The following is a 72,089-nucleotide window of genomic DNA, read 5'->3' as shown; positions in this document are numbered from 1 at the left end:
AGTGCGATAGGAATTGTCCACCCCTAGTCAGGGTTATAACAACATCTCAGGGCCACTCGAGGAGTAATGAACTGGAAATGCGTGGTCACGCTCGGAATGTATCCATGGTGGATAACTCCGGTCAATCAGTTGTTCTCCAGATCGAGGAAACCACTCTCGATATGATCACTTGCAAGTACGACCTGAAAGACACCTTGCATTGAGTGGGAAATAGTAATAGGACAAGAGAATTGGTGACGCACACTTGTCGAGGACAAGTGGGAGATTGTTGGAATATGTTTCCTCCGACAACAATGCGATCACAACTGTTGATCATAATGATCACATGTTTAAGTCTCATTTTAAAGAATACAATTGGGAAGTATCATTTTACTGTCAAGTGGTCCACACATATCGGTAATGATTGGTTGACTAGAGTTTGACATTACTGTCGTGAGACGGTGGTGACCAGTTGATCCCCTTAGGTCATACCTAAAGGGTAACACTCTTAATTGATCATTTAATTGATCGTAATAAATTGACAGACGATTTTGGAAGTAATATTTACGTGTCTCATTGTAATTTGATTAAATAAGATACGGTCTAAGTAATCGAATTGTTTTGTTACTTGGATGAAATTATTGTTTAAAGAAACAATTGCATTTGAATGAATAATTTATTGTAAATACAAGATGTTGTGATTTATATTTGGTAAATATTTTGGTACAAGTAATTATGAATTACTAAGTCGATTTTTGTATATGACGTATTTTTATTAATGCATTGATTTTTAATATGTTAAAAATACATAACAATTTTATGTGACATATGACATGTGACATATGACAAATTGACAATTTGACAAAGATAAAATGGAGTCCATTTTATCCATGTAAACCGAAATAATGGGAGGAATAGGAAAATATTAGGTTAATTATGTTAGTGGTAAGGATAATGATTTACCTAAAAACTAGCCATGCAAACCTAGTGGTCATTGTGAAGAACACTTTGTTCATACATTGGCCCTCTTCCCTTCCCCATTCCACCCGGTTTTTGAGAGGAGAAAACCATGGGTTTTTCTCCTCATTTTACCTAATATTCACTACCAAAAACATTTTAGATTATTCATTCATTATTCATCTAAAATTAGAGTTTTAGAAAGATAAAATTCTTCCTTCTCTCTAAACCGAAATAATAGAGAGTCCAATAATATTTTTGGGTCAATTTTAATACAAAATTAGTATTATTCTAGTAATAATAATATTAATTTTATTAAGTTGTTATCTTGGGTATAATACTTTTGGGAGGGATTCTCTTCTTGAATCCTTGTTCATCCACTAAGGAAAGCTCAAGAACAAGAGAGTAGGAGAACTCTCTTGTGCCCATATAAACCGAAATATCAATGTGAGATGATGATTTATTCTTTATTTATTTTGTAGTTTGCATGCATAAGATCACCTTTTAATTTTATGACTAAATTAAAATTATAACATATATGAATATGTTGAGTCTAGAGATCTAGATTTCTAACAATTTTTCATTGCGGCGGACTCCTTATGATAAGCTTCATATGCTTCCCTAGTGGTGGCAGTCGACCTAGCATTAGGTTCGGGTGGAGAGGCCTCGGTAAGGTAACGAAGCTTGTCGTCACCTTGGGCGGCTAGTTTGAGTTGGGCATCCCAATCGGAGAAATTTGACCCATTCTTTTCAAGTTTACATCGATCCATGAAGGATCGGAGCCATGAAGTATTAGTGAGAGGCGTGGCGTTGGTGTTTGGATTTGCCATTTGTTATGAGAAATAAAAGCGGTCTACAAAACAAAATATTCAAAGAATAAAACATATGTCGTTTTAACATAATAATACTCGTAAAAAATAATTTAAATTTAAACAAGTTTTATGGCATTTATCTAGTGACCTCTACCCAACTTGATAATGATTCCAAGACCCAAATTCATATCAACTTAGGGCACGGTGTGCCGAAATACCCTTTATTAACATAACTTGGTGGATTAACGTCTTAATCGATTCTACTTTTAGAACTCTTGGTCGATAAAATTACATTAATATTTATCTCTAGCCCGAAACACATCCGGAAATCGTCGTGAATAATTTCGTTGAGTTCAACCCAAATTTCGAATAAATATGTCCATGATCCAAACTCATATCAACTTAGGGCAAGGTGTGCCGAAATACCCCTCATTAATATAAATTCGGTGGATAGACATTTATCACCCACTTCCCCTACGTAACAAGGTTTGTACCCCGGTGTGGCCGAGTGCACTCCCTCACGAAATAGGTTTTCATGGTTTCTACTTTTTGGTAAGGCTATGTCTCAATTGATTATTTTAGCGAGAGGTCATGTCAATTTATTATCTATCACGTTTTAAGTGAACCAAAGCGGTGAACTACGATAATTCTAATTGACACGGTCGATAAACTCGATTAAAAGATGATGCATGTTTTAGTTATGGCGATTTAGCGATGCATGCAACATATTAATAAAATGCAAAACATAAAATAAATCCTAGTATGGCCTTCCTAAAAAGGAAAATCTAATTAACTATTACATATTCGGAAACCAACTCCATTGGTCCCTTGAACTTCGGTTATGGCACGCATCTCGAGGTAACACCGTCTTTATGTATCGCCTTCTTGAGTGACACCGTCTTTATGGAACTCCGGAATAATAAATAAATTACATAACAAATTACATAATTTCCTATTATACATTTGTAATTAAAATAAAATAAATCTATTAAATTACAAAACGGTGATACGAGATCACAATAAATTACAACCGAATCGATATTCTCATACATTTCGGGTAATACCAATTAAAAACTAAGGCCATACTAAGTAAAAATTACATAATTCAAAATTACATAAAATAAAATTATGACAATCATAAATAAAATGCAGCATTATAATATGTATGAACATGCCCAATTTTATGCTAAATCGCCTTTAAGGAGCCAATATCGTATATTTAATCGATTTTTAAGGATTTGCGTGATTCAACCTTTTAAAATCACAATAAATTACATAAATTCATATTTATGCACAAGTTAATTACCCTAACTTCTTAGGACTCAAAATTAGTCTCCACTAACTATTTGACTATAATTAACTCATATTTCTTAAAATTGTTCATTAATGAACCCAAAATTACAATAAAAATGCTATAAACTTCAAATAAATCACAAAAAATTCAAATAAATTCAAAATTTGAAATTTAAACTTATGAACATTCTGAAAAAATACCATGACACTCATAATGGTCAAAAACTTAGGTTAAAATTTTGAAAATTTATCGGAAAAACAATGTTGCGGTTTATCGGATTTATCAATAATAATCATAAAAACATGAGAAATATTATATTCATCAACTTTTCAATTTTAGATCTGAAAAAGAAAATAAAATGCAACATGTGACGTTTTTTTTTTTAGTCATGGAGTATGTTTTAGCGATTATTCACTAATTAAGTCACTATTTATGCTATTTTTCATCAAAAATTCATAAATCATGCATAAAGACTTCAATATAGCCTATTATTTTACACACATCTGTTAAAATTGCATGTGACAACCTACTAAATTTCTATTACCAGATTCGAAATTTATCTCATATTAACCTATTTTTCATCTAAATACGATTTTTATCATGAAAAATCCATATTTCGAGCATAAAAACTCCAAAAATTCTGAAAATTTACAGGTCATCTGCAAATAAAACATGTGATAACATATCCAAAAATCACTGGAAAATTCGAAGTTTAGCTAATTTTAGTCCGAAAATGACATTTTAATCATAAAATCATATTTTTAATGCCATTATTATATAAGATGAACAATAAAAATCCATAAATTAACCAAAATATCCTAAATATATTTTAGGATCAGAAACTTTAACATGCATAAATTATTTTTGTGATATATCATAATAACACAAATTTACAAGTTTTATATGTTAATCGTATAACTCGGAAAAACTATAACCGATTTGCATGCAAACAACCAAGGCTCTTGATACCGCTTGTTAGAAATCTATATCTCATTACTTGACATATTCATATATGTGATGATTTTAATTTAGTCATAAAATTAAAAGATGATCTTATGCATGCAAACAATAAAATAATTAAAGAAGAAATCATCATCTCACATTGAAGATTTCGGTTTATATGGGCACAAGTGAGTTCTCCTACTCACTTGTTCTTGAGCTTCCTTAAGTGGATGAACAAGGATTCAAGTAGAGAATCCCTCCCAAGGTTTTATACCCAAAGTAACAACATGATAAAATTAATATTATTATTACTAGAACAATATTAATTTTGTATAAAAATTGACCCAAAATATTATTTGATCTCTCAATAATTTCATTTAAGAGAGAGGGAGGAGGAGGAAGATTTTATCTCACTAAAACTCTTATTTTTAGATGATGAAAAATGAAATAAATGATACACTAACTATTGGTAGTGTATATGGTAAAATAAGGAGAAAAACCCATGGTTTTCTCCTCTTGAAAAACCGGGTAGAAGGGGAAGGAAGGGGCCAATGCATGCACAAGGTTGTCTTCACAAGATCAAGTAGGGTTGCATGGCTAGGTTTAGGAAGAAATGATTATGTTTACCACTAACATAATCAACATAATATATTCCTAATCATCCCCATTATTTCGGTTTTCATGGATAAAATGGACTCCATTTTATTTTTGTCAAATTGTCAATTTGTCATATGTCACATGTCACATGTCACATAAAATTGTTATGTATTTTTAACATATTAAAAATCAAAGCATTAATAAAATACGTCATATACAAAAACAACTTAGTAATTCATAATTACTTGTACCAAAATATTTTACCAATTATAAATCACAACATCTTGTATTTATAATAATTTATTCATTCAAATGCAATTGTTTCCTTAAACAATAATTTCATTTAAGTAATTAAAACAATTCGATCACTTAGACCGTATCTTATTTAATCAGATTATAATGAGATACGTAAATATCACTTCCAAAATCGTCCGTCAATTTTAAGCAATTTAATTAACCCGTATCATCATACGATCAATTAAATGATCAGTTAAGAGTGTTACCCTTTAGGTATGACCTAAAGGGATCAACTGATCACCACCGTCGCCTGACTGTAATGTCAAACTCTAGTCAGCCAATCATACCGATATGTGTGGACCAGTTGACAGTAAAATATTACTTCCCAATTGTATTCTTTAAAAGAGACTTAAACATGTGATCATCATGATCAACAGTTGTGATCGCATTATTGTCGGAGGACACATATTCCAACACATCCTCTCCTGTGGCGGGTTCCACAGAGGGCGAAACTAGGGCGTGAAGCCACTCCCTCAAGTGACTCCACTCAGCCGAGGATGCACCTCGCGAACATCACCCTCAATCATACAATAATTACCACACAATCTTATAACAATTAAACAGTAAACCGAGTAGGGAAACCCTACCTTAGCACAAACTGCAATGAGGCAATCAACAAGCTAGAAAGGATCCTCTATGAAGTTTCTACCTAACAACAATCACATAATTCCAATTACCACATGCAAAAACCCCTTTCCCCCAATCACAAATTAGGGCAAAACCCTAAAAGATAAATTAATGAAACTCATGAAATCAAAGGCTTACTGACACAATCGACGCAAGGAAATATGAACTAGACTCCCGACGATCCACGCACTTGAGAGACATATTTAGAGAGGATTAGAGTTACGTTATACTGTTTAGTTTTGTTAAAATGATTAAAAATTGTAAATCCCGTTTTATATAACTCTAATCCTTTCTAAATCAAACCGCAGAAATAACACCTGTCAGACCGGATACTCGGTCGAGTATAGAGTATACTCGGTCGAGTATTCCCATACTCGGCCGATTATTCCTGGGCAGTAAACTGTCCAAAAACACACGACACACTTACTCGGCCGAGTAACAGACTTGGAAAACCGTGGTATTATTGTCTTCCCTCCTTAAAAAGAACTTCATCCCTGAAGTTCACACTATACAACCAAAACAAGGCCAACAACTACAACACAACTCCTCAGCAACTACTAAAAGAACCAAACAACTCCCATAACATAAAACAAAACACCCAACTCAAACTGAAAAGATGACAAAAACATAGCTACACTAACTCAAACTAACCCAAAGACAAGCATGCGACCGACAAAACGGAATGTTACATTCTACCACCCTTAAAACGAACTTCGTCCTCAAAGTTTACTCATACACATAAACATCATACTACTACAAGCACTGCCATTACCTGTAGTAAAATCAACCACAACACAAATCCATCCTTTATTCTACACCAACACTCAAACTTCCAATTAAACTACAACATGTGCAACCCTCAGAATCTCTTTGTCGCATCCTACTCTCCTTAAGATAAATGTTACGTCCTCGTAATTCACTAATACTATATCCTTAGGTAAATCCTCTCATTATCTTCATCACCACCGCATGTCAACGATAACCGTTATAGCCTCAACACCTACCTACATCCATTCCTATATCCAAGGCTCTCTTACTCTAGTCGTTCTAATACCTCCATTCATTCGGCACACCACCTAACCTATACCACAAAATCCTTAGCATAACCATTACCGCAAAACGGCATACTTCTTTCTACATGCACTTATCTCCATAATCATAACTCACGATCCACAAATGTTATACACACTCACACTAGATCCTCAAGTTCTCTTGTTTATTACCGTAAAACTCTTCCAAAACTTAACTTACTACTAGTTCCGAACACCAATACTAACTGTCCCAGTAAGGATTACGAACTACTTGCCGCTTTCAGCTCAGCGCACACCCATTCCACAAAACTCTTGACACAACTATGTCAACCAATGCCTCCCTTAAAACAAGATCGAAAGTACTCTAACAACTCCTCACAACTGTGTCCATCAAAAGGATATCACTATACCATGATTACAACGACCACATGCGCAACTCTCTTCCATATCATACTCTATCCTCACTTCCAAACCGATACTGGTAAAAAACATCAATAAACAAAACAATAGTCCATATGTCCATACTGAAACTCACAGGAAACAGCAGTAAACAAAACAACAATCTATATAACTGGTATACACTTTTGAAAACTCGTCTCATAAGTATCCCGCCTACTCCACCACAACCAATGACGACATCGTAACATCGCCATCAACAGCCGCACCGCAACGCGACCACCCGAGGCACAACAACCACATCGATAGTCATCGCACTTATACAATCCCATAGACACGGACTCAGTACAACTTCCTTGACCAGAAGACTACCTTAAAACCCCTTTACTAGATCACTATGCAACATATTACATGGAATAACGGATAATAACCTTATGAATATCATCCATACTATTACTCATGAGACCGGTACCTCACACTATCACTTACAGATATCATATATACACATACAAGTTTAACATATGACGTGGAACACTCATATAACGACTCATAACTATCACACCATACCATTAATCGTCAAGTCAGAACCTCACACAAAGATTTACACACATAATGGACCCATAATCGAATCTAACTAGCCAATTCTAATCACGTAAGTTACCACTTGATAATGAATATCTCTCATCCGAACTTAACTCAGATGCCCTTCATAACATATCCTCCCATCCACACAATTATCACCACTCAGCGAACGTAACCATATCATCAGTATCCAACTACTAGAAAACACCTCCTATATCCATATATTATACTCCCTCACATCCATACATACCAATCAGGCCTCCAAAAAATCAACCTTTTAGAACGACTGACTTCCCTATTTAACATCATCCTTAACCATTAGTGCCAACACTACGACACCACCATGTTTCATGTAACTACTCTCTTACTATCACTTATTAATATAACAATCCGTTTCCTCTCTTTGGCTATCATCCCAAATAACGAACATCAATTCCATCAACAAAATTTACCACAACATTCTTTCCAATTCTATCCTTAATTGTATCGTCACCTAACTCTCCACCAAAATCTCATGTCGTGCAAACACTACCTACTTCTTATTACCTTAATACCTCGAAATTCACGGCTACCATGTCATCCTGAACTCCTATATAACCATTAACTCACACCCTCTCATGATGCTATCGTACATTTCCATGATTCCTTACTTTAATGTTCCATAACTTTGGTCAACGTTCTCTCAGCTTACTTCCATCCAATAATACCAATTAATAAATTCATCTCCTTCCTTCTTCTACCTAACTCTTTAGTAATCCGGTTACCTTCTTGTTGCTCCACCACTCAAACCCCATTCATTCATATTAATATCTTCTCATTCTTTCTTATCACTGATCATCTCTCATCATACTACTCACTCACACTTGTCACCATCAAGTCCACACAACTAACGTGTTGGAGTATGTGTCCTAAACAATAGTGCGATCACATGTTTAAATCTCAAAATAAGAATACGTAAGGGATGATTCATTTATATAGTCAACTGATCAACATTAATCAGTAATGATTGGCTAACTAGAGTTTGACATTGCTGTCGTTTGACGGTGGTGATCAGTTGATCCATTAAGGTCACACCTAAAGGACAATTCCCTTAATAGACAAATTGATTAATTATATAACGATACAAGTTAATCAATTCTTTAAAATTGAACAATTCAATTGTGAGAGAAAATATTTATATCTTATTGTAATTGGATTAAATAAGACTTATTTTAGTAATCAAAATATTTTATTACTAAAAATGATTATTGTTTGTGCAACAAATGAGATAAGAATGAATGGTTAATTATAACTACAATATGTTGTGAATTATAATTATATGACCCATTTTATTTATGTGATCAAGAATCACTAGTTAATTTGTTATATATAATTTAATTAATTTTGAAAGTGATATTTATTTGATAAATATGCATTAAATTAATTAATAACATGTAACATACTACATGTGACATATTGTGTGACAAATGACAAATTGACAAAATAAAATGGTAGTCCATTTTATACATATGGACCGAAATATTGAGTGTGGAAGGTGTTAGTGGGTGATTTATTTTATGTGATAAAATAAATTAATCAAACCTAGTCTACTTATTCTTACACACTTACAATATTGAGAAGAGTAAAAAGCAAAAGCAAGATGCCATTTTGGCCTCATGCTACCCGGCCACACTCCTCTTTTATGAGTAGTTTTGGTTCTTATTTTTACTCTTACATATTCACATGCATTCATTCATATATTCTCTCCACCTCTCTCTAAAACAAGTTTTTAGAAATAAGAAGTTGTTCATCTAATATCATCAAAATATTAGATTACTAGTGTAGTAATAGTGATAATATTAGAATCTATTTTAAGGTACAATAATACACTAATCTAGTTAATTAGTATATTATTTTGAGGGATTTGTCTTGGGTGCAATCAAAGGAAGATCTCTATATTGGGATTTTGGAGGATCATCCAATATATTTAAGCTCAAGAATAAATAAGGAAGGTGACCTTATTTGTGCCCTTATTTTCGAGCCATATAATAATGTAAGGGACATTGTTTTTCTTATTTAATCTCTTATTTAGTTATGCATGCACTAGATCTAAAGAACCATAATTAAAATGTTAATATTTTCACTATTAGAAGAGTCTAATAATAGGTATATGAATCTTACAATTGGTATCAGAGCATAGGATGTTGCATGCATAATCGATTTGTAGTTTTTTCGAGTTATTAGTAACTTAATTAAAACTAAAATTTGTGATTTATTAGAGTACGTCATGAAATATTTATGCATGTTATATATTCTGGTCCTAAAATGTTTTTAGGTCATTTTTATGATTTATGGTAATTTATTGCTCATTTTAATGATTTTTAGTGATTTTATTACATTTTTATGACTAATGGAAACTAAAATGCTAAAAATAGTTAATGTAAGTTTCTGACCTTGAAATTTTTATATGACCTCACATTCATATTTTACTTATTGTATATAAAATTTCGTATTAATGTGATTAATATTGCATGATTTATGATTTTTATGAGATAAAAATGGATTAAATGGAGGTAAAATGGTTAAATATAGTTAAACTTTGAAACGGGACATAAAATTTTAATATGTTGTCACATGCATGTTTTACTCACTGTGTGTAAAATTTGAAATGAACTTGATTCATTTAGCATGATTTATGAATTTTTAGAGTAAAAACGACATAAATAGTGACTATTTTAGCGTAAATAGCTAAAACGAATTACATGGCATAAGAAAATTATTTTAGGTTGAATTGATATCCCACTTATCAGAACTAAAGTTGTAAAATTGATTGGATTAATTTTTGTATACTTTAGATGTTTTATTTGATAAAATCGATAATTCGCAACTATATTTTCTCGAAATAAATTTGAAACATTTAACCATGATATTTGGCATTATTAGTGTCATGGAAATATTCCAGAATGTTCAAAAATTTAAAATTCAAGTTTTGAAATAATTGTAATTTAATTTGGATTTATTTCATAATAGTTATGATTTTAAAGTAAAAATGAGCATAAAAATTAAATCAAGTCGAATTATTGTCAAAAATTGAGTGATGACTAATTTTTGAGTCCTAAGAATATTTGGATAATTAACTTGAGCTTAAATTTGATTTAAGTATTGATTAGTGATTTTAATAATTTATTATCACGCATTTCCATAAAACCGGGTTATATAATTGATATAAGTTAAATAGGGCGATTTGGCACACAATTTGGCATGATAGACACATATTATAATGCTGCATATTTCAATTGTTTAATGTCTTTTTATTTATATAATTTTGAATTATGTAATTTTCCCTTAGTATGGCCTTAGTTTTAATCGATATTACCCGTAATGAAAGGGAATATTGATTCGGTTGTAATTTAATGTGATCTCGTACACTTTTATTTTTACTAGTTTTTCATATTACAAATGCATAGTAGGAATAGCTTTGTATTTTTTTATTATTTGTAATCATGGAGTTTCTTCAAGACGGTGCCATTTGGAATGCGTTCCGACGAAGATGGTGTTCTTGGAAAGCGTGCTACTTGAAGATTACAGGGACCAAAGGAGTTGGTTTCCGAATATGTAATAGATTATTTGATTTTCTATTTTAGGAAGGCCATACTAGGAATTTATTATTATTGCTTTCCATTTATTTTAATATGTTGCATGCATTGCCAAATCGCCATAACAACACATGCATTTCATATCGAGTCATCGACCGTGTCAATTATAATTATCGTAGTTCACCGCTTTAGTTCACTTAAAACGTGATAGATAACAAATTGACAAGAACTCTTACTAATTAATAATTGAGAATTAGCCTTACCAAATAGTAGAAACCATGAGTCCCAATTTCATAAGGAAGTAGGCTCGGCTCACCGGGGTGCTAAACTTGTTACGTTGGGTAAGTGGGTAACAAAATGTTATTACATCGAAATTTGGATTGAGCTCAACAGAAGTATTCGTGACCGTAGTCGCATGTGTTCCGGGCTAAAGATAAATATTAAAGTAATTTTATCGACCGAGAGTTCTAGAAGTAGAATCGATTAAAGAGTTAATCCACCGAGTTATATTGATAAGGGATGAATCGGCTCATCGTGCCCAAATTGATATGAAATTGGATCTCGGAATCATTTATAATAGTTGGGTAGAGGTCACTATATAAATGCTTAAAACTTGTTTAAAACGTTTACAAGTATTATTAAAACGATAAGATGGTTATTAATTCCTTCACTTCCTATTTTGTAGTCGAAATTGTTTTCTCAATTGCAATGGCAACTCCAATTTTATCTGCAATGGATTCATCTAATAATCCTACACCAATCACCATTAATTCATGGCTCCAATCATTCAAGGAAAAGTGCTCCTTGTATGACAATGACCCGATTAGAGAACTACGCATTGGCATTGGTGAGGATGGAAATCTTTGCTATTTTACCACTTCTACACCTCCCACTCCCATACTCATGCCCACCTCCTTGGTAAGAGGATCATATGAGGGGAATCTCACAAATTCCAAGGTATCCTTGTTTGATGAAGCAAGGAGAAATATCAAATTGAGTGGGAGTTCTAGCAAGAATGTCCTTGCAACCGAAAGGGGTAATGGTATTAATAAAGGAAAGGCAAAGAAGGGTAAGAAACCCAAATCCGATTGTGAATTGGAAGTTGATAGTGAGACTACCACAACCAAAACTAAGAAGGGTGCCCAATCCTATCATGAATGTCATTATTGTAATGTCATGGACCATTGGAAGGGAAATTGCCCCAAGTATTTGGAAGATCTCAATGATGGACTTGTCATTCCACTTGGTACTATTTCTTCCGAAATCTTTGTTATTGATATAAATTATACCTCAACCTCAACGTGGGTATTAGATACCAGTTGTGGTTTTCACCTTTGTAATCGTTTACAGGGGCTTGGAAATGTGGAAAAGCTAAACAAGAGTGATGTAGATCTCCGACTAGGAAATGGAGCTAGGGTATCTACCACTTCAAGAGGGACTTATGTACTCGTTTTGCTAATAGCTTTGAGTTGTAATCTACATAATTGTTATTATGTACCCATTGTATCTAAAAACATTATTACCATTTATATGTTAGACATAAAAGGATTTTTTTCTTTTGTCATCAAAAACAATCGTTGTATTTGGTTTAATATGACTTGGCTGTGTGCCAAGCCATTTCTATTAATGGTATTTATGTTTTAGACAAAATCCAACTCAACTAAAGATATCTATAACTACAATCCAAAAGACTCATAACAAGTGATTCAAATGATTTGTACATTTGGCCTTTTTCGATTAGGTCACTTAAGTGAGAAACGCATTAAAAGGCTAGTGTCGACTAGATTTATTGGACCATTTGATTTTCTATCATATAGAATATACGAATCTTGTCTCCTTCGCAAAATGATCCGTACTCCTTTTGGTTGTAAAGGGACACAAGCAAGTGATTTGTTGGGACTAATACATGCCGATGTATATGGTCTGATGAGGATCACCGCAAAGGGAAATTATGACTACTTCGTAACTTTTACTGATGATTTAAGTAGATATGGGTATGTTTACTTGATGAAATATTAAGTGAAGCTTTTGAGAAACTTAAAGAATTTCTAAAATGAAGTAGAGAACCAATTGTACAAAAGGAGTTAAAGCATTACGATCTGATCGTGGTGGCAAAGATCTTAGTAATGAATTTGATTTATTATATATGGATTATGACCTTGTGTCACTACCCATAAGATCAAACTAACATGAGTCGGGTTGAGTTGTTAAATTCACTTTTGGAGATTTTATATTAATCTGGAGGGTCAACCTGCAGATACCTAAAATAGAGAGTCTATTTAACAAATGACATGGATCAGACTCGCATATTACGTGAATCAAACTACCATAAAAGAGCTGGTCTTTTATGCGCTAACATGTCAATCTAGACAAACTACTATTACTCCACCATATATGTTTGTAACTCACAAAGCTACCTCTTAAGAATATAGAAGTATTTCTAAGAGATAGACTGGGAGTAGATCGTAACAAACATGTCATATAGTTAATATGTTACTTTTTGAAAGTAATGGAACTATAATCTATTGAGATAGAGTGGGGGTAAAGTTTACATGTCTTATTGTTAATATGTTACTTTTCAAAAGTAATGGAATTATGACCTATTTAATGATCAATTGCGAGTAATCCCAAATCGACTTTGTTGCATAATAGCCAAAGCATTATGCTCTCAAGAGTAGATTTACTTTAAGGCGAGGGTCTCTTTAAAGTAAATAGAGCTTTAGAGTACTTAAATGCATACATTGACATGAAGATGTTGATCAAGATAAATCATGCTAGGAATTGCCACATTTCATTTTGATGATGAAGGATGGCAAATGATATTAAAGATTCACTTTTCTAAAATGGGAATTTAGAAGAGGATGTGTATAGAACACAAAATCTTAGATAAAGATCTAAGAACCCTAACATATTATGCAAAGCTTACTTAAGCAATCCTAGAATGGATTTAAGCAAGCATCAAAGAATTATACTTTTCGTTCATGTGATAATTGAGAATGTTTTTATTCACATGATTGAAGAATCATGTTTATACATGAAGTTAAGTGGGAGCCAGAATTATTTTTCCATGTCTTATATCTTGATGATATATTACTTATTGAGAATAATGTACCAATACTCTCCTCTGTGAAAGAGTGATTGGGAGACTAGGAAAAGGTGTAATGTATTCGAGATTTCTGAATCTATGTGTTGAATGTGAGAGAGTATTGGCATAGAGTTGAGAGTCTTATGATGATAAGTTCTTTCATATCTGTTTAACATCAACAAGGTTGAGTAGGTTGTTCATGTTGATGAAAGTGGAATTGCTATGATAGAGTCATAGTCATTCACTGAACCTAATAAGTTGTTGATCATATAAAATTGATTACTAATGTTTCCGCCATTAGAACGATCATGTATGCCATCAAATGCACATGCCATGATGAATCATATGCTTAGAGCATAATAAGTCAATAACAAGTTAATTCATAAGATGGTCTTGTGAAATCCTTAAAGAACATCCTTTATGATTCTTGAGAAGAATTGAGGATTCGTTCTTATGTTTGGATGATATACTAAGTTATGTGTTGAAGGGTAGCACAAACTTTAGTTTCCAAACCGAAAAGGATTTTTCGAAATCCGAGGCTGTTTTATTGACTTGGGAGTAAGAAACTAGAGAAGTGTTTTAGTTTCGTACATTGCATATTCTACAAAACGAATCTAAGTAAATTGTGATAAAGTGGTCAACGTAGGGAATGAGAGTAGATTCCTCTACCAAAGACTTTATCACAAGTTATGTGATAACAGTGGGAGCATCTTTCAAGTTAAGAGCCCAAGTCTAGTAAGAAGACTAGACATATACTTAGATAAATTCATGTTATTAGAAATAACTTTGAATAGAAGGAAATAGCAATTACTAAAGTTGGAATATATGGATATATGGTATATCCACTAGCCAAGCTTTTATTGCATTTCAACTAGTGTAAAAGATACACTATAGATTATAAGATATGAAGTAGTAATAGTGTATTGACTATTCATATATGATAATTGCATTTATTGTTTGAGTTTCTTTAAACTCATCCGTTACTTTGTTAAATCTAAATGGATTGTAGATACAATTTGAACCCCATTAAACTGAACTGGATTAACATAAGTATTCGCCCCTAGTTACTTATAGAAGGTGACGTCTCAAAGTGACTAGAGTGTGTTGCGATTGATGGCAAGTTCAAAGTGCTATAGAGTCATACGGGATGAGTAGTCGATCACATAGGCAGACTGTATGGGACACTCTGTCGGGCAGTGACCGCTTATAGAGTTCTGGTAATTCATAAAGCCTGGTCGTGGCAAGAGCAACTATAGTATTCTTATGAGTCAATTCTTTTGACTAGAGACTATTCGCCCAAGTTGGCACAAATTTCTGAATGGCTTTGATTTATGCTCTACGACTGTCGTAACTGAGGTCAAATGAGTATATTTTGGGTTATGATGAATTGTGGCTAAACGAAGGGAATAGTGCGATAGGAATTATCCACCCCCTTGTCAGGGTTGTTTGAAATCTTAAGGCCACTCGAGGAGTAGTGAACTGAAAATGCGTGGCCACGCTCCGAAGGTATCTACGGTAGATAATTCCGGTCAGACAGTTACTCTCCAGATAGAGGAAACCACTCAATATATGATTAAATGCAAGTACGACCTGTGAGACACCTTGCATTGAGTGGGAGATTGTAATAGGACAAGAGAATTGGTAACGCACACTTGTCTCGGACAAGTGGGAGATTGTTGGAGTATGTGTCTTCAACAATAGTGCGATCACATGTTTAAATCTCAAAATAAGAATACGTAAGGGATGATTCATTTATATAGTCAACTGATCAACATTAATCAGTAATGATTGGCTAACTAGAGTTTGACATTGCTGTCGTTTGACGGTGGTGATAAGTTGATCCCTTAAGGTCACACCTAAAGGACAATTCCCTAAATAGACAAATTGATTAATTGTATAACGATACAAGTTAATCAATTCCTTAAAATTGAACAATTCAATTTTGAGAGAGAATATTTATATCTTATTGTAATTAGATTAAATAAGACTTATTTTAGTAATTAAAATACTTTATTACTAAAAATGATTATTGTTTGTGAAACAAATGAGATAAGAATGAATGGTTAATTATAATTACAATATGTTATGAATTATAATTATATGACCCATTTTATTTATGTGATCAAGAATCACTAGTTAATTTGTTATATATAATTTAATTAATTTTGAAAATGATATTTATTTGATAAATATGCATTAAATTAATTAATAACATGTAACATACTACATGTGTCATATTATGTGACAAATGACAAATTGACAAAATAAAATGGTAGTCCATTTTATACATATGGACCGAAATATTGAGGGTGGAAGGTGTTAGTGGGTGATTTATTTCATGTGATAAAATAAATTAATCAAACCTACTCTACTTATTGTTACACACCTACAATATTGATAAGGGTAAAACGCAAAAGCAAGATGCCATTTTGGCCTCATGCTACCCGGCCACACTCCTCTTTTATGAGTAGTTTCGGTTCTTATTTTTACTCTTACATATTCAAATGCATTCATTCATATATTCTCTCCACCTCTCTCTAAAACAAGATTTTAGAAACAAGAAGTTGTTCATCTAATATCATCAGAATATTAGATTAGTAGTGTAGTAATAGTGATAATATAATAATCTATTTTAAGGTACAATAATACACTAATCTAGTTAATTAGTATATTATTTTGAGGGATTTGTCTTGGGTGCAATCAAAGGAGGATCTCTACATTAGGATTTTGGAAGATCATCCAATACATTTAAGCTCAAGAACAAATAAGAAAAGTGACCTTATTTGTGCCCTTATTTTCGAGCCATATAACAATGTAAGGGACATTGTTTTTCTTATTTAATCTCTTATTTAGTTATGCATGCACTAGATCTAAAGAACCATAATTAAAATTTTAATTTGTTTACTGTTAGAAGAGTCTAATAATAGGTATATAAACCTTACAATTGGTATTAGAGCATATGATGTTGCATGCATAATCGATTTATAGTTTTTTCGAGTTATTAGTAACTTAATTAAAACTAAAATTTGTGATTTATTAGAGTAAGTCATGAAATATTGATGCATGTTATATATTCTGGTCCTAAAATGTTTTTAGGTCATTTTTATGATTTATGGTAATTTATTGCTCATTTTAATGATTTTTAGTGATTTTATTACATTTTTATGACTAAAATGGAAATTAAAATGAACAAAATAGTTAATGTAAGTTTCTGACCTTGAAATTTTTATATGACCTCACATGCATATTTTAGTTATTGTATGTAAAATTTCGTATTAATGTGATTAATATTGCATGATTTATGATTTTTATGAGATAAAAATGGATTAAATGGAGGTAAAATAGTTAAATATAGTTAAACTTTGAAACGGGCCATGAAATTTTAATATATTGTCACATGCATGTTTTAATCACTGTGTGTAAAATTTGAAATGAACTTGATTCATGTAGCATAATTTATGAATTTTTAGAGTAAAAATGACATAAATAGTGACTTTTTACGCTAAGACGAATTACATGGCATGATAAAATTATTTTAGGTTGTATTGATATCCCACTTATCAGTCTAAAGTTTTAAAATTGATTGGATTAATTTTATATACTTTAGATGTTTTATTTGATAAAACCGATAATTCGCAACTATATTTTCTCGAAATAAATTCGAAAAATTTAACCATGATATTTGACATTATGAGTGTCATGAAAATATTCCAGAATGTTCAAAAATTTAAAATTCAAATTTTGAAATTATTGTAATTTAACTTGGATTTATTTCATAATAGTTATGATTTTAAGGTAAAAAATGAGCATAAAATTAAATCAAGTTGATTTGTTGTCAAAAATTGAGTGATGACTAATTTTTGAGTCGGAGGAATATTAGGAGAATTAACTTGAGCTTAAATTTGATTTAAGTATTGATTAGTGATTTTAATAAATTATTATCACGCATTTCCATAAAACCGGGTTATATAACCGATATAAGTTAAATAGGGCGATTTGGCACACAATTTGGCATGATAGACATATATTATAATACTGCATATTTCAATTGTTGAATGTCTTTGATACGTGCATTTTATATAGTCTTTTTAGCCTATTTTATGCACGTATTTCTATGCTTTTATCGTGGTTTTATGCTACGAAATGCCCTGAATATGCTACTTTGGTGTATTTTGTCTTATTTGCAGGAATGGACCATAAAGTAGTGAAATCAAGCCTTTTACCGCTCATTTAGCATGCATTTGGAGGAAGAGTAGATTTGGAGCGGGATTTATTGCTGTCTTGGGATGCGTGAAGGTGTTTCGGGAGCTAAAAGGACAAGTCAAGTCAAACTAACGAGAATGATGAGCTGCTGAAGTCAAGTTTCACTTGATCGAGTGATTTATGACTCGATCGAGTGGTTCTAGGTGCAATAATCAGTCGATCGAGTTGTTTGCTTAGTCGATCGACCAGTTCCTTTATAGCCTTACTCGATCGAGCCCTATTCTAGGTCGATCGAGCTTTTTTTGAGTCAAGTTCACTCGATCGAGTGATTTAGTTACTCGATCGAGTGGACTTTGCTACGGGCTGGGCTTTTTAGTCTAATTCCGTCATTAGGTTTAATTATACTCCTATTTTCTTATAAATAGGAGTTAGGATGTCATTAGTTATCATCCAGGGACCAATATACGTTACTTTCTTCTGTCACTTTCCCTGTTACTTTTGTTCTTTCATTTCCGGATCATTTATATCAATAATTTCTTCCCTCTTTTCTCTCTTTTTATTTAATGTTTATTATTCCCTCTCCCTCTTTATTTATTGTTCTTATTAATTTCATGTCTAGCTAAATCCCCTTAGTATGTTAGGATTAAGGAAGCCGTGGTAGCAATGTTTTAACTGACTTATATAGATTAGTCTTGCGATAGGAATTGTATTAGGCAATTTAATTGTTATCCGGTCGAATGAATGCATGCAGGAGACCATAAATTTAGTTAACCCCGACCTAGATCGAAAGATTGGAAGGAAGGCTTGCTTAATTACAATAGGGTATTGCGGTGAGGGCGAAAGTTAAGTCGTTTACGCTTTAGGGCGGTTTAAGGACCGAAAGGTGACGACCATAGCTCTTCTTATCAATAGTCTAATCGCTTTAGTATTCATGATAGTATAAGATCTGATAGCTGCCACGGTGGACCGACTCCTAGCACACTTCCTTCCTCTTACTGTTAATTCTCTTATTCATTTCTCTTCTTTAGCCTTTTTAGTTTAGTCAACACAATCAATTCAACCCCATCAGTGACATTAGACAGATAAATCGACAAATAGATAGTACATCGCCTCCCTGTGGAGATCGACCCTACTTACCGCTGACTTCTGTTAGTAGTACTTAGGTATTTTATTTTTGGTACGAAACGACAGTATCAAATTTTGGCGCCGTTGCCGGGGAGGCAATCTATTTATTTATTTGTTTAATTTTATCTGTTTTTAGCCTCAGGGGATTTTCCCCTTGAGGCCGTTCTGATCTTTTTCCTTGAGTGTTGTTTTGATAGGCCTTACAGGTACTACCTAGACAGTTCTAGGTGAAAGACAGTCAAAGGGAAGACTTGAGTACCTTTGACCCATCACCGATGTCCCATTATATGGAACAGTGGGTGATCCTCTGAGGAGATGTGGTTACTTTGAGCGCAATGCAGCTGTAGTTGTGCCGCCACATCCACCCTATCAATGGCTACCGCAACAAGACCTTCCTGATATATAAGAAGAAGACATTGCGGAGCTGAAATCCTTGATGGAGACACTTGCATTCCAAGCACAAGAATATGTCTCGCGAGTTGATAAGCTCGAGTGCAGAGTTGCTCGACTAGCAGTGAGATGGAAGAAGAAGAGATCGCGGAGCTAACATATTTAATGGGAACGCTTGTATCCAAAATGCAAGAGAGTGATAAACATATGGACGCTCGAATCCTTGAGCTTGAGTCACAAATTGCTCAGTTAGCAGCTGAGATGCAAGAAGAAGAGGTATACCTTGCTGAGAGCGGTTTCTCCCCTGAGAAAACCGTGTTGCCCAATGCTGAGGATGACTTCTATGATTCGGACGACGAGTTCCTATCATATTTCACTGCCCCACGCGAAGATTTCAGCCCTGTACATGAGGAATCACTCGATCGAGTGACTTATATAGGTCGATCGAGTGATTTGCCAGGAGAAACAGCTCGATCGAGTGAAATTGCTACTCGATCGAGTGGAACTCAGGAGGAAGTTGGTCGATCGAGTGGCTATTCTGCTCGATCGACTGATTTGGCCATTGGGAACTATGATTCGTCATTTGGGCTTGATTTAGATGACGATTTTGATTATGACAACGGTTACGGTGAATCTTCCCTATTCAAAGCCGAGTTGGATGCGCTTGAGGCTGAGATTTACGGGACGAATTCCACTGAGGGGCGACAAAAGGACAAATGTGAGTCGGTAATTACTCCTAGCACGGAAGAGGTAATGCATTCTTTTATCTATGATTCCGTCGTTAAGAGTGATCAACTTTGAGGTAGTAAACGGTAATTTTATTATTGTTTGTAAATTGCCTCGTCTTATTCACGCTTCCTCTTTCAGAGCTATACCCCCTCATATGTGGACGCACAAATTAACGATTTTTCACCGTCCTTATCATTATAAAATTGTTAATCTGAATTGGAGCCCTATATTATCGTCAATTGCTCCGCCGCTCCTTTATTTTGTGGATAAATTTAGGAGCTCACATAGGAAATTTGTACGGCTTAAAAAGTTAAACATTTTTATTTCCTACTTCTCTGTTCCCACTTTGGTGCTACTTACTCTTTTGTGTAGCACATGCGCGACTTTTTGACAAATTCTTTGCTGCGCGCTTTGAGCTGTTTTGATTGTGATTAGTTTGAAAGGAGCTTGAAGAAAAGAAGGTCGAGCTGGGACCTGTCTGAAGCTAGCGCTACCCGGGAGGCAACCCGGCGATTTTATTTTTGTATTTTAATTCATTTCAGTTGTAATAAATGGTTTTTATACCATAGACTATCTCAGTATGCTTGTTTTTGTCAGTTGCGGGCTGTTTTTCATTGCATTTTGCAGGAATACGCTGAGGATCACTCGATCGAGTACTTGTTGTACTCGATCGAGCACTTTTGCCGGAAATTCCCTTCGATCGAGTAGACCTCCCTCTCGATCGACCACCTGCAAATAGAGAACCACTCGATCGACTGCTATTTTACTCGATCGAGCAGTTTTAGACGCCCATTCTACTCGATCAGCCACTATACGACTGCTATCGAGTGTTATTGACTTGGATTAGCTTCCTGAGACGGTTTTTCGGGCCCTTAGCAACCTCCCATTTCATGGTCGGTTTGGGGAGGTCCCTTATTTCGCGCTATTTTGTGAGTTTTTTCGCATTCCCTCTCTTTTTCTTTCAGTTTGCATTTCCTTTCCATGTTTTGGTACAATGAGGGCATTGTACGGTTTGGTTTGGGGAGGTTACGCATCCATATCTGTGTCTGCATATTGTTTTTAATGCATTTCTGTTATCACGTTTTATTTATGTTTGCATTGTTGTTTATTTTTGTTTAAATGCATAAAATTCCCTAAAAAATTGAAAAATTCAAAAATTCAAAAAAATTTCACGTTTATTTTAGCATGTAGGTTGAGTCGGAACGGTAGATTTCCATGATGAAATTGCACTATTATCTGTCTTTTTGCTTAAGCCTTGCATTGAACTTGTATCTTTTAGCTTTGTCTTTTGCATATCTACGAGTTTATGTTGAAATTTAGCTGAACGAATAGACTTGACCTGAAATTTTGGCAACCTACTTATAATTTCTAAGAATTAGAGCCTTATAAACTGGTGTCATTTATGACCAGTTTCATGTAGGATTGTGAGTAGTTACTCCTTGCATAACATGTTCATCAATTTGCACGTATATGAAATTCAATTGCTTTTTGCCTGCATACATTCGGGTTAGTGGTTGGTGTCACACGCAGGGAGGTGCTTACAATTTCCCTTTCTTTCATTTTTACCCTTTTAACTCCACATTAGCCAAATTTGCCTGTTGACCCTTAGCTACATTCCAAATTTAGCCTGCCTTGTCAAGCTAGTTTAGATTGTTCTGCGGTATATTGTCTATTGTATCAAGTTTGGCTTGTATCTGTTGTCTTGGAGTTGGTGATTTAAGAAGGAAAGGAGGATGATGGAAAAAAGACGTGAAAAAGAAGAAAAAAAAGAGAAGTTGAAAAAAAGGGAATTCGAATAAAAAGAAAAAAAAAGAAAAATTCGAAAAAGAAAAAAAAAGACGTGAAAAAGAAATAGAAAAAAAAGAAAACGAAAAAAAAAAGATGTTGGTTGGTTGACGGTTCCTGCTCCTATGTTCTATCTTACATTATTTGAGGAGTATGTTTAGTTTGGTTTGGTGAGATTTTGTGCCAAATGAAGGGCATTGTGCTTATTTCATAATTGAGTTGGAAATGGATGCTTTCATATGGTTCTGTTTAGGTACTAGCTTGATCACCTATACCTCCACATTCCCATAAATGTTTTGCCTTTTTTCCTACCCATTGCCTCACTTTACCATATTTTTGTAAGCCCTCGGTTGTGACAGGACCTTGTTGGTTGGAATGTATGAACGGTAGCTAGAATTGTCTATCATATTAGTTGCATGCATGTTTATGTGGGTCGTAGTTTAGGTGAGCGACTATTTCTCTTTCTCTCTTATACATATATGCCTACCCTTTGCTTCATGAGAGAAGAGTGACCCGTGAGAGTCCATTGTTAAAGGTCTTGCAAGGTCGATGGTTCACCTTTATTATAAACATCTTACAACTCGTTTGCATTTGACTGTCTTGCTATAAGTATTTAGTTAGCTTGCATTAAATTGGCTTAAGTGGGCATTTGTAGCTAGCTCTGAGTTATCTTTTTCCGTTCCATTATTTGCATTTCAGTTTACTCGAGGACGAGTAAAGGTTTGGTTTGGGGAGATTTGATACGTGCATTTTATATAGTCTTTTTAGCCTATTTTATGCACGTATTTCTATGCTTTTATCGTGGTTTTATGCTACGAAATGCCCCGAATATGCTACTTTGGTGTATTTTGTCTTATTTGCAGGAATGGACCATAAAGTAGTGAAATCAAGCCTTTTACCGCTCATTTAGCATGCATTTGGAGGAAGAGTAGATTTGGAGCGGGATTTATTGCTGTCTTGGGATGCGTGAAGGTGTTTCGGGAGCTAAAAGGACAAGTCAAGTCAAACTAACGAGAATGATGAGCTGCTGAAGTCAAGTTTCACTTGATCGAGTGATTTATGACTCGATCGAGTGGTTCTAGGTGCAATAATCAGTCGATCGAGTTGTTTGCTTAGTCGATCGACCAGTTCCTTTATAGCCTTACTCGATCGAGCCCTATTCTAGGTCGATCGAGCTGTTTTTGAGTCAAGTTCACTCGATCGAGTGATTTAGTTACTCGATCGAGTGGACTTTGCTACGGGCTGGGCTTTTTAGTCTAATTCCGTCATTAGGTTTAATTATACTCCTATTTTCTTATAAATAGGAGTTAGGATGTCATTAGTTATCATCCAGGGACCAATATACGTTACTTTCTTCTGTCACTTTCCCTGTTACTTTTGTTCTTTCATTTCCGGATCATTTATATCAGTAATTTCTTCCCTCTTTTCTCTCTTTTTATTTAATGTTTATTATTCCCTCTCCCTCTTTATTTATTGTTCTTATTAATTTCATGTCTAGTTAAATCCCCTTAGTATGTTAGGATTAGGGAAGCCGTGGTAGCAATGTTTTAACTGACTTATATAGATTAGTCTTGCGATAGGAATTGTATTAGGCAATTTAATTGTTATCCGGTCGAATGAATGCATGCAGGAGACCATAAATTTAGTTAACCCCGACCTAGATCGAAAGATTGGAAGGGAAGACTTGCTTAATTACAATAGGGTATTGCAGTGAGGGCGAAAGTTAAGCTGTTTACGCTCTAGGGCGGTTTATGGACCGAAAGGTGACGACCATAGCTCTTCTTATCAATAGTCTAATCGCTTTAGTATTCATGATAGTATAAGATCTGATAGCTGCCACGGTGGACCGACTCCTAGCACACTTCCTTCCTCTTACTTTTAATTCTCTTATTCATTTCTCTTCTTTAGCCTTTTTAGTTTAGTCAACACAATCAATTCAACCCCATCAGTGACATTAGACAGATAAATCGACAAATAGATAGTACACCGCCTCCCTGTGGAGATCGACCCTACTTACCGCTGACTTCTGTTAGTAGTACTTAGGTATTTTATTTTTGGTACGAAACGACAGTATCAGTCTTTTTATTTATATAATTTTGAATTATGTAATTTTCCCTTAGTATGGCCTTAGTTTTAATCGATATTACCCGTAATGAAAGGGAATATTGATTCGGTTGTAATTTAATGTGATCTCGTATAACTTTTATTTTTACTAGTTTTTCATATCACAAATGTATAAATAGGAATAGCTTTGTATTTTTATTATTATTTGTAATCATGGAGTTTCTTCAAGACGGTGCCATTTGGAAGGCGTTCCGACGAAGACGGTGTTCTTGGAAAGCGTGCCACTTGAAGATTCAAGGGATCAAAGGAGTTGGTTTCCGAATATATAATAGATTATTTGATTTTCTATTTAAGGAAGGCCATACTAGGAATTTATTATTATTTCTTTGCATTTATTTTAATATGTTGCATGCATTGCCAAATCGCCATAACAACACATGCATTTCATATCGAGGCATCGACCGTGTCAATTATAATTATCGTAGTTCACCGCTTTAGTTCTCTTAAAACGTGATACATAATAAATTGACAAGACCTCTCACTAATTAATAATTGAGAATTAGCCTTACCAAATAGTAGAAACCATGAGTTCCAATTTCATAAGGAAGTAGGCTTGGCTCACCGGGGTGCTAAACTTGTTACGTTGGGTAAGTGGGTAATAAAATGTTATTACATCGAAATTTGGATTGAGCTCAACGAAAGTATTCATGACCGTAGTCGCATGTGTTCCAGGCTAAAGATAAATATTAAAGTAATTTTATCGACCTAGAGTTCTAGAAGTAGAATCGATTAAAGAGTTAATCCACCGAGTTATATTGATAAGGGATGAATCGGCTCACCATGTCCGAATTGATATGAATTTGGATCTCGGAATCATTTATAATAGTTGGGTAGAGGTCACTATATAAATGCTTAAAACTTATTTAAAACATTTACAACTATTATTAAAACGATAAGATGGTTATTAATTCCTTCATTTCCTATTTTATAGTCGAAATTATTTTCTCAATTGCAATGGCAACTCCAATTTTATCTGCAATGGATTCATCTAATAATCCTACACCAATCACCATTAATTCATGGCTCCAATCATTCAATGAAAAGTGCTCCTTTTATGATAATGACCCGATTAGAGAACTACGCATTGGCATTGGTGAGGATGGAAATCTTTGCTATTTTACCACTTCTACACCTCCCACTCCCATAGTCATGCCCACCTCCTTGGTAAGAGGATCATATGAGGGGAATCTCACAAATTCCAAGGTATGTAAGAGGGGTGGATTCCAAAGGTCCCCGAATCAGTAGTGGGTAATAGGAAACCTTTTGGAAGGGAATCCACCGTAGGCTCTGAATGACTGGCTATATTCGGCATTCTGGCAGATAGAATTTACAGTGAAGCAGGTACGACAATGTACTCTTCTAGAACGGTTATCCTGCAAAACTTATCAAGAACTAACAAAAAATATGAGATCAATCTCAAGAAATAAATTCCTTGAAATGAGAGACAACTTAATACAAGCAACAAAATTACGCCACATCCCCGGCAACGCCGCCAAAATTTGATACCGTTGTCAGGTACCAAAAATAAATACCTAGATACAACTAACAGAAGTTAGCAGCAAGTCGGGTCGATCTCCATAGGGAGATGGGAAAATGTCAACTTAATTAAGTCCGTCTAGGTAACAGTTCTGGGGGTTTTAATTGTTTGTTCTAATCTAAAAGAGATCAAGAAAGAGAGGAAAAACAAAGGAATAAAGGTTAAGCAAATAGAGAGAAAACAGCTAAAACAATCGGTTCACCATGATTCTTCAGTCAGCAATCTAGGTCTCAGGTCAATGCAACTATGGTCTATGGGGCAGTGAATATCTCCTTCCGGTCTCAATTCGCCCTAAAGCACATATAGCTTAGCTTCCGCCCTCACTACGTGCCCTAATGTTCGCTACAAGTCTCACCCTTTCCAATCTTCCGATCTAGGTCAAGGTTTACTGCGGTTTAATGACTAATTGCATCGACTCAATTAGGCAAAAACAATTAAATGTAGCGATTAACAACATAAACTACACTAGCATTAAACCTAATAATTCGATTTACAATTCCTTCATAATCATGGATTCCCTAAGTCTTAGCAAGAGAAATTAGCTATGCATTATTATTGTGATAGCAACAATCATACACAAGCAAGGAGAATTAAACATGGTAGCAAGTAATGAGAGATTAATGATAACAAAAACAAATAAGAGAGAAAGAATTAAAGAGAAGCAAAAGATTAAGATTAAGATAAAAGAAAGAGGTACCGATTATAACCAAGCAATAGTTCTAAAGTGAGAGTATGAGAGAGTAGAGAGGAAGAGAGAGTATCGTAGTCTAAAAGATGATGAAGAAGTAGTAACACGCAGTACTTAACCTAATTTTAAAACTAATTACAAAGCCCAACACGAAATAAGGCAAAAACACACGTACAAGGTGAAACCTCTCGATCGAGTGGAATGAAACCACTCGATCAAGGACATAACCAGCAATCCCTCTTGATCGAACAGAAAAACCATTCGAACGAGGACTTCTTATATCAGCCTTCTCGATCGAGTATCAAAATAACTCGATCGAGTGAATCTTCAAAGGATAAAGCATTCGATCGACTAATTAGTGGTCGATCGAGCTATATTAGCACGTAGGATTCCTTGACACCTTCCGAGGTCAGCTCACGCGTCTTTTAAGTGATATATTCCAAACTCCAATTCCTTATTCTCCACAAATGCATGCAAATGAGACAAGTTTAGGCTCGATTTATCTTCTTTCTGGTCCGTACCTGCAATTTACACAAGACAAACCAAAGTAGACTATTCGGGGGTATTTGTAGCTAGATGCTACATAAATAGTACAGAAACGCGTGTAAAAATGAGGTAAAAACCTTATATAAAATACACGCATCACTAGCAAAAGTCGAAGTGTGGGGGTATTTGATACTGTCATTTTATGTCGTGTCAACTAGGTGTTCTTAATCGAATAAAGTAGTAATGTGGAGTAGTTTAAGAAGAAATAAAGCAAGTTCCAGGTCTTGTGTGGAGTGTGCTTCTTAGTAATTTACTCATTGGTTTACCGCTTCTTGTGATTGGTTCATGGTACGCAATTGCAGAGAAGTCAAGCCAAGTCGGGTCAAACCCCGGCTCCTCAAGCCAAACCATGAAAGGAAGTGAGCCACGACCTAGGGGAACCACAAGCTATGAAGGATAGAAGAAAGGAAGATAAAAACGAAAGCTCACAATCAGACCTTCACTGCAGGCTGCTGCCTCCACTACAGCCTGCGGCCTCTGTAGCTGCCACGTCTTCTAAATTCCGACTTATGTGTTGATTGGAGGCCCATTTTCGTGTTTAACCTAGGGAGAAGTGAAACACTATATAAGCCTCAAACTTTTGAAGACTCGATCATTCTATTCTTGAACCTTTAATCTTGTAATAATCAAAAACTTAATCTTTCAATTTTCATGTTAATTTCTCTTAAATTGTTGGGTTGTAATCAAACTATGGTAGGCTAGATCTTTACTACTTGGTATAATTCATCCAAGGTTTCACCTTTATCTATGTAATGATTCTCTACTCCCTTATATATTTAGTTATTGTCTTCCTCTTGTGTTTAATGAATATGTTGAATGATTTGTTTTGAAAATTGATCAACCTTCCATCTATTTTATTTAACTAGTGCAAATTCTACAAAGTTGGTCTAACTCTTGCAGTATTGTTTGAAGCAACTTATAATCTTGTGGTTTTTGGTCTAAAGATCACACCTTTGTAAGAGAGGAACACATGTATTTCATGACTTGTATGGGTTCATCTTGTTTGTGAAATATCCTATATTTACTCACTTGGTTATGCTCTTAATACCTTTTTTTACACATCATGCATTGGTTAATATGTGATATTGTCTTATAAGGTGGGTTGTCATATATGGTTTCATTGTGACTGCCAATTTCTTGTGTGATTGCTTAGCCGTGTGAGCTTGCTCTTGGGTGTTATTTAGGGTAGGTATTTTGTGTAATTGACTCGTGTTTGACCCGTGTTGAGTCGGGATTTGAATTTTGAGTCGGTTTTTGGCCCGGTGTCGGTTTTGACTCTAATTAGTGTCATTTTAATGCAAATGGCATGATAAAACCATTTACGACATTATTTTTGACATTCGAGACTCGGGTTGACTCATATTGACTCGGGTTGCGAGTTTCTGAGTCGGTTTTGGGTCTGAAGACTGTTTTAACTCTAAATAGTGTTGTTTTAATGCAAATGAAGTTAGAAAACCATTTTTGAAATCATTTTTCATGTCTGAGTAATGCATTAAACCGTCTCATGTATAGCCAATCCACGCACGCATGTCAAGAACATGTTGTAGTCCGATCATCATCGGGTGTTTTTTGGAAGGTGCAGATACTGGGTATCTACACCACAAAGCAGACAATGTATATCAAAGTTCATACAAGGGCTGGACAATGAAATTCAATATCCATCCATGGTAAGGGATATTAAAGTTCAACATCTTACCATGTTGGACTTTGAAACTCAACATCCTGACACATTTTCGACTATAAGCTTTCAAATTTGAACAAGGTCATGTGAATTCTAATGTAAAAGCAATAGATTCAAAGTTATTAGTTACTTAAATTATCGCCGATTCGGCGTCCGACATATATTTTGATCTTAAACTCGTTGTATTTTAGTTTTTAGATTTGTTAGTTTAGTATGAATTTGGGAGATTTTGAGAGGGGAGAGAGAAGAGGGAGATGTAACACTACGGATTTTCTTTGGCGACTACTCGACCGAGTAGAGCCTACTCGGCCGAATAGTGCTGTTGTTGTGAGTTGTTTTGGTTTTGCCGATGAATACTCGGCCGAGTATAGTGAATACTCGACCGAGTAGAGGATACTCGTCCGAGTATAACTTTACTCGACCGAGTATTCGGTCTGGCGAGTGTTATTTTGACGGTTTGATTAGGGAATGTTTAAGATTATTTTATATCCCGCGTCAGTTTTCAAAACATCATTTCAACTTCATCAGTTTCTACGTTACCCTAATTACACCCTAATCATTCCCTAATCTTTCCCTTAATCATTCCGTAGCATCGTCGTGTGGGTAATCTTCGTGACTTTTGCGTATAAGTTCTCGTTGCCTTTGTTGGTAAGTCCTATCTTTATGATTATTTGTACTCTTTGGGGTTCTTTGTATATATTTATGGAAATGGGATTTTGGGAATTGTGCAATGTGTAATTGTGTTACATGATTATTGTATAGGAGAAGACTTCGTAGAGGAGCCTTTTTTATTGTTCGTGTTGCATACTCTTTGTTGGTTGCTAAGGTAGGGTTTCCTACTCGGTTCTTGTTATTGTAAGACATGTTGTTGTGATTATTGTTATCTGTTGATCATCGGAGTATGGAGATTGTTGTAACGATGTGGATGTAAGGGTGTTGAGATGGCTGTGTTGTATTGTGATTGTGATTGTGGTGGAGTCACTTGCGGGAGTGGCTTCACACCCTAGTTCGCCCTCCGTGGAACCCGCCACGGGAGGGGATGTGCACATTAAGGGACAGGGATTATTGTCGCTCGTTGAGGAGCTGGACTAGGTGGGATCGGCTGCGGTCACCCACTGGCGGCGAGGATTACCTGTTGCGATGGGTAATCTGGCAGGGCTACACACTTCAGTGTGTAGTCGGTTACTGTGTGCGAATGGAGGATTGGGGATTGGCGATGATCAGTTGATTTCCCCGTTTGTTTGTCTTAATTGTTTGTGTAATACTGACCCCGTGTTGTTTGTGGAATCTGCGGTGATCCATTCGGGGATGGTGAGCAGGCTTGATGTATTGCTAGTGTGAGCTTGGGGACTGTCTTGGGAGAAGTGCCATCACGAGTCATAGCATCACCGTCTGAGTCTTAGTGGGATTTCTTTTATTATCAGACTTTGAAGTTGTATTTTGTTAAAACAGTATTTGAGTTTGGTTGATGTAAACTTTACATTTTACAGTACTTTAATAAATGTGCTCAATTCAGACGCTTTTTGATATGTACTAACCTCGGGCAACCGAGATGGTAACACACTTTCATGGTAGGGTGGTCCTGGTAAGGCACCTTGGTATGAGGGGGTGTTACAAAGTGGTATCAGAGCCGAAGATTCCGGCACCTAAACAAATGAATATAATGAACCTAGGGAGTCTAAGTAAAATGAACCCGGGGAGAGTTGTTTGGAGCTACCGCAAAGACTCGGGAGACGTCCCGGAGTTGCAAATTGGCCCTCACTAACTCGAGCCGGTAACATGGGGAAGTGTGATGAGAGCTAGGTTTTGTATGTGCATGTATGTGAAGATGCATGTTGGTAAAAGTTGATAGTTGAAAGTATGTGTGTTGAAGTTCCTAAATGTTGTGATGGGAGGAATGGTGGATGTGACGGGTTGTGAATGTTGGTCATGTTGGATTTAGCATATGTATGAATTGTATGCTGATATGATTCTAATGTGGCATTAAAGTTCTTGATATATGAATTGCATGCTGATGTGATTATAACATGGCATTTAAACTCGTAATATTATGCGTTTGCTGTGGGGAATAGTGAGCATGATATGGGAACTTTATACTGTATACCCGTCTATTTTGTAACTCGGCCGAGCAAGGCAGGTACTCGACCGAGTAGGGAGCACTCGGCCGAGTAACCAAGAGCTCGACCGAGTATTGATTTACAGTGAGTAGCAGTAGCTACTGTTTGTGACAACTCAACCGAGTAAGAGGTATACTCGACCGAGTAGTGGCTACTCGGCCGAGTGTTGTTTTACTCGACCGAGTGTTGTTTTTGAGTTTTGAAGTTCGCACGGTCGAAATACTCGACCGAGTATCTAGGATACTCGACCGAGTAGTCGTTACTCGACCGATTATGTTTGTATACTCGTAGAGTGTTATTTTGGCGGAGGTTACTACGTTTTGAGTGGTAGGCTTTTGTGTTTTACGTTTCCGTGTTTCTTGTCGATTCGATATGCCGCCCAAGAGAACTCCCGCGCAGATCCAAGCTTCAGAGATGACTCTTGATGAGGTTGCTCGCATGATTGAGCAACAAGAGGCTCTCCTTGAATCTCTCAAAAATGTGGGAAAAGGGAACGAGAAGTCGATGGATGCAACACAGCTTAGCATCAACATTGCTCGTTTCAACCCTCCCACATATGACGGGGTAGGAGAACCAAAGCTACTCGAGAAGTGGCACCGTGAGATTGAAGCTCTCATGGAAATGGTTAAGTGCCCCGAGGACATGATTGTTGAGCAGGTAGTGTACTACCTAAGAGGTGAAGGCTGCGTTTGGTGGCAAAATGTCAAGGAAGATGCTAGAGCTTACTACCGAGGCGGAAGGAGCTATTCCTTGGTCTGGGTTGAAGAGTGCTATGAGAGAGCAGTTTGTGCCGGAGCATATCCGACACAAGATGAGATCCGACTTTGATTCCTTCACCATGACCGAGGAGATGACAGTCACTAATTACTATCATCGGTTTTGGAGCTATCTCGTTATGTTGAAGATATGCGACTAGGACGAGAGAGGTTTGGCTCTCCGTTTTGAGAGGGGTTTATCTGCTAAGATCGTGAGTCGTATGCCGGCCCGGGGTTGCTGCGACCTCAAGGAAGTGTACTTGAGAGCGGGTCAAGCCGAGAGAATGGTAGATCTCTCAAGAGAGATCGATGAGAGGACTAGCTGCAGAAAGAGGAAGGGCGATGGCGGAAACAACGATCGACCAACCAACAAGAAAGGGAACTTCAACCATGCTAAGGCTTTTTCTCGTGGAGCTGGTTTCGTTTGGAGGATCTCGTGGTTGGGGAAAGAATGGGGGTCGGGCTGTGAGTGACAACACCAACCTTACTTGCTTCAACTGTGTGGGATAGGCCACAAAAGACGGAATGCACGAGCTACAAGCCCGCAATGGTTCGAGCTCGGTCGGGGAATTTTTCTCAGGGGCCGACTCGGAGTTTTGCTAGTAACCGACCGGGAGGTTCATGGGGCAACGAGAGGTGGACGGGGCAACCGGGCGGTTACAACCGCGGTGGTGGTGGATCTTATCGGCGCGAACAATAGCGTCACTCGGATTCGGCGGCCAAGCCAAGTACCTCCAATGCTTTAGTTCGGGGTGGAGGACGAAAAACAAAGGAAAGCTCTTCATGATGGACAAGCGGGAAGCACAAGATGATGCTCATGTAGTTACCGGTACCTTTCTTGTTCATAATGTACCGTCCTTTGTTTTGTTTGATTCCGGGGCTACACATTCTTTTGTGTCCAAGAGTCATGCTGTATCTATGGGTTTGGGAAAGTTTGAGGTTGTTAAAGATGATGTATTCATACCTTCACGAGAGTCTGTGTCGTGTCTCAAGCTGTATAAGGGAGTGTCCATGATAGTTGGAGGGGTAGATTTACCAGTAGACCTGTTAGAGTTTCCTATGGATGGGTTCGAAGTGATTGTCGGGATGGATTGGTTGGGTAAGTATGATGTCAGGATAGATTGTCGGCAAAAGAGGGTGTCCCTAAAGGGTCCCAAGGGTGTTAGAGTGTCCTATAGAGGGTTTGTGGTAAAGCCTAAGTGTAGGTTCATAGCTGTGATGACTTTAAAGTCATGTTTGAGGAAGAAGTGTCCCTTGATTCTTTGTCATGTGAGAGATCACCGAGTAGAGCCACCGACAGCTTCTGAGATATCTGTGGTGAGAGACTTTGAAGATGTTTTCCCTGAGGAAATACCGAGTTTGCCTCCCAAGAGGGATGTTGATTTCAGCGTGGAGCTTAAGCCGGGAATGGGTCCTATATCTAAACCACCTTACCGTATGGCGCCCAAGGAGTTGGCAGAGTTGAAAAAGCAGATACATGAGCTGCTAGGCAAGGGTTATATCAGGCCTAGTGTGTCACCGTGGGGAGCTCCAGTTCTTTTTGTAAAGAAGAAAGATGGAAGTATGCGATTGTGCATTGATTACAGAGAGCTCAATCATGTCACAGTGAAGAACAAGTATCCGTTGCCGAGGATTGACGACTTGTTTGATCGGCTTAGTGGAGCGGTGTGTTCTCCAAGATTGATCGAGTTCGGGTACCACCACGAGGATATCAGATGAGGATATTCCTAAGACAGCGTTCCGATCTCGATATGGTCATTATGAGTATGTAGTGATGCCTTTTGGGTTGACCAATGCGCCAGCAGCTTTTATGGATTTGATGAATCGGATCTTCGCACCGTTTTTGGATAGGTTTGTGGTTGTTTTCATCGACGATATCTTAGTCTATTCTAAGACTAAGGAAGAGCATGAGGAGCACTTGAGGATAGTTCTGCAGACCTTAAGGGATAATCAGCTTTATGCCAAGCTATCCAAGTGTGAGTTCTGGTTAGAGGAAGTGGCTTTTCTGGGCCATGTAATATCTAAGAAGGGGGTAGCCGTGGATCCTAGTAAGATTGAGGCCATTACCAAGTGGGAATCGCCGAAGAATGTTGCTGAGATTCGAAGTTTCTTAGGTCTTGCCGGCTACTACAGAAGATTTGTGAAAGATTTCTCTACCATAGCGCGGCCTATGACATCCTTGATGAGAAAGGAAGTCAGATTTGTTTGGGATGAGAGTTGTGAGACGGCGTTTCAGACCCTAAAGGAACGCTTGACCACAGCTCCTATCCTAGCCTTGCCTGAGGGTTGTGAGAACTTTGAGGTATATACCGACGCTTCAAAGAATGGTCTTGGTTGTGTTTTGATGCAGGGAGGGAAAGTCATAGCCTATGCTTCGAGACAGCTGAAGCAATATGAGGAGAATTACCCTACGCACGATCTGGAGCTGGGTGCAGTTGTGTTCGCTCTTAAGATATGAAGACACTACCTTTATGGGGCAACTTTTAAGGTGTTCTATGATCATAAGAGTCTAAAGTATATCTACACTCAGAAGGAGCTTACTATGCGACAAAGACGGTGGATGAAGCTGATTGGAGATTATGATATGGAGATCATCTATCACGAGGGTAAGGCTAATGTTGTTGCAGATGCATTGAGTAGGAAGAGCGTTCATTCGCTATGTACAGCTATGTCCTTGCTGAAGTTGAGGGATGAGATGTCTAGTTTGGGGATCTTTATGATTCGAGAGGGGGACACCATCGGGGATTTGACGGTCGAGCCAGAGTTGTATGAGAACATCAAAAGTAAACAAGAGCTTGATCCTAAGATTCAGGAGTGGAAGTCAAAAGTAGAGAGTGGAACGGCTTCCAGGTTTTCTATCCATCTAGATGGGAGTGTTCGTTTTGATGGGAGATGGTGTGTTCCTGAGGATGCAGAGTTGCGGAGAGTGATCTTGACGGAGGCTCATTGCACTCCTATTCGATTCACCCCAGTGGTGACAAGCTTTATAGAGACCTTAAGAAGACTTTTTGGTGGCCAAACATGAAGAGAGATGTAGCTGAGTTTGTAGCCAGATGTTTGACCTGTCAAAAGGTCAAGGGTGAACAAAGGAGACCACAAGGTAAGATCCAGTCTTTGGATGTACCAGAGTGGAAGTGGGAGTCAATCTCCATGGACTTCATTGTGGGGTTACCTAGGTCACAACAAGGTAACAACATGATTTGGGTGATTGTTGATAGGTTAACCAAGTCAGCCCATTTCGTTCCCATGAAGGATACTTGGTCTAAGATGCAGCTGGCAATGGGTTACAGGAGGCATGTGGTTCGGTTACATGGTATACCTAAGGATATCGTTTCTGATCGTGATGCGAGGTTCATATCCAAGTTTTGGCAAGAGCTGCAAGAGTTGATGGGTACGACTTTAAAGATGAGTACGACCTTTCATCCGAAACCGATGGTCGGGACAGAGCGGACCATCAAGACCTTAGAAGACATGCTTTGAGGGCATGTGTTATGGACTTTGGGGGCGATTGGGAAGACAGGCTTGATCGATCGAGTTTTCATACAATAACGATTATCATACAAGCATTGGGATGGCACCTTTTGAAGCTTTGTATGGCCGGAAATGCCGAAGTCCGGTTTGTTGGGATGATAGTTCCGAGACGGTGGTTTTAGGGCCACAACTGGTTCAAGATATGGTTGAGCAAATCCAGTTGATTCGGCAAAGATGAGAGCGACTCAAGATCGTCGGAAGAGCTATGCCGACTTGCACCGCAAGGACATTGAGTTTATGGTAGGTGACAAGGTTCTTTTAAAAGTGTCACCTATGCGAGGTGTTATGAGGTTTGGGAAAAAGGGTAAGCTAAGCCAAAAGTTTATAGGTCCTTTTGAGGTTTTAGACCGTGTTGGCGAGGTGGCCTATAGATTAGCGTTACCACCAGCTTTGGATAGAGTACACAATGTTTTTCATGTATCTCAACTTCTAAAGTATGTGAGCGATCCGTCGCATATCCTTGAGATGGAGAACATCGAGCTTGATGAATCCTTGTCCTTCGCCGAGATTCCTAAGGAGATTCTTGATCGCAAGGTTCGTAAGACCCGGAATGGTGAAACGGTCTTAATCAAGGTCCTTTGGTCTAATCATAATGTGGAGGAAGCCACATGGGAACCCGAGGAAGCTATGCGAGAACGTTTTCCTAACCTTTTCGATCAGGTATGTTTGGTTACGGGGGACGTAACCGTTGTCCTTTAGGGGGTAGGAGATGGTCGCGGTCGTGTTTTGTTTTGTTTGTTGTTTTGCTCTGAGTTGGGGTAATGACTTTTGTGGTGACTTATATAGTTCCTTGGTGTTGTTATATGTGGTTAGTATAGTCTTGTGGTGTAGTGTTGTGTTTTGTTTTATAGTACGGTGTGAACTTCGGGGACGAAGTTCTTTTTAAGAGGGGAAGATTGTAACACTACGGATTTTCTTTGGCGACTACTCGATCCGAGTAGAGCCTACTCGGCCGAGTAGTCTTTGTTGTTGTGAGTTGTTTTGGTTCTGCCGATGAACACTCGGCCGAGTATAGTGAATACTCGACCGAGTAGAGGATACTCGGCCGAGTATAACTTTACTCGACCGAGTATTCGATCCGCAAGCAGTGTTATTTTGACGGTTTGATTAGGGAATGTTTAAGATTATTTTATATCCCGCGTCGAAAAACATCATTTCAACTTCATCCGTTTCTACGTTACCCTAATTACACCCTAATCATTCCCTAATCTTTCCCTTAATCATTCCGTAGCATCGTCGTGTGGGTAATCTTCGTGACTTTTGCGTATAAGTTCTCGTTGCCCTGTTGGTAAGTCCTATCTTTATGATTATTTGTACTCTTTGGGGTTCTTTGTATATATTTATGGAAATGGGATTTTGGGAATTGTGCAATGTGTAATTGTGTTACATGATTATTGTATAGGAGAAGACTTCGTAGAGGAGCCTTTTTGATTGTCCGTGTTGCATACTACTTGTTGGTTGCTAAGGTAGGGTTTCTACTCGGTTTCTTCATTATTGTAAGACATGTTGTTGTGATTATTGTTATCTGTTGATCATCGGAGTATGGAGATTGTTGTAACGATGTGGATGTAAGGGTGTTGAGATGGCTGTGTTGTATTGTGATTGTGATTGTGGTGGAGTCACTTGCGGGAGTGGCTTCACACCCTAGTTCGCCCTCCGTGAAACCCGCCACGGGAGGGGATGTGCACATTAAGGGACAGGGATTATTGTCGCTCGTTGAGGAGCTGGACTAGGTGGGATCGGCTGCGGTCACCCACTGGCGGCGAGGATTACCTGTTGCGATGGGTAATCTGGCAGGGCTACACACATCAGTGTGTAGTCGGTTACTATGTGTGAATGGAGGATTGGGGATTGGCGATGATCAGTTGATTTTCCCGTTTGTTTGTCTTAATTGTTTGTGTAATACTGACCCCGTGTTGTTTGTGGAATATGCGGTGATCCATTCGGGGATGGTGAGCAGGCTTGACAGGTATTGCTAGTGTGAGCTTGGGGACTGTCTTGGGAGAAGTGCCATCACGAGTCATAGCATCACCGTCTGAGTCTTAGTGGGATTTCTTTTATTATCGGACTTTGAAGTTGTATTTTGTTAAAACAAAGATTTGAGTTTGGTTGATGTAAACTTTACATTTTACAGTACTTTAATAAATGTGCTCAATTCAGACGCTTTTTGATATGTACTAACCTCGGGCAACCGAGATGGTAACACACTTTCATGGTATGGTGGTCCTGGTAAGGCACCTTGGTATGAGGGGGTGTTACAGGAGAGGAGAGTGAGACTACAAATATGATAACGGCAATTTGGTCAAATGTATAAAAAGCGTCAACGATTCGTTATAAAATGCCGACGACATATTTCAACTACACAAATTCTCATTTGTGACGGGCATATCCGCCGCAAGCTTGCGACGAGTCAAATACAACCCACATGTGGAGATAAGATAAAAGCAAATTGTCTAGGGAGTAGCATTCTCTTTTATCTTATCTACCCATGTGGGATAAAGGAATGGTGTAATATACACCATAAAATTAAAACTTATATTATACACAATCCCTTTATTTAGACTACTATTTAGCTATCACTTCATGTCTAGGGAGTAGCTAGGGAGAATATTACAAGCATATGTCAATCACATCACACAATATACACCATAAAATTAAAGCTTATATTATACACAATTCCTTTATTTAGACTACTATTTAGCTATCACTTCACGTCTTCCATTATTGTCTTTTCGGAATTACGGACACATAGTGAGTACAACCACAAAGGAAGTTTTACAGGATCAATATAATGTATTTGACCCGTCGCAAGCTTGTGACTGATATACCCATCACAAGGGAGACTTGCTGTTTCAACTAATTGACAAATAAACCAAGTTTAATTGAAATGTTTGGGAAAGGGATATTTTGGTCAGTTCAATTAAAATTATCGGCGATAATTAATAATTTATGGACGACGAATAGCGACCGGACTTAGACTGTGCCTGAAGCAATCCAATTCCCAATTGCAGTAACTAGCCCAGCCCCAAAAAGAAGACCTGAACATATCAAAATATCAACAGCAGCCAGATTTGTGTTCATTTTACAAATATCCCGCTCAAAACCCCCTTTTTCAAAATACACACTGCTCTCCCTTTCTCTCTCTACAACTTTCTCTCTCTAAATTCAGAAACCGTCGAAAAATGGCGACGAAGATAGGTATGATGGATTCCGCATACTTCGTCGGTAGATCAGAGATTCTCGCTTGGATCAACTCCAGTCTTCAACTCAATCTCTCCAAAGTCGAAGAGGTTTGTCCTTTTTCAATTTCAATTTTATATGAATTATCATTTATGAATTATGATGACTATATAAACTATTTTTTAAGTTTAATTTATGATCGAATCTGTTATCGTAAATTTTCAGCGAAATGTGAATGAGTTTTTGATTTTTGTTTGTGACGATAAAATTAGGCGTGTGCGGGAGCAGTACATTGCCAGCTGATGGACGCGGCGCACCCAGGAATTGTACCGATGCACAAGGTGAATTTCGATGCGAAGAACGAGTACGATATGATTACCAACTATAAGGTTCTTCAAGATGTCTTCAACAAGCTGAAAATCTCTAAGGTCTTGTATCTTTCTCGTTTTATGTAGTATTAATGTCAGTGTTAGGGTTTAATCGGTGTAGATATTATTAATTTTTTGACAAATGTGTGGCTGTTATGTTGATTAGAACATAGAGGTGAATAGGTTGATCAAAGGAAGGCCTCTCGACAATCTCGAATTCTTGCAGTGGCTGAAACGTTACTGTGATTCTGTCAACAACGGTGGCCTTAACAAGTAATCAATTTCTGTGCTCATTTATTCTTTCTTTTAAATTCAAGTTGATCTTGTGTTTTTATCGAGTACTTCTACTGCTGAACATGTGTTGATGGATTTGTTGTGCGTGTCATGTATCGTTTTGCTCAAGACTATCAAGGTGAGAGCTCGCTTTGAGCTGCGTAAAACTATAATGATTCGGCATTTGTTTTGTCGGTCACTATTCCCTACCTTAGACAATGCTATTGCATTTAATTACTATTCCAATTATACTAATATCACAATTCAATAATATGATTCCCTAACTACATCTCTCTAAAAAACCCTCTCTAAAAACCTAGCCTCCATTATTATTCGGGGGCTTCCATCGATCATCCATCGATGGTAAGCCCCACAAAAGCTTTCTTAAACAACTAATATTATGCAGATCTATCTTATTTTCAATAATAGTCTCCCTTTTGGTGAGATATGTTGTTCCGTCCCTTTTTTCGGGGTTTTTCCATTTTTTCGTGGGATTGTTATCAATATAATAAGTTTTGATCGACGGGGAGATTATCAGATTTGTTTCGTGGATGAATACATCAAGACGGCTACACTGTTTCCCTCCATCAAGAAGGATGCAAAGACATCGATTATTCATAGATTCAAGAAATTTATGATTTTGGAGCGGTAGCGCCATTACCAGTATTTAGATAGTTATTTTGAATGTATTTTTTACGTTAGCAATCTTGATTTTCCTTTGTCTATTTGTTATCTTCATTGTAACCTACGCCTAGTTGATTATTAATGAGATGACAATTTCAAAAAAAAAAAAAAAAATTATACTAATATCCGATACTGGTTGGAGGATAACTTCAAGCTATAAGTAAAGTTATGAAGTTAAATTGCACATTAGTGATATTATACAAGGCAATCTTTTGAGTTGTGAATGATGCTGATTGTCAATTCCTTGACAAAATATTAGTTGCCACTTGATGCAGTGAGGATTCGGGTTACTTGTTCAATTGGTGAAGTAGTAACACAGGGAGTTCAAACTTTGGATGATTTGAAACTTTGGATGATTTGAAACTTTGGATTCGGGTCATGAGAATCTTTATAAAAACTACATGCTAGATTTGAAACAAATTTCTTCACCAGTGGCATCATGTCGTGTCAAGGCAAATGTTGAGTAAAACCACATTATGTGAGACGTGTGAACGTGAGGAAGTTCTTTGAATTATGAGGTGTGCTTTGTTGTAGCTGTTTCTTTCTCATTGTGGGTCAAATGCTTTAGTCGTTTACCTGACATTTTGTTCTGTATGATGTGGTGAGTTTCAAATTGACTGTTTTCTAAACATTCTTCCCAACAACGCTGTAATGAATACGGAGCTCTTATGTCTTCACCTGTGCTGCTTCAACTGTGAAGCTGAAATCGTTTGCTGCAATGCTCAATACAGATTTTATAATGTGTCATAATGAAACAGTTTCTTTGTGTTGTTGACGAAGGGGTTAGGTTGATTTATCCAAATCTCCTTTAAATGTCATTCGCGGGAGCCCTTTAGACACTAGGGTAACGATGATGTCATTTTAATACTTGCAACCTAGCTTGACACAAATGTGTATTTTCATCGACGATCTATTGCTCAGTGTTTTGTACTTGTGTCGCATAAAATGGCAATGGTGAAGCCATTGTTGAACAGTGATAGTCATATGTGCTTGACTACACCAATTTACCAATCATGTTGTTTGTCTCTTGTGTTAGCTACAATCCGCTAGAAAGGAGAGAAGCATGTAAGGGAGGGAGAGAAACTAGCAAAAAAAGTGCTGCATCACATCCTTCAACCAAGTCTTCTACTGCAGCAGGCAGGTCTAACCCCACTCAAAATTCTCGTAAAACTGATGCGTCCTCTGCAAATCCAGCAAATCAAGCAACCAAAGCATCGAAACCAGACACCAATGAGAAGGGTGTATATGATGAACATGTATAGTCTAGTTAATGTGTTCTCTTTCTTAGACTTCTGTCTATTCTATGATTGAGTACTTTGCCGTGTTGTACATATTCAATAGTCTGTTTTAAGAATGGTTGGGGAATCTGCTGTTTGCAGATCACAGAATTGAAGCTGTCAGTTGATCGTCTTGAGAAGGAGAGGGATTTCTACTTTTCAAAGCTAAGAGACATCGAGATGTTCTGCCAGAAACCTGAGATCGAACATAATCCTGTAAAACATTACACACTTTATTCATCAGCTTCATTCTTATAGACCTACAATCATCTTTTATTAACCCACTTTCGGTTGTCATTCTAGGTTGTTGAGGCAATACAGAAGATCCTTTATGCTGTTGATGATAATCCATCAGTGATGCAGGAAGCTCAAATCTTGCTAGCTGAGAAGCACACCGAATCACTAACCGCAGCTACTGATGAGAAAGCAGAACTTGGTTTAAACACTGAAACATTGAAGAGAAAGATCATCGACAACCTCGATGTTGATGTTGCTGCCAATACAATCTTATCTCCAAGGCAAAGGCTCTCTGATGTTTCTGATGTGCATCATAGTGAATCACCACCTGTTTTGACCAGTTAGACAATTCTTTTAGTGCTTTGGTGAGTTCCTGCTTTTCGACAATACAATCTACATATGCGGCACATAGTATAAGTGAATTCCGAGATATACAAACTGTTGGGCTCTAAATTTTTTGGGCATCAGACAGAATTTACATACTTTGGCTTTTGCTGGAAGTTCGTAATTGCTCCTGAGCTTATGTCTGTAGTTTCAAGTGATGTACCCAAAACTTAAATACTCTATATGTTTTAATTTTGCTGTTATATTTGCACCATCTCGAACAAATCATTTGGATTCGTATTTGGAGAATTTCTAGCTTGTTTCTCGTTTTGATATTGCTTACAAGAGCTCTGCAATGTGATGGCATGGTATTTGCTTGCTCAACTGCTTTGGATGATAGTGTTGAAATATGGTACATTCAGTTCACATCAACTATTCATTTTAGAAGTAATTACTACGGAGTATTTTTATTTTTCGTGCAAATTGTCCGAGTCGTTTGGTTAACCTTAGGAATTCTCTATTCCTAGGTGGCATATTTCTCATGATATTTCATGAGAAAGGACCGATATTGTTTGGTTGAATATTACTCCGTAGAATTCTCCTTAACTATGAGGGTTCATGGAAGCATTTTTTTCATTAAGAAGAATTATGATTTATTGAAATGCTATAACTACAGTGTTTTGAGTTAACTAAGGGATAGCACCTTCCTTTTCAATTCAACATAGTTCTTTGCAACTGATTTAACATCATTTTATACAAACTTCGTGAATTGAAATTTCTTTTTCATGGGGGACATGACCAAACAAATGCTTTGTTGAGTTTGCTCTTACTACCGTTTTCGTTTCAACAATTTATTTACCCTTTATTTTTATTTTTTTGGGTTTTGACCACGAGTATCCCTTATTAACATTTATTTACCCTTTATACTAAAGTTGGTTGGTGTGAGTGGTAAGGCCTCTCATCTATTAAACAAGTAGTCAGGGGTTCGATTCCTGACTCTATTGCCTTCAATGCCCCGATACTCCTGGTCAACACAAAAAAAACATTTTATTTACTGAAAAGTTTAGAGGGGTTGCCTTCAATACCCCGATACTCCTGGTCAACACAAAAAAAACATTTTATTTACTGAAAAGTTTAGAGGGGAAAGCGAACAAGTGGATACATCAAATAAATCGATTCATTAAGAGTGTATCACGTTGTTAAGAATGATTGTTGAATTGTAAGGCAACGGTTGATCTGACTGTTGCTTGTTTGTCTTAGCACAAGAGATTAAGAGCATCCGCAAAGGTGAGGTGCCCCATATTTTATCTTTCCTTTTTTTATTCGTCCACCTCATTTTCCACTAACTTTTCCAATTACCCTCCCCATTTTATAGTTACATCTCCGCAACAATGAGGTTCCCCAACAATTCTAATATACATGTAATATTTTGGGAACCTCCCCAAAAGAACACAAATTTTGTCTTGTATTTTGTTGAGAAGCTCCCCTAAAAGTAGTGGAACCCCATATTATGAGGAGGTGTGTGCAACAATGAGGTGCCTCTTATGAGGAGAGAGAAGGTATATGGGGAACTAAAATCCCACCTTTGCGGATGCTCTAAGGCTACTGACCAAAAGCAACAATATCCAGAACCGTTGTTAAATAAAAACGTAAGTGAAAAACAAGTAAGATAAATGCAGCGGAAATAAAAGTAACGAGAGATTAACACGGTATTTTTGAATTGGTTCGGCCAACACTCTAAGGGCCTACGTCCAATCTTCTTTTATTAATAAGTGAAGTGATCTATTCCGACTACTTAAACACTTATAATAAAAGGACCAACAACCTACTCCGGTTGCGACAACGAGTCCTAAAACTACTCCGTCTAGAGACTCAAGACTCTAACTAGAATGTTTACAAGATCGTTTCCTCAAACTGATTCTATGAAAGAATTGATAAAGACAACTTATTGATCAAACGATTCTAGGCAAGAGAATGCAATACTTAAGGCAACGGTAGTGAAGACTGTTGTCACTGGAAGACTTAGAAATATTTTGCAAAAGAAAGAAAAGCTTTGAGTTCTTTAGAAAACAATTTTGCAAAACACTTTGAAATTCTCAGGAAAGTCTTAGAGAATGAAGGAGAAGAGTGCTCCTTTTATAGGGAAGCAAACTAGGGTTTAGAGGTCAAAACATATGATAGAAAACAAATATTTTTGACGTAGCCAAGTTTGCGTAAAAAGGGGGCATTCTTCCAAAGGTTGAAGAAGAAAAGAAGCTTTGTTATTATCTTTAAAAGGCCTTTGAAAATCAGTCAAAGCAAGATTGACATCCAAGTGAAGACATTTTTAGAGAAACAATTTTGGAAAGTAACAAGTTCCTCTTTCCAAAAGCTATGATAAAAGGTATTGCCAATTTGAGATAAAACCTTTTGAAAGATGCCATTTGAATATTCTTTTCTTAAAAACAACCTTTCATAAAATTCAAATATCAGAAATGAACATTTCAAAGATAGAAGTTTGTATTTGGAAATATGAGTATTTTTGAAACCGAAGATTTCCTTCAAGTGACACGAGCTAAAGCAACAGCCTTGCTTACTGTTGCCTTACAAAGCAGGCCGTTGTTGAACAACAGTCCTGCTTACTGTTGCCTTAATACCATACTCTCTTACCCTTACATAAGTGACTCTATTACAATATAATTCTTGGTGAGTTTCATCAACACTTCTTGACCTTGAACATTGATTAATTCTTGATTGGGGAAGTGGGCTTAATCCTGAAATGGAACATCTTAAAGCATGGTTAAAATAGGCATGTCATCATCAACAAATGTGTTCTAACAAATTTCCCCTTTGATGATGACAAGCCTTATAAAATGAATGTTCCAAAAAGTTCCCCCTCAAATGGTTAGTCCAAAAAGAATCATGAAGGTAGAAGTAGTGAGTTAAACTTATGAGGTCACAAATCCTAGAGCAAGATCACTATCATACTTAGTCTACCACAAAACAAGAGATTAATCAACAAACAAGTAATAAGAACATGAATTTCCCTTTTCTTCCTCTTGACATCATCAAACCGATAAGAGGCTACCCCCATACACAGAATATTCATGCATGAGACGTCACATGAAAGACAACCATAGTTGCATCATAATAACAAGGTCAACACAAAGCAACAGTTTAAACACAAGGTTCAACAAGGCTAAACCATAGTTTAATTAGTACACCACCGAATGATAATGAGAGAGGGGCAAGAGGTGTAAGGCAAAAGATAAGTTTGAGTATGGCCAAATTTAGGGTGCGAAAGTTTTTTTTTGAAGATAATGAAGGCTTGAGTTACAGTGATCTATACTGTTGCATTGGACTTTGTGATAAAAGAACATCAACTTCTTGTATTTTGCTTTCATATCATGAAATTTTTTGACAAATTTAATCTTGACCTTTGGGCATAGCAACAGTCGCATACACTGTTTCTTTCCTTTCTACTACCCCCAATTTTTCGCCTTACTACTTTCTTCAAGAAATTCACCCTCAATGCTCCTATATGTATTTCAATAATTGCAATCACTTTGATATTCCCCATATTATCTTCCCATTTGTTTTTTTTTCATTCTCCATTTTTCCAACCAACTACTCAATCATCTCTTAATGCATATGTAGAACATTTAATTGTTTGGTTCTTTGTTTCATATAGACCTTTGCAACATAAGTGAATTGAATGTAAAAGGGTGAGGTCTTTGGGTGTTAAAAATGAATGATTTTGTGCGAGTTGAGGAGTAAGAGATATCCATTTGAAGGTGTGTGACACCCTCATTTATTGCGGAAAAGTAAACACGTAATTCTAGAATAAAACTGCATGGATATGTTTGTAATAGGTTCATTATAGTAAAAACTTGTAATTTTTAAAACCTGAACCTGTTATAAAGATATTCAAAAGGGAAGGTGTCAAACATGTACGGTCCAAAATAAATCTCATGAATGAAACATCGCTAAAGTCGCGAAACAAAGTTATACAAACCAAATATGAGAAAGGGAGACATATGTCCCTAAAATGTATGTGACATAAAAAAGGGTTTAAGGGTCACAATAAAATAAAACCAGTCTAGGTCCCAAGGTTACTTTGCTCGCTAGCTCTTCCATGTACCCCATATATGCATCACCTACCTGTCATTCGCATTTTATACAAACACGAAAGCCACAATTCAGTGGGGAGTAACTCCGAGTTCTCCCAGCCACGAAATGTCATAATTAATATAACATGTAAACATAAGAATATGAATACGAATCACACAATGCCTTAGCATATAGATGCTAGACAATCGTGCTTATCATGTGAACAACAATATAACAACACATAGTCCTAGCATGTGAATACTAGACCGACTCAAGCTACACTATCATGTGAGTCACATAACATCCAGGAATCCAAACTCTATCAACCATAGCCGGCTTGCATCTCACCTTCTATGATTCATAGAATCATCAAACAAGAAAGGGCAATATATCAAAGACAGGCATAAGTTCTTAGCACCGTCAATAGTCACTTTGTAACTCGAGTCTATACCACGAGGTAGGGAAGGTAATCGAACCGGTATCTTGGCTCAGCGGTTACTATTAAGAAAACATGGCCAAGAGACAACACAACCCTAGCCTAAAATCTGCGCAGACCTAGACATGCGGATACACACCACCGCACCCAAGACCCACAACTTTTTTTTTTAAAACAAAGTGAAGTGAGTACCCTAAGGACACCACCGAAGGGTTGGCTAGTACTTAAGTGACCCCATACTATCAAAATAAGTAACGAGGTCATGCCCCAACTTGGATATAAATCCACTAGTCGGAACACAAAGGCTATCAAGCGTGAACATATACTCGTCAGAGACTATAAAGACCTATCTATGATGAAGGCCGAAATACTCACCTAGGACCTAGTCCCAGCTAGTCCCGCTTGAATACTTTAGCCCACACCACACAAGACTCACCACACAAGTCATTTAAGACACCCACTTAACCATAAGAGGGCAAAAAGTCCCACTTACCCACATGAATTCTAACATTCTATCATGTGAAAGGCTATATAATATTGTCTATTCAGCAGATAAACCAACAGTTCCTCAATAAGAATAATAATCCAAACTCCATTACTAACCGTTAATTTCATAATTCATGAGAACAAACTAAAATGGCAAAGAGGCAACAAGACCAAGTATAAGGCAACCAATTCATCCAACAACCAACATGTGAAATGATAATTACAATTATCAAGACATAACATGAAATTTCCAATAACAACCAATCTCACCTCAAAGACAAACCCTCGACCCGAGTCCCGACGGGTCATCGGTTCAATCGAGATCGATCAAGCGGTTTAAACCTAGCTTGACCAAACTCGTTCGGTCAATCTGCCCACTCGAGTCTTGGCCTACTTTGGCCCAAATTACAAATTTTATCGCTATATTATTCTCATGCTATTTCCAATTTCTATCATGTGAAAAATGAAAGTAAAACATTATCAATCACCTAAACACTTAACAAACAACAAGCACCACATTTACTACTTATGTGACATTAATTCGTCGAGTAACTCGGAATAGTTACCTTAAGCTAGCAAAGAGACAAGCAATAAACTTGAGAAAGCTTCTAAAACCCAAAATTACTCTTCATCTTCAACCACATATGAGCCACCTAAAATAATTATGTGAAAGGACGATATTAACGAATTATCTTTATATAAAATATGAGACGGAAATTAATTTAATTATATTTTAAATAAACCAAACTAGCGTCAAAACAATTTATGGACACGGCTCAAAAGTTATTATGACAACCTCAAACTCGGCCTAACCACCAACTACACATGGCCTCAAACTCGTGACTTAGCTAGGCCACTGCCTAGGGCACGGCCAGGCCACTGCTAAGCTACTGACCAGGCCACACTGTCTCCAACACTCCACCTAAACAACTACCCATCTCAGCCACTAAAACCCATGCTTGACTGTTCTAAAATCAGCCCACTCAATCACGTTAAAATAGTCCCAAAACCTTACAACAGAACATCCCAAAACAACCCCACCACAATCCATGAACAACTCTGAAAAACCTGCACAAAGAGACCTCAAAACAGTCCTAAAATAGTCCCTCATCACCCCACGAAACAGCCTACTCAACACATTATAGCGGTCCCAAAAATACACAGGAAACCGTCCAACATCACTCACTCTAACGCCCTAAAAACAGTCCCGAAAGGCACCATTTATCCATCCCAAACTGCCCCAAAACAAACCCTACATGTCAGTATACACCGTCTCAAATATAAAAGACAACAATTAGCACCCAAAACAATCCATACATGTCAAAGATACACCGTCTTAAATATACCACTTACTAGCTAGCATCCCAAATGATCCCTGTGAGGTCGGTATACACCGTCTCAATCATCTCCACATATCAGTATACACCGTCTCAACTATACAACTGACTAATTAACATCCATAAGGATCCCTATATATAATTATACACCGTCTCAACTATAAAACATACTAACAAATCTTCTACCAGACCGTCTATTTTAGTACATACAACCGTCTTATAATAAATAAAGCTGAAAATATAAATAGGTTTGTAAAAATACATAACGAAAATGAATTTTACTTACAATGGATTGACGAGAACGACGAAAGGAGCGCTATGGAACAAAAATAGTTGAAAACGGATAAGGAACAAAGCACCGACGTCGATTAACAGATCAAAATTCAAAGAAAGGTACGAAAAGGAAGGAAAAAGAAGGAAGAAGAAGGAAAGAAGACGTACGTTGTTTATAAATGAGACAGCAGCCTGCTAGCCTGCTATTTATTATACGTACGTTTCTTCGTCGTTAAGAAACTTCGATCGTTATTAAAACCGTTTCGAGTTAAATTTAACCGATTTAAGTAAAAGTTTCAGTAATAAAACGGAATTAATAATAAATAAATTTAATGAGTGAAAATAAAATAAACTCAGCTAGTTAACGTAAATAATACAATATCAGCTTGAATCGGAATTATTAGCGATTTTTACAAAACTAACGGATATTAATAAAAATTGCTAATTTAGTGAAATAAGCTCAAAATAGCTAATTGGACGGTTTTGTTCCCAAAATCCATCTCGGTTCACTTAAAACAACTTTCATAAGGACTCGTAAAGAAACGGAAATTATTAAATAAATAAACTCGAACTAATTTCAATAAACTCGAACTAACTTTAAATAAACTTATTAATGATTATTAAAATTAACGTATCAAATTATGATGAAATTAATTAATTAGCTAAGCATATATATATAAATCGTTAAATGATGTAATTAAATTCAAAATAGCAATTAAAAGAATTTTATCCAACTTAATAAAATACGGGTGTTACAATCACCCCATCTTTTAAAAAGTTTCGTCCTCGAAACTTGAAAGTATAAATGAAAGGTTATAAAAATAAAACCGAAATTGGAATCGGTAACCAAAACATTTAAAAGGTCACTTATCGTAAGAATCAAAATTCTTTCAAAAGTTTCAAATAAAATTTTCCAACAAACCGATTCTCATCGTGAGGAACGGAAGTGTTCTCGTTGCGCATTCAAGAACATCACATTCCAAATCCAACATAAGGTCAAAGGCAAATCATTTGTATAAATCGAAAATCAAAATACTTTCAGAAACATTAATGAAAAGTTTTCAAATGTATAAGTCTCATTCATGGAACGAAATTGCCCTTGTCGTGCACACAAGAGCGCTAACTTTCCAAGTCAAAGACAAATTTAAAACCGAAAATCACTCGTCGACAAGAGTAGAACAAGTTATCAAACGTTTCTAATAACGAGTTCTAACATCCGATCAACGTTAAAATCAAAAGAAAAGGTAATTTACCCAAATTTTCTTTTGCAAAAAGCCAAAATAGAAATAAAGGTTTCACTTTTAAACCCAATTGGGGGTCAAATCCTTGAAAGTGTAACATTAAACTTTGACAAAAGCATCATAATTAGATCAAAGTGAATAGAAATTGGATAAAATTTACAAAAATCTCAGGTTTAGCAACTCAAAACTATGATAAAGAAGTCTATACTCAAAGAGCAATTATAGAATTAAATCGAATTTTCATTTTTCCAAATCTTTACAAGTAGGGAAAATTTTGTAATAGTAACATAAAATTTTAGCAACGAACCAAAAATGGTAGCTTGAAATATTTAGAAATTGTACAAAAAGGAAAGTAACTTAGATAGCATAAAAACAAAGTATGTTAAGAGAGCTCAAACTTAAGCCACAAGAGAGCTATAATGACTTTCATAGGGTAAAAATTGAAGTCAAAATTACAAGGATGTCAAAGATATAGTTTCACAAGATACGAGTGTCAAATTTAAAGGAGGAGCAAGATGAAGCAAGGAAATGAGGTATGAACGGTAACGCTTATGAACGAGGAGAAATGGAAAATTAAACAACAAAGAAACGCCAGACACTCTTATCTCAAACAACAACATCACTCAAAACGGTTCCGAAAACTTCCTAACAACAAAACTCATAACCACATCACTCCCAAGGTTTTCCTCAATCGCTTATGTTACCTCATCCTAATCTATTCCCTGAAACAAGGTACTCCACTATAAGTGTGATTTCATCGCTTCAAATCCTCAAACATCCAGAAACAACTTTCACAAGCCTAAGGTCAAGGCTTCCAACAAAGATATATTCGTATCCAACTAGTGTCAACTATGGGTTTCTCAAAAAGGTAAACCTTCAATCAAGAATCCCAATACCAAGCTCTAAACTCCAAGAGAAGGTTCCTCAAATATTCCACAAGGTTCTCATTTCAAAACAAGGTAGTAACATACCAACCCCAAAATCTGAAAAATCAATAGGATCTCAAGTTTCTCTATCCTTTTACTTATCAAGGATTCCCAAAAGCGGAACTACACTCGCTACACTCGCTACGACATCATCCCATCATCTCAAGTGCTCAATGCGACCTCAAGGTCTATACAACTATAGGGTTAACAAATTCTTCTCAATACTAAATCTCTCTCAACTCAAGAACTCTCAAGAGCCAACTAATAATCCCAAATTAGCTTTTCTCATATGGTCATACCCATTATCAAACTCTCATGTCCAAAGTGATTATGGAAGCCAATCACAACTCGACTTACTTAGTCAAGTAACTAGGTATAAGAATCACTAAGTATGTCTCATCACCTTACCTAAGTCTTTCTAACATCACGACTTCTCAAAGCCAGGGTTAAGGGTCAGACACAAACAATCTCCTCAAAAGTCGAATTTTCCAACCCAGGTCAACATTCCTCACAAGAAAGAGTACTATCAAATGGCGTTAAGGGAGGATAAGCAAGGAACAAAAGACAAGTTAGGAGTACAAGTGTAGCTTTTAAAGTAAAACTGAAGGGAGTTTAGAAGGAGGATAAGCACCAAGAGATTAAGAATAAGGCGAGATACAAAAAGAACGAGAAACATCTTCAAGGAAGTAAAAGCATTCTTCAAAGGTTGAACAAATCTTCAATCCTCAGCAATCGGCACTAAATCTTGATCTTCGTAAAATATAAGTGTCCTTTCAATGGAACGGAGATACTCTTGGCGATCACTCAAGAATATCAATATTCCAATTCAAAGACATAAAAATACATTTTTACACCAACAAATGATAAAACTAATTATCAGACGTCTCCAATAACAAGCTTTAACACTAATTGACGTTAAAACCAGTGAAAAACATTAAAATATTTTCAAAACCTTTAGTTCAATTTTTTTTTTTTTATAATAAGGATAATAACTCCATTAGCTATAGATAAGCTCACGGTCATTGATCCAAGAACGCAACAATTATTAAATGACAATCAACAAACATGTTAGTTCCTAACAAAGAGCAAACACAAAGAGACTACAACATAAGGTCCTAAGTCTACCCATCTTACCCATCTCTCAAGTTTATTATTTTAAGGTCAAGTTATTTATATTGGGGTGCACAAACGTGCGTCGGGAGCAAATATGCTCTGATACCAACTGTGACACCCTCATTTATTGCGGAAAAGTAAACACGTAATTCTAGAATAAAACTGCATGGATATGTTTGTAATAGGTTCATTATAGTAAAAACCTGTAATTTTTAAAACCTGAACCTGTTATAAAGATATCCAAAAGGGAAGGTGTCAAACATGTAAGGTCCAAAATAAATCTCATGAATGAAACATCGCTAAAGTCGCGAAACAAAGTTATACAAACCAAATATGAGAAAGGGAGACATATGTCCCTAAAATGTATGTGACATAAAAAAGGGTTTAAGGGTCACAATAAAATAAAACCAGTCTAGGTCCCAAGGTTACTTTGCTCGCTAGCTCTTCCATGTACCCCATATATGCATCACCTACCTGTCATTCGCATTTTATACAAACACGAAAGCCACAATTCAGTGGGGAGTAACTCCGAGTTCTCCCAGCCACGAAATGTCATAATTAATATAACATGTAAACATAAGAATATGAATACGAATCACACAATGCCTTAGCATATAGATGCTAGACAATCGTGCTTATCATGTGAACAACAATATAACAACACATAGTCCTAGCATGTGAATACTAGACCGACTCAAGCTACACTATCATGTGAGTCACATAACATCCAGGAATCCAAACTCTATCAACCATAGCCGGCTTGCATCTCACCTTCTATGATTCATAGAATCATCAAACAAGAAAGGGCAATATATCAAAGACAGGCATAAGTTCTTAGCACCGTCAATAGTCACTTTGTAACTCGAGTCTATACCACGAGGTAGGGAAGGTAATCGAACCGGTATCTTGGCTCAGCGGTTACTATTAAGAAAACATGGCCAAGAGACAACACAACCCTAGCCTAAAATCTGCGCAGACCTAGACATGCGGATACACACCACCGCACCCAAGACCCACAACTTTTTTTTTTAAAACAAAGTGAAGTGAGTACCCTAAGGACACCACCGAAGGGTTGGCTAGTACTTAAGCTGACCCCATACTATCAAAATAAGTACCTGAGGTCATGCCCCAACTTGGATATAAATCCACTAGTCAGGAACACAAAGGCTATCAAGCAGTGAACATATACTCGTCAGAGACTATAAAGACCTATCTATGATGAAGGCCGAAATACTCACCTAGGACCTAGTCCCAGCTAGTCCCAGCTTGAATACTTTAGCCCACACCACACAAGACTCACCACACAAGTCATTTAAGACACCCACTTAACCATAAGAGGGCAAAAAGTCCCACTTACCCACATGAATTCTAACATTCTATCATGTGAAAGGCTATATAATATTGTCTATTCAGCAGATAAACCAACAGTTCCTCAATAAGAATAATAATCCAAACTCCAGCTAACCGTTAATTTCATAATTCATGAGAACAAACTAAAATGGCAAAGAGGCAACAAGACTGAAGTATAAGGCAGCCAATTCATCCAACAACCAACATGTGAAATGATAATTACAATTATCAAGACATAACATGAAATTTCCAATAACAACCAATCTCACCTCAAAGACAAATCCTCGACCCGAGTCCCGCGACGGGTCATCGGTTAAATCGAGACTGACTGGTTTAAACCTAGCTTGACCAAACTCGTTCGGTCAATCTGGCCCAGCTCAGAGTCTTGGCCTACTTTGGCCCAAATTACAAATTTTATCGCTATATTATTCTCATGCTATTTCCAATTTCTATCATGTGAAAAATGAAAGTAAAACATTATCAATCACCTAAACACTTAACAAACAACAAGCACCACATTTACTACTTATGTGACATTAATTCGTCGAGTAACTCGGAATAGTTACCTTAAGCTAGCAAAGAGACAAGCAATAAACTTGAGAAAGCTTCTAAAACCCAAAATTACTCTTCATCTTCAACCACATATGAGCCACCTAAAATAATTATGTGAAAGGACGATATTAACGAATTATCTTTATATAAAATATGAGACGGAAATTAATTTAATTATATTTTAAATAAACCAAACTAGCGTCAAAACAATTTATGGACACGGCTCAAAAGTTATTATGACAACCTCAAACTCGGCCTAACCACCAACTACACATGGCCTCAAACTCGTGACTTAGCTAGGCCATCTGCTTGGGGCACGGCCAAAGCCATCGCTAAGCTACAAAGCCAAAGCCACAAATGCCTCCAACACTCCACCTAAACAACTACCCATCTCAGCCACTAAAACCCATGCTTGACTGTTCTAAAATCAGCCCACTCAATCACGTTAAAATAGTCCCAAAACCTTACAACAGAACATCCCAAAACAACCCCACCACAATCCATGAACAACTCTGAAAAACCTGCACAAAGAGACCTCAAAACAGTCCTAAAATAGTCCCTCATCACCCCACGAAACAGCCTACTCAACACATTATAGCGGTCCCAAAAATACACAGGAAACCGTCCAACATCAGTCACTCTAACGCCCTAAAAACAATCCGAAGGCACCATTTATCCATCCCAAACCGCCCCAAAACAAACCCTACATGTCAAGATACACCGTCTCAAATATAAAAGACAACAATTAGCACCCAAAACAATCCATACATGTCAACATACACCGTCTTAAATATACCACTTACTAGCTAGCATCCCAAATGATCCCTAGAGGTCGATACACCGTCTCAATCATCTCCACATATCAAGTATACACTTTGTCTCAACTATACAACTGACTAATTAACATCCATAAGGATCCCTATATATAATTACACACCGTCTCAACTATAAAACATACTAACAAATCTTCTACCGCATCGTCTATTTTAGTACATACAACCGTCTTATAATAAATAAAGCTGAAAATATAAATAGGTTTGTAAAAATACATAACGAAAATGAATTTTACTTACAACGGATTGACGAGAACGACGAAAGGAGCGCTATGGAACAAAAATAGTTGAAAACGGATAAGGAACAAAGCACCGACGTCGATTAACAGATCAAAATTCAAAGAAAGGTACGAAAAGGAAGGAAAAAGAAGGAAGAAGAAGGAAAGAAGACGTACGTTGTTTATAAATGAGACAATGACTGCTAGCTTAGCCTGCTATTTATTATACGTACGTTTCTTCGTCGTTAAGAAACTTCGATCGTTATTAAAACCGTTTCGAGTTAAATTTAACCGATTTAAGTAAAAGTTTCAGTAATAAAACGGAATTAATAATAAATAAATTTAATGAGTGAAAATAAAATAAACTCAGCTAGTTAACGTAAATAATACAATATCAGCTTGAATCGGAATTATTAGCGATTTTTACAAAACTAACGGATATTAATAAAAATTGCTAATTTAGTGAAATAAGCTCAAAATAGCTAATTGGACGGTTTTGTTCCCAAAATCCATCTCGGGTTCACTTAAAACAACTTTCATAAGGACTCGTAAAGAAACGGAAATTATTAAATAAATAAACTCGAACTAATTTCAATAAACTCGAACTAACTTTAAATAAACTTATTAATGATTATTAAAATTAACGTATCGAATTATGATGAAATTAATTAATTAGCTAAGCATATATATATAAATCGTTAAATGATGTAATTAAATTCAAAATAGCAATTAAAAGAATTTTATCCATCTTAATAAAATACGGGGTGTTACAAGGTGGTTGAAAGGGTCGGTTTTCGGGTTGATTTGAGAGGGGAGGAGTCCTCATTCAATAGGGTAGGTACCATTAAATACAAGATTAGACAAGCGATTGGGTGATTATTAAGCACACACACGGTTTATCGATTACGGACATAACATGGAATGAATAATTTAGAATAAAAGATAGCAAACCCGTTCTAGTCAATCATATGAGGGATTAGTTAAATTCACACAAAAATTACATGCAATTAATTAAACCAATTTGTAACCTAAGTTTTTCAAATTGTTCTCTTGCAAGTGGTTTAGTAAATATGTCGGCAATTTGATCTTCGGTTTTGCAAAAGATAAGTTCAACATGCCCTTTTTCTACGTGATCACGAATAAAATGGTGACGAATTTCAATGTGCTTGGTCTTAGAATGTTGAATATGATTTTTTTGATATATTTATCGCACTCATATTATCACATAAAATGGGAACGGAGTCATAAATAATACCAAAATCGAGAAGTTGTTGTTTTACCCAAAGAAGTTGTGAGCAACAATGAGCGGCACTATCGTATTCACTTTCGGCCATTGAAAGAGAAACCGTGTTTTGTTTCTTTGAGCCCCATGAGACTAAGCACGGACCCAAGAACGTTGCAATCCCGGATGTACTCTTTCGATCAACACTACAACCCGCATAGTCCGCATCGGAATATCCTATAAGATCAAAGGGATAATGTAAGGGGTACCATAAATAAAGATTTTGTGTTCCAATCAAATATCGAAGAATACGTTTAACGACTTTAAAGTAAGATTCTTTCGGATTTGATTGGAATCTAGCACATAAAGAAACACTAAAAAAAATGTCGGGATGACTTGAGGTTAAATAGAGAAGCGATCCAATCATACCTCGATACACCTTTTCACTAATGCTCTTACCTTTCTCATCTTTGTCCAATTTGGACTTGGATACCATAGGTGTGGAGTGAGAGTTGCCATTAGTCATCCCAAATTTCTTAAGAATCTTTTTAATGTACTTTTGTTGATGGATCATGATTCCATCTTTGGATTGCTTGATTTGAAGCCCAAGGAAAAATCCTAGCTCACCCATCATACTCTTTTCGAATTCAGATTTCATTAGTTCCGAAAAATAAGTATAAAGTATCTCATTTGTTGCTCCAAATATAATGTCATCGACATATACTTAGACAACCAACAGTTCACTGGACTGTTGCTTTAGAAATAATGTTTTGTCAATGGAACCTCTTCTAAAACCATTTTCAATGAGAAATTTAGACAATCTATCATACCAACACCTATGTGCTTGTTTTAAACCATAAAGAGTTTTGTCTAATTTGAAAACATGTTTAGGAAAATCATTGTCTAAAAAGCCCGGAGGTTGCTCTACAAAGACATCCTCTTCCAAATATCCATTTAAGAAATCGGTTTTGCATCCATTTGGAAAAACTTAATGCCTTTGTGAGCCGCAAAAGCTATCAATAATCGTATGGCCTCAAGCCTAGCTACCGGTGCATAGGTTTCGTCGTAATCAATTCCCTCTTGTGGGTTGTAACCTTGCACCATTAGTCTAGCTTTATTTCTTACGATTACACCGGAATCATCAAGTTTATTGTGAAAGACCTATCTAGTACCAATGACGGTACGATTAGATGGTCTAGGGACAAGGTCCCATACCTCATTTCTTTTGAATTTATTGAGCTCATCTTGCATAGCTAGCATCCAATCAGCATCGGTCAATGCAATTGTTATGTTGGCCAGCTCAATTTGAGAGAGAAATGCGCTATGGGCACAAAACTCATCAAGAGATGCAAAGTTGTTGAGAGAGGCCCTTTTTTTGACTCCAGAGTTCAAGTGACTTGTCAGATTTGAGAGTGGATAGGAGCTTTGATGTTTCCATTTTCTAGGAACAAAGGCGTTTTGTTCCCCTTCAGAGGTAACAGTTTCCGTGACTGTTGTCTGTTGATTAGAGGAAGGCCATGGATTAGTGTTTGAGGATTCTTTTGAGGTAACAGTGTCTGGGACCGTTACTGTTCTGGAAGTGGATGCAACAGTCGTTGGAGCCGTTGCTGAAAGCGGGTGGAATAAGAGGCAACGGTGTCACTGTTTGTTCCCCCTGGATTGCTGCTTGCACCAGAAGGTAACAGTGTCTATGACTGTTGCATAACGTCATTGTTTGGGACCTCCTCATCCTCAAACACAAAGTCTTTTCTCACGAGACCTATCTCAAATTCATCACCTTCATCATATTCATTATCTTCACCCTCACTTTGTACCTGTCCAAGAATGCTAGATTCATCAAATATGACATGGACACTTTCCTCAATTAACATGGCTCGTTTATTGTAAACTTTATAGGCCTTACTATGGTCGGAATAACCAATAAAAACCGCTTCATCACTACGTGGATCGAATTTTTCCAAGTTATCTTTACCATTATTGTGAAAAAAATATTTTCTCCCAAAGCATCTAAAATATGAAATATTGGGTTTTCTTCCACGTAAAATTTCATAGGGTGTTTTATTGATTATGCTCCTTATCATGACACGATTATGAATGTAACAAGCGGTGTTCACCGCTTCGGCCCAAAATTTTTTAGGCAATTTACTACACAACAACATGGTTCTAGCCATACTTTCAAGGGTCCTATTCATTCGTTCGACCACTCCATTTTGTTGTGGTGTTCTAGGAGTCGAAAAATTATGGTCTACACCATTGTCATTACAAAAAGCGCTAAATGATGAGTTTTCGAATTCGGTTCCATGATCCGTTCTTTTGGAAACAAGTTTGAAATCAAGTTTATTTTGAATATTTTTCAACCAAATTAAAAACTCATCAAATGCCTCATTCTTGGAGCTTAAGAAAAGTGCCCAAACAAACCTAGAGTAATCATCAACAATGACACACACATCAACAATGACACACATATGCAAGGGTTGTAATGGACGAAGAGTACTAACAATTCTTTTGGGTTTAAAGGAGCTTCTAACATGTTTATATCTTGCACATTCATCACAAACTTTATCAAAGTCAAATTTCATGTTAGGAAATCCTTCAACCAAGTCAAGTCTCCTAAGTGTATTAAGAGTTTTAGCACTAACATGTCCAAACCTTTTGTGCCACAACCAAGGATCGTTTTTCATTACACTCATGCATGACATGGTATGACCAGATAACGTGTTTAAGTCGGTTAAGTAAACATGTTTAACACGTCTCCCTTCGAGAATAATTTCATGAGTTGTGGAATCAATTATTCGACACAAGTTAGCACTAAATTCCACAATGTTACCTTTATCACATAGTTGAGAGATGCTAAGGAGATTATGTTTCAAACCTTTGACAAGCCGCACATTATCGACACAAAGTAACGATTACTTACGACCTTTTCCATGCCTATTATTTCACCTTTCTTGTCATCGCCAAACGTTACCTTGCCACCATCATAAGCTTCTAGTGAGAGGAATTGGCTTCTATCTCCTATCATGTGACGAGAACATCCACTATCCAAGTACCAATCGCGGCTGCCTCTCACCAAGCCCTACACAAGATTAAACTTTGAGTTTAGGAACCCAAATGAATTTGGGTCCCTTCTTATCCTTGACATTTCTCAACATATCTTTTCTAATCCATATTTGTTTTACAACTTTGATGTTCTTGTTAATGTCATTATGTCTCTTCTTGCAAGCATTAAAGACATGACCGGTTTTACCACAATAGTTTCAAATGATGTACTCGGGAAGACTAACATATTTCCTCCTTCGAAAGTCGGTTTTAGTTGGATCCGGTTTTTTAAGGCAACAGTCGAACTGACTGTTTCATTTGAAACCGAGACCGGCAGCTTTATCACATCTCTTGGACTGATTGGTGGGGAAATTTAAGACATTTTGACTTCCTTCCCAATTCTTTGACACATTCTTAGACTCAACAAGTTCCTTTTTTAGTTCCTCGACTTTAAAGGCGAGATACTTGTTCCTTTATTTAGAGTTTTCTAACTCCTTCTTCATCAAGGCATACTCAGATTTTAATTCCATGAAAGTTTTAAATTTTTGTTGAACATTAAGCTTAAGACTTGAGATGTATCTATCTAAATGAACAATCTTGGATCTAGACGAACTACATTCGGGAGATTCATTTTGAAATTTGACAAACTTTTCATGAAGCAATCTAATCTCCCTTTTGTAGGCATCTATGTTGACTTTGAGATGCTTATTCTCTTTTGATAGATTAGTGACTAGTTCGTTTGACATTTCCTTGGCACTGTCAGACGTAAGAGTCTAAGACACTGTTGTTTTAAGTTCTTCTACCTCATCAACTAAGTCATCAATTACACCTTTAGATATGAATTGTTCTTTTAGAAGTTCATCACGTTCCTTGGTTATCATGGACATTTGCAAAATTAGAGTAGTATTGACATTCTCAAGAGCAGAAACATCATTAGGGTTCGACTTAAGACACTTTAGTTCATTTGACAACTCTTTGTTCAATTTGTTTACTCTTTTCACCTCATTGTATGCCTCAGAAGTAACAGTCACACTGTCTATTGCCTTAAGTTCATTTTTAAGGTGAAAGTTTTCTTGAGCAATTTCCTCTATCTCATCTTGCATAAGATCCAACTTTTCAGTTTGTGAATGACACTTATCAAAGAGTTTATCAAGAAGCTTACATACTTTTTCTTTGGAGTAAGTCCTAGCCTTGGCCTTTAGAAGTTTTACCTCATTGTCGGAATCCGAGTCGGAATCATCGGGATGAGCCATAAGACATCTAAGATGTTCAGATTTAGAGGGTTTTGAGACTTTGTCCTTGAGATGATTTTTAAGACACATTTTAGCCTCTAGTTCCTCCTCGATGATTTCATCGTCCTCGGAGTCGGACATTCCCCAAATGGCGGACATAACCTGGTTCTTGTAGTCCTTTTTAGCCTTATCTCGCTTATCTTTAGACTTAATCTCATCCCACTTAGGATATTCTTTAATTTGATGTGATTTGTCACCACACTTAAAGCATCCAATAGTAGTAGAGGGTCTTTTCTTTGGAAAACATTTTTTCGTGTAATTGTTGTTGAACCTTTTATGTCCATGGCCATTCACCATTCCAACTAAGTTCCTAGAGACCAAAGCTAACTCATCTTCCTCTTCATCCTCATCATCAATTGAAGAGGATGTTAGAGCAAGAGTCTTTCCCCTTGAAGATTCACTAGAATGCTTATCGAGATTAAACTCGTGAGCCATTAGTGATCCCATTAGTTCATGAAGAGATAGAATGGTTGAATCTTTCGCCTCCTCTATGGCGGTTACCTTAGGTTGCCATTTAGTGTTAAGACTACGAAGAATTTTTCGAATGATATCCTCGGACTCGAAATTTCTCCTTAGACTTTTTAGTTCGTTGATAATAAACGAAAAGCGAGATGAAAAGCTATTTATTGACTCGTCCTTTGCCATGTGAAACATCTCAGATTGTTGCATGAGAAGATCAATACGGTGCTTTCTAACTTGAGACGTTCCTTCATAGGCAAGACCAAAGGAGTCCCAAATTAGTTTGGCCGTAGGACATCCGGAAATCAGACTTATTTCGGCGTCACCTACACACCATTGAAGAATCGACATTGCTTTCGAGTTCTTTTCGGCCAATTTAAAATCATTTTCATTGTAATCTTTCTCGGCCTTGACTTTAGTAAAACCCGTAAGAATGTCGGTTTCCTCAATAACAAGAGGTCCGTCCTCAATGATTTTCCAACATTGATAATCGATACTTTTGATATAGTTCTCCATTTTAAGCTTCCACCATCCAAAGTTCTCACCGGTAAAGACCGGGATCTTGGAGTGTTTTGAGGAATCCATATCCCAAGAATCAAAATCTAAGGCGGTTAGCCTCGATCAAGAGCACGAGTCTCTGATACCAATTGAAGAGTTTAAGATTCTAAGTACCTAAGAGGGGGAGGGGGTGAATTAGGTACTATTTTAAAAAATTTCAACTTGATCTTTATTGAATTAAAGCAAGTTGATTAATGATATGAAGAACAAGTGGATACATCAAATAAATCGATTCATTAAGAGTGTATCACGTTGTTAAGAATGATTGCTGAATTGTAAGGCAACAGTTGATCTGACCGTTGCTTGTTTGTCTTAGCATAAGAGATTAAGGCTACTGACCAAAAGCAACAGTATCCAGAGCCGTTGTTAAATAAAAACGTAAGTGAAGAACAAGTAAAATAAATGCAACGGAAATAAAAGTAACGAGAGATCAACACGATATTTTTGAATTGGTTCGGCCAACACTATAAGGGCCTACGTCCAATCTTCTTTTGTTAATAAGTGAAGTGATCTACTCCGACTACTTAAACACTTACAATAAAAGGACCAACAACCTATTCCGGTTGCGACACGAGTTCTAAGACTACTCCGTCTAGAAACTCAAGACTCTAACTAGAATGTTTACAAGATCAAGTTTCCTCAAACTTATTCTATGAAAGAATTGATAAGGACAACTTATTGATCAAACGATTCTAGGCAAGAGAATGCAATACTTAAGGCAACGGTAGTGAAGACTGTTGTCACTAGAAGACTTAGAAATATTTTGCAAAAGAAAGAAAAGCTTTGAGTTCTTTAGAAAACAATTTTGCAAAACACTTTGAAATTCTCAGAAAAGTCTTAAGAAATGAAGGACAAGAGTGCTCCTTTTATAGGGAAGCAAAGTAAGGTTTAGAGGTCAAGACATATGATAGTAAACAAATATTTTTGACATAGCCAAATTTGCATAAAAGGGGGCATTCTTCTAAAGGTTGAAGAAGAAAAGAAGTTTTGTTATTATCTTTAAAAGGCTTTTGAAAATCAGTCAAAGCAAGATTGACAACCAAGTGAAGACATTTTTAGAGAAACAATTTTGGAAAGAAATAAGTTCCTCTTTCCAAAAGCTAAGCTATGATAAAAGGTATTGTCAATTTGAGATAAAACCTTTTTAAAGATGCCATTTGAATATTCTTTTCTTAAAAATAACCTTTCATAAAATTCAAATATCAGAAATGAACATTTCAAAAATAGAAGTTTGTATTTAGAAATATGAGTATTTTTGAAACCGAAGATTTCCTTCAAGTGACACGAGCTAAAGCAACAGTCTTGCTTACTGTTGCCTTAGAAAGCAGACCGTTGTTGAACAACAGTCCTGCTTACTGTTGCTTTAGTACCATACTCTCTTACCTGTATATAAGTGACTCTATTACAACACAATTCTTGGGGAGTTTCATCAACACTTCTTGACCTTGAACATTGATTAATTCTTGATTGAGGAAGTGAGCTTAATCCTGAAATGGAACATAGCATGGTTAAAATATGCATGTCATCATCAACAAATGTGTTCTAACATTTACCCTTTATGAGAATACATCTACAAAGAATAAAAGAGTGAAAAGATAATTGAGACCTAGAGAATTATTATTAAAGGCCAAAACGTATTATGAAAGAACTGGTACTTGGTGTTTGTATCATTAATTGTTCAGCCAACTAGAGAACTATATTGGTCATCCAACTGGAGAACTATTTATAGATATGAACTAGAAAATTATCTGCATATTGCCATTGAGCTGAGATTATTGCGTTTTACCAATAGTGCGGGCCTTTTGAATTAGGGCCTACAATTCTATTTCATCCAATGTGAAATTCATATTTAAACACACTTTCAATTTTCATCACCCTTTTTCTGAAACTAAACAAATAGACCTATTGTTAGCTTATCTCTTGAAATTGAAAATGGTATGTCCTAACATTGGCAGATCATATACAACATTCCAGAGTTTCGTAACACCGGAAAACTTAATTTCTTTGTGTGTATTTTGCCCAATTGTTTGGCAAAACCAATATTAAAATGTCTACTTTTTTATAATTTTTTTTAAATATTTTCACTAGGATCTCATAAAGAAAATTTTCTGAATCCGCTACTTTGTTCTTGACAGTAAAAAACATCTCATTCATCACATTGTTATTTAGTTAAAAGAATTGCGTTTCACATTGAAAATGCCAGGAAGTAAACGTATTTTTTAATTGTTTTTTTGTGGTGCAAATAACAGAGTAGCCAGCAGAATGGAAGGCCACAGAATGCAGCAGTACTGAAGGTGGGAACAGTGGATCACAGGGAAAGTGCAGGGCAAGGGCAAGAAGAAAGAGATATAGATGTGATACACCAACTTCACCAAGCTCGGCCTGGTAAACCAGCAACCAGTGGTAGCCTTCTTACCGGAGCGGCCGTCTCTGTCGTTAAAACTCTCCAATCTGCCAAGGAGGCTCTCTCCGCTGATAGATAGGTGGTTTTTTTGCTGGTGAACTCCCGGCTTTCTCAAGGTGTTAGAAATTTGAATGTTTTTTTCTTCTTGCTACTTTCTCCATTTTTTTGCTATGGCCAGTGTCCACTGATGAAAACGTTATCTCGTTTTTCTTCGCGGGTTATAGACAAACGAGGTCCATTATATTTTTTTGTGAACTTAATTAGTAATGTACATAAAAAGCGTATTGGTTTGATAGTGAAGTGGAATTTATCTAAAGACCATTAGTTTACCATACAAGCATTGTAAACGCTATTCAACTTGAGGTAAATATAATTCAACTTTGATTTGTGCTATCATATACATTGTTCTTAAACTCCCGATTCGGATCGTAGGATCTTACGATCCAAAAAGTGGTGACCGATCCTGATCCTAGGTAAGATCTTAATTTTGTAGGATCTTACAATTCAACTCCTGTAAAAATATTTTAAAGTAAAATCTTAACCTGATCCCACCATCCTACGATTATACAACCCAATCCTACATTATTAACATTTCAATTTTTTCAGATACTAAAATTTTATATAAGGCTCCGTTTGGCAAGGCATTTCACGTACCTGATTTGGTCAAAATAGCTTATTTGACCAGAATTCCAGGTACCTTATTTTTTTTGTAAGCCGTTTCTTAAGTAGTTTATTTAACCAAATAAGCTACCTGAAATGAAATGCTACCTAGGGTAGCATTTGAGATTTCAGGTACCTGATTTGATTTGATTTCCCGTTTTTACCCCTTATATCTATACTATTAAATAATTATCATATCCTTTTACGTCATTTCATCAAAATCAGTTAGCTTTTTAGTTAGTTTGCCAAACATTTTTTTTATATAATCAACTACCTTACCAGTTTCTAATTTTCAGCTACCTTATCCGTTACCTTTTCAGGTTTTAGTTAGCTTTTCAGCTTTCAGCTACATTTTCAGGTTTCAACTAACTTTTCAGTTAGTTTCACCAAACAGAGCCTAAGACTTTTAAAATAGAAATCTACTATAAACGAGAATAGTTAGTAGACATATGCTAAGATAATACTGTTTTGACATTTAAGCACGAGATTTTAACCTATTTTGATAACACAATTATGTATTTTAGTTAATTTGTAGGATCTTACGATTCTATGATCCGATCCTACCGATTCGATCCTAGGAAGCTCATCGATCCAAAGTAGGATCCCGATCCTAACAACATTGATCATATAGCTTATCTTAGTTATTAAATAATGATCTTTCCACACTCCTATAGTGGTAATTTTCTTATATTTTGTTTTACCTAGCATACATAATAACCTAATAGACATGAAAGTATATTTTTTTCTTTAGTTTAAGGCTTTGCTTGACTTTTGTTAAAACAAAGTTATTGATATTGAATGAAGAATAAGGAATTACTGTATTTTGTGGGATGCTACTTTAATTCTTTCTAATATCTGACAGTTGTTATGGCAAAAAATCACACATTTAATATTGGTACACATGTCCGCATACAACTGGCCAAGCGGGGGTGGTCAAGATCAGTGACATGGAATGAAAAAGTCAACCCTTTGTGGTGGTAAACAAAAGTCCAACTAACACCAATATTAGAGGAATTAAAATGAGTAATAAAGAGAGTCCACCAACAAACCCCTATTTGAATGTAACAGATGCTGGAAAATAGGGGAGGTTGGAGTAAATCAGGGGGAAGTTACAAAGGAGTAATGGGCTCCAAGGTTAAAGAGCATCTAGGGTTGGTGCATTAGTAAAGGAGCAAAGCAAGGGAAAATGGGGCATCACAACGTACAACAAAACACATATCCACACCTCACACCTTTCCATCTTCATCTCATACTAGATAATCTCTATCACCCTCATTGATCCATATCTACACAACAACAACACTCTTGAATCCAGAAAATACAATCAGGCACCAGCAGCAGTTTCAGCAGAAACTCCTGCAGAGGCTCCAACAGAAACTCCGGCAGATGCTCCAGCAGGAACTCCGGCAGATGATCCAGCAGAAAACGTTCCTAAAGAGCTTTATTTCCTAGCCTTTATCTTGTACTTCCACTAAAATGTTCCTTAAAGGATCATAGTGCATACTTGGTGGGATTCCGACTCCTCTCGCGGTTGTTCCCACATTGGATTTTCCGCGTCACCAATCTTTTGTGTCATTATTCCCTTACTTCGTTTTCATCTTTATTTTCGCTTAGTTTTCATTCATATTTCACCATAAAATCACCTATAAATTAGCCCGTGATTCGAGGCTAAATAGAGTAGATCGCTTTGACCCACCACAAACGATTTAATAATATTTGTTCAATTTTTGGCTAAAACAATTTGGTGCCCACCGTGGGGCATAGTGATCATTTTCTATAGCCGAATCTCACAAAAGAAATCTGTTCATCGTCATGTCTGGAGCCAGTCAGAGTCCGTTCAGCACCCAGGAAACGCCAAGTCAGTCTTTTAAGAGGAAGACCTCTTCCAGGCTCCACAGGACCAGTCAGCGCACCTCCATTAGCTAGCTAGGTAGCCTCCGTTAGCTTGTCTTCCAAAATCATGCCAGCACCCTTCGAACTTCTGCAGGTACCTAAGGCCCCAGGAGCATCCCGTCTGTCAAAGTCAAGTAGGGAGAGCAGCCCCAACAGAAGTGAAACCGTGATCAGGACCTAGATCCAGGAGGGATCGTCTGGAGGGATCATCAAGAATGCAGGACCTCGTCCGCCAGACCCGCTGCAGATCATGATCGAAGGAATGGACACCCTGCGTCAGGCCGTAAAAAGATTGAGGAAGGACAACCAGGACCTCATGGCTCATATCGCCGTGGTGGCCTAAAACCAGCAACCTCCTGGAGCCCTTGTTCCATCAGTCGGCTAAACGAAAATCAGCATCCTCAAGGAGTCAGCTGCTAGTGGAGGATCAGTTCGACAGATTCCACCAGAGTTGGTCACCAGACCAAATCATGGAGGAATATCACCGAGTGAAGCCAACGAGTCTAGGGGATTGGGGGCTATAATGCCTGATTATTCGCTCGCCCTACGACCAGGTAATATCTCATCTAGTGGTTTCCCTGGAACTAACTCCCAAACTTTTGCAGGAATCCTCATCCAGCATACGCCAGGATGGCAACCTGGGTCCAGAATCAATGCAACGTCATTGACCTGTTACACTAGCAGTCAACACCCTAGAGGACCATGGTTAGGAGAAACCCCTATCCAGGAGGCGCCGGGATGACAACCTGGATCCATAGACAACGTAACGCCATTGACCAGTTACCCTAACCGTCAACTCTCTAGAGGAGCATGGTTAAGAGGGACCTCCATCCAGAAGGCGCCAGGATCTATTGTCAGCACCACGACATTAACCAATCGTTATAGCAGTCAATTCTCTAGAGGAGCATGGTTAAGAGGTACTTCCTTTGGCCTCTTTCCGCCTGTTTCTAACCCTCTTGCAGGAGCAGATAGTACGATGGAGCAACCATTCCAGGAACTAAGGGACATGATCAATAAGATATCTGGCATACCACGTCCCTTGGGAAAGATGCGCGAGACCACTACGAAGACTCTCCCTCCATGGATGATGTGGTTCTTGTCAACGTACCCAAGGGATTTGTAGTTTGTACCACCAGCTATGACGCTCTATGACGGCACCGCAGACACCCTAGACCACCTGCTATCACGTGGGGGGAAGGTCCAGTAAAGTAGGCTCCACGAATCAGGAACTAGCTTTGGACCAGGAGTAGCAACATCTCTCGCGGCAGAATTACCAGGAGGAAAGCTGACTTCACCAGCAACCCTTTTGCAAGCCAGGATCCAGCAGCAGCCTGGATGAGAAGTAGCACCCAGAGTGAACCACGATTGCTGCATAGCCAATTTCCTGGAGATAGAAGCGAGTGGGGGTAGGTGCAGGCTATTCTACGGCAGGCCTGGAAGGCGCCAAAGGCTCGAATGGGCGGAGGAGCACGAAAGGCATTCAGGGCACCGAAAAACTATCTAAGCACACCACATCTGTTATCCAAACCAGAACCAGTAGAGCCCTGGTCCCCATACCTATCAGTAACCAAGGAAGCAGCCAGCGTCATGCTGGAAATCAGAATGTTGCTTCAGTAAGTCTCTGCTTCCTGCAGAGACCAGGTACACATCGCTTGAAAAACTGGTTATTTCACTCGTTACATCTTTCTATAAACTGCGTTCTTATTTTTTGTCTCATCCTATCTACCTGATAACCACCTACCCCCTGAAAGCCATTATGAGAAAACCAAAGCTATCAGAACGAATGACCAATGACCAATTGAACCATACACCTAAGTGCTTACAACATGAGGTTCGAACCTCGCACGACCATTAAGTCACAGGCCGCGGTAGACTCTGTACCTGACCTTAGTCCAGCACCCCAGACCTAAGTGGATAAATACACCCTGGACCCAAAGGAAGACATGGGGGACTAGAGTTGGAAACTGCACACTGATATAATTTTCAACATAAGAGGACCAGGAGGGGACCTGATCGTCCAAGCTTACAGAGTCTCTGAAAGTCAAGCACCTGAAACCATCCGAAACCCAGGCAGAACCCCGATTGCGGGTCAGAATCTGGAGGCAGACGCTCTCATAACCATGGGGGCAACATCCAAGCTAGGACCAGTATTTCTGCAGATCCAATAGATAATGACACGGCTGTCACAACCCTATAAAAAATAAACTGACCGGCTCAACTAATATAGTAGAGGTAAGTCGGGTGTCGTACTCCACAGGGAAGCTATTATATCTGCTTGTTATTCTAGTCCATCACGGTAATAGTTTGGGGGTATTTGAATTGTTTTCTAAACTACTGAACGAAATGTAAAGCAGAGAAAGAGAGCAATAAAAATAGTAAAAAGAAATAAGATGTGATCAAATAAAGAGAGAAATGCTAGGATATCGGTTCACCATGGTATCACACAATTCTGCTAATGGTAAGGTCAGTCGGTCTGATGTGAGAAGGGTAAAGGAAAGGTCCTCTCGGTCCGCTATCCCCCCTAAAATACTACTAACTTAGCTTTCACCCTCATTAGTATAGTCTACTGTTCATAACAGGTCTGTTCATTCTATTCTCTTGATCTAGGTCTGAATTTAACCGGATTAACTAGTTTAGAAGCATGCACTCAACTAAACGATTACAATTAAATTGCTATGAATCAATTCTCACAATCAAAACCATCTAATCTAATTATAAAATTAATGCTTTACTACCATGGCTCGCCTAATCCTAGCATAAAAGGAATTAGATACTCATTACGGTAAATAAAACGATAACAGAAAATAAAGCAGTAGGAAACATGATGTAAAGATGAATAAAATGAAATAACATAAACTTAACAATAACTCTAATTTAAACATAAATTAAGAACAAGTATTAAATATATGCAAAGAGAGAACTAAATTAAATGAAGAGAGTAAAGAGAAATTACAAGGGTTTCGGATCCGGAAAATAGAGAACAAAACAACGTAGAACAAGAGGAAGAAGAGTCTGCTAACTGAATGCTTAAGAGTGATTAAGGGATTCTGAGATTAATAAAAGATTAAAGATCACCTAAACCTAAATGAAGTCTTTCCTTTATATAGGAAATATATTTATTAAACATACAACTTAAGATAATAAATAAGTTCTCGCGAAATAAAATCTCGCGTACTAATAGAAGACCTCTCGATCGAGTAACTTCATTCTCCTTGATCGAGCAAATCATCAGCAGAACCTCTCGATCGAGTACTTAACATACTCGATCGAGGAACCTCGAACTAGCACTTCTCGATCGAGAACAGCAGGGTCTCGATCGAGGTCTTATCACCACCCATATCTACTAACAAAAGCCTTCGATCAAGGTGAATGCCACTGAAACAGATCCTTACTTCGTTGGTTAGCTTCCGAGACCACTTCACGCTTCCCGAGGCAAAGCCAATTCCGCTTCAATTCTTCCATTTCCATAAATGCATGCTAAGGGCCAGAAAAAGGCATGATTCTGCTACTTTCGGGTCCGTTCCTGCAAATAAAGCAAAGCAAACCAAAGTAGACTATTCAAAGCATTTCGTAATACAAAACTACGAAAATTGCATGGAAATACGTGCATAAAAGGCTTAAAAAGACTATATAAAATGCACGTATCAAACCTCCCCAAACCAAACCTTCACTCGTCCTCGAGTAAACTCTATGCAAAAGAAACTAATGGAACGGAAAGGAAAACTCAGAGCTAGCTACATGTTTTCCACTTAAACCGGTTTAATGCAAACAAACTGACGCTTATAGCCAAAACTGTCAAAAGCAAACGAGTTGTAAGATGTTCATAAATAAGCTGAACTGTCGACCTTGCAAAACCTTTAAAAATGGACTCTCACGGGTCACTCTTCTCTCATGAAGCAAAGGGTAAGCATATGAATGTAACAGAGGAACAAAAATAGTCGCTCACCTAAACTACGACCCACATAGACATGCATGCAGCTAATATGATAGACAATTCTAACTACCGTACACATACATTCCAACCAATCAAGGTCTGTCATAGCCAAGGGCTTATAAAAGTATGGGAAAGTGAGGCAATGGGTAAGAAAAGGCAAAATATTTTTGGAAATGTAAGGTAATGAGTCAAGCTAGCTACCTAACAAACCAAACGAACCAATATCCGATTCTTAATCCATCTCAAAATTTGAACAAAGTGCCCTTTAATTGGCACAACAGCTCACTCAACCAAAACATACTCCTCATAAGATCTAAAATAATGCATAGGAGTAAAAACCGTCAATAATCAAACTTTTTTTTTTTTTTTTTTTTTTCGTTCTTTTCCACGGTTTTTTCTCTTCTTTTTTTTTTCTTTTTTTTTTAATTCTTTTTTTTCACTTCCAACTTTTCATCATTTCATCCTCCTTCTTTTTCATATACCAACTCCAGATAGTCAATACAAACCAAACTCGGATCAATAGACAAAATACCGCAAAAACATACATTAAACTAGCTTGACAAGTCAGACTAAATTTGGATGTAGTTAAGGGTCAAAAGGAAAATTTGGCTAAAAGTGGAGTTTAATGGGTAAAAATGAAAGAAAAAGGGAATGTAAACACCTTCCTGCATGTGCTCATTTTAATGGCACTCCTTTGGAGATCGGGCTCCATAGAGAAAATCAGGACGTTCTTGATAGCGGCCGACTCTTTTAGGTAGGCCTCATAGGCTTCCCTTGCGGCGGCGGTTGACCTAGTAGTAGGTGTGGTGGGAGCGGCTTCGGTAAGGTAACGAAGCTTGTCGTCACCTTCCGCGGCCAAACGGAGTTGCGCATCCCAATCGACAAAGTTTGAACCATTCTTTTCTAGTTTACATCGATCCATAAAGGATCGGAGCGAAGAAGCATTGGGGAGTGGTGGAGCGTTTGCACTAGTCGACGCGGATGAAATCAGAGTAGTCATTGCTTACTAATCAAATTGACTACAAAATAGAAAAATGAAGGAATTATAAACATTTATCGTTTTAATAAAACTTGTAAATATTTTAAAACAAGTCTTAGCATTTTCATAGTGACCTTTACCCAACTATGATAAATGATTCCGAGACCCAAAATTTATATTAAATTGGATGTGAGCCAACTGGCCCTCTACACCTTTACTAATATAACTTGGTAGGTTAACCCTCTTAACCGATTGTACAATTAGAACTCTCGGTCGATGAATTTACGTTAAGTTCATCTTTAGCCCGAACCTTTTGCGGCTACGGTCGCAAAATACCTTCGTTGAGATCAACCAAATTTTCGAAGTGTAATAACTACTTATTACCCCACTCATCCAACGTTAATAGAAGCACCCCGAAAAATCGTATCGTACCCCTTATAAAATTGAGATTCATGGGCTCCTATTATTTGGTAAGGCTAAGTCTCAATCTTTTAAAAGTAAAGGTCTTGTCAATTTATTATCTATCAATTTAAGTGAACTAAAAGATGAATTCTCGATAATTATAATTGACACAGTCGATGACTCGATGTGATATGCATGTGTTGTTATGGCGATTTGGCAATGCATGCAACATATTAAAAGAAATGCAAAGCAAAATAATAAATTCCTAGTATGACCTTCCTAAAATAGAAAATCAAATAATCTATTACATAATCGGAAACCAACTCCTTTGGTCCCTTGAATCTTCAAGTGGCACGCCTCCCTAGAACATCGTCTTTGTCGGAACGCCTTTCCGAATGGCACCGTCTTGAAGAAACTCCGGAATTACAAATAATAATAAAAATACATAGCTATTCCTATTATACATTTGTAAAATGAAAAACTAGTAAAAATAAAAGTGATACGAGATCATATTAAATTACAACCAAATCAATATTCCCTTACATTACGGGTAATATCGATTAAAGTCTAAGGCCATACTAAGATAAAATTACATAATTCAAAATTATATAAATAAAATATGACATTCAAAAATGAAATATGCAGCATTATAATATGTGTCTATC

The 72,089-nt window shown here is 37.0% G+C and overlaps 1 protein-coding gene across 1 annotated transcript; it reads left to right on the top strand.

Moving 5' to 3' along the window:
* The first annotated feature begins 38,452 nt into the window (after positions 1–38,452).
* LOC141626371 (microtubule-associated protein RP/EB family member 1C-like) lies at positions 38,453–42,108 on the top strand. The gene is made up of 6 exons (XM_074440227.1): positions 38,453–38,675; positions 38,838–38,993; positions 39,100–39,206; positions 40,927–41,146; positions 41,270–41,383; positions 41,471–42,108. The coding sequence occupies exons 1-6, from the start codon at positions 38,568–38,570 to the stop codon at positions 41,747–41,749; spliced, it is 984 nt and encodes a 327-aa protein (XP_074296328.1). The 5' UTR covers positions 38,453–38,567; the 3' UTR covers positions 41,750–42,108.
* Positions 42,109–72,089: the final 29,981 nt, after the last annotated feature.

Source organism: Silene latifolia, chromosome Y (genome assembly GCF_048544455.1).
Source record: "Silene latifolia isolate original U9 population chromosome Y, ASM4854445v1, whole genome shotgun sequence".
Taxonomy (NCBI): Eukaryota; Viridiplantae; Streptophyta; class Magnoliopsida; order Caryophyllales; family Caryophyllaceae; genus Silene; species Silene latifolia.
The sequence above is the reverse complement of the archived record's forward strand: the minus strand, read 5'-3'. Positions and strand labels throughout refer to the sequence as shown.

What these genes read in the sequence shown, in the direction of transcription:
- LOC141626371 (XM_074440227.1), top strand. Translation starts at nt 38,568, where the DNA reads ATGGCGACGAAGATAGGTATGATGGATTCCGCATACTTCGTCGGTAGA. An exon ending in ACAAGCTGAAAATCTCTAAG is followed by an intron (nt 38,994 to 39,099) that starts GTCTTGTATCTT and finishes TATGTTGATTAG; the next exon opens with AACATAGAGGTGAATAGGTT. An exon ending in AGGGTGTATATGATGAACAT is followed by an intron (nt 41,147 to 41,269) that starts GTATAGTCTAGT and finishes TGCTGTTTGCAG; the next exon opens with ATCACAGAATTGAAGCTGTC.